The following is a 72,089-nucleotide window of genomic DNA, read 5'->3' as shown; positions in this document are numbered from 1 at the left end:
GAAAATAAGTTCCCGAGACCGGAATGCAAGCATTGTGGAAGAAGGCACCTTGGATTATGTAATAAGCTGAGCATGACATGCTATAGGTGCAATCAGAAGGGACATTTGGCGAATGAGTGCAAGATGCCGAAGTCAGGAGTTACGTGTTACAAGTGTGGGAAGACTGGACACATAGCTAGGGAGTGCAAGGCAACCGGACCAGTCAAAGCTTTAATGAACGTGGCAAGTACCAGTGCGAGCGTGCCAGCCGAGGTATTGGCATTACCTCCACCACCTACACCAACCCCGCAAGCAACAGCAAGGACATTTGATTTGAAGATGAAGGATGCTGTTCAGAATTCTGAGGTGATAGCGGGTACACTTTTACTCAATAATGTCAAAGCTAAAGTATTGATTGATTCGGGAGCAACAAGATCTTTCATATCAGAATCTTTTGTTGATAAGCTTCAATGTGATAAAATGATTATGAGTGAGGTAGTAAATGTGGTAATTGCGAACCAAGAGAAGATTCATGTGAATCAATTTTGTCCAAAGTGTGAGATTGATATTTCAGGGTATAAGTTTCCAGCCGACTTGATACTCTTCAAGTTGGGAGAGTTTGATATAATTTTAGGCATGAATTGGTTAGGAGAAAATAGCGCTCAGATTAATTGTAAGACCAAGAAAGTGTATTTAAAGACAAAGAGTGGAGAGAAGGTAGTATTCAAGGGGCGGAGGAAAGAGCAACTATTTCTTACAATCGTTCAGGCTAAGAAGCTACTTAGAAAAGGTTGTGAGTCGTTCCTAGCTTATGTAGTGGATTCAGAAAAAGGCAGCCCTAACATAGAAGATATTCCTGTAGTTAACGAGTTTCCCGATGTGTTTCCCGACAAACTACCAGGCTTACCACCAGATCGACAAATCGAATTCGAGATCAACCTTGCTCCAGGCACGGAACCAGTTTTAAAGGCCCCATATAGGATGGCACCAGCAGAAATGAAAGAGTTGGCGAGCCATCTACAAAAATTGTTGGATAAGGGAGTGATACGGCCAAGTACGTCGCCATGGGGAGCACCTGTTCTGTTTGTCAAGAAGAAAGATGGGAGCATGCGATTATGTATAGATTATCGAGAGTTGAATAAGGTAACGACCAAGAACCGCTACCCGCTACCAAGAATAGATGACCTTTTTGACCAGCTGAAGGGAGCAAAATGCTTTTCAAAGATCGATTTGAGATCGGGATACCATCAATTAAAGATCAAAGAAGAAGATATTCCCAAGACCGCATTCAGGACCAGATATGGGCATTATGAATTCTTAGTAATGCCGTTCGGACTGACCAATGCCCCGGCCGCATTTATGGATCTGATGAATCGAGTATTTAAGAAGTATTTGGATAAATTTGTCGTGGTATTCATTGATGACATCCTTATTTATTCTAAGTAGGAGGAAGAACATAAGCAGCACCTCTGGATAGCATTGGAAATACTTCATCAAGAGAAGTTGTATGCCAAGTTTACCAAATGTGAGTTCTGGTTAAAGAAAGTTCAATTTTTGGGGCATGTCATTGGAAATGAAGGAGTTAAAGTGGATCCGGCAAAGATTGAGGCAGTTATGAGTTGGGAGAGGCCAAAGACTCCTACGGAAGTGCGAAGTTTTCTAGGGTTGGCAGGATACTATAGAAGGTTCGTCAAGGATTTTTCGAAAATCGCCACGCCATTGACCAAGTTAACCAGAAAGAATCAAAAGTTTGAATGGAGTGCAGAATGTGAGGATAGTTTTCAAAAGTTGAAACAGAGATTGGTAACAGCTCCGGTGTTAGTGCTACCGGATGTTCAAGGAAACTTTGTAATATTCAGCGACGCTTCACATAAGGGATTGGGTTGCGTGTTAATGCAACACAGTAAGGTGATCGCATATGCGTCAAGACAGTTGAAACCGCATGAGTTAAAGTACCCGACGCATGACTTAGAACTAGCCGCCATAGTGTTCGCACTTAAGATTTGGAGACATTACCTCTACGGAGAGAAGTATGAAATCTACACGGATCACAAGAGTTTAAAGTATATTTTCACTTAGAAGGAGCTCAATATGAGGTAGAGGAGATGGCTGGAATTGATCAAGGACTATGACTGCTCGATAAATTACCATCCTGGAAAGGCGAATGTTGTGGCCGATGCTCTAGGTAGGAAAGAGAGACTGAATAAGATGACATCACCACAGGAATTATCTGAAGAAATTAAGAGATTTGAACTGGAACTTTGTGATTGTGGAAAAGTTGAGCAAGTTTGTCGCGCAATGACTTTTTAGCCAACACTAGTGGAAAAGATAAAAAAATGTCAAGAAGAATTAATGGAGAAAGAGAAGAATCAGTTATCTGGAGAGGAGATTAATACTCAAAGGGATGAGCAAGGGATACTAAGGTTTTCTTCCATAATATGGATTCCTCATGTACCTGAATTAAAGAATGAGATCCTCCATGAAGCCCATAATTCGAAATTTTCAATCCACCCGGGAAGTACCAAGATGTATCGAGACTTAAAGAAGAACTTTTGGTGGCCAAATATGAAGCGAGACGTGGCAGAATGGGTTGCGAAGTGTTATACTTGTCAGAAAGTGAAGGCAGAACATCAACGACCAAGCGGATTAATTCAGCCCCTGAAGATTCCAGAATGGAAATGGGAAAATATCGCTATGGACTTTATAGTAGGACTACCGCGAACGAAATCCGGGCATGACGCAATATGGGTTTTAATTGATCGTCTTACGAAGTCAGCGCATTTCCTTCCAATTAACGAGAAGTCATCACTGGACAAGTTGGTTCATCTGTATGTGCATGAAATCGTACTAAGGCATGGAGTACCTGTATCAATAGTTTCAGACAGAGATCCCCGATTTAACTCGAGATTTTGGAAGCAATTTCAGGAATGTATGGGCACAAAGTTGAATATGAGCACGGCGTACCACCCGCAGACTGATGGCCAGAGTGAAAGGACAATCCAAATAATTGAAGACATGTTGCGTAGTTGTGCAATCGATTTTGCAGGAAGTTGGGATGACCATTTGCCGTTGATTGAATTCTCTTACAACACAGCTATCATTCCAGTATCGGCATGCCACCATACGAAGCTTTGTATGGGCGAAAATGTAGATCACCAACAAGTTGGGACGAAGTAGGAGAAGGAAAGATTCTCGGCTCGGAATTGGTACAACAGTTGCATGACTCGGTCAAGTTAATTCATAAAAGGTTGCTTGTTGCTCAAGATAGACAGAGGAAGTATGCGGATCCAGCGCGTAAGGATGTTCGATTCCAAATTGGCGAAGCTGTTTTGTTGAAGGTGTCACCTAGAAAAGGGTTGATGAGATTTGGCAAGAAAGGGAAGTTAGCACCTAGATATATAGGTCCTTTTGAAATATTGAGTCAAGTGGGAAAGGTGGCCTACGAGTTGGCCTTACCACCTCAGTATCAGCATGTGCATAATGTGTTCCATGTGTCATTGCTTAAGAAGTACAATCCTGACGCTAGCCATATAATAGAATATGAACCTGTAGAAATTCTGGCAGACCTGTCATTTGTGGAGCAACCGGTTAAAATACTGGACTGGCAAGAGAAGAGCCTTAGAAATAAGTCAGTAAAGTTAGTAAAAGTGCTTTGGAGGAACCCTAAGGTCGAAGAATCGACTTGGGAGTTAGAGTCTGATATGCGTTCCCGGTATCCTCATCTGTTCTCTTAGATTCTGGGGACAGAATCCCTTAAGGGGGAGAGGATGTTACACCCGACATTTCTGTGTAATATTAATTGTAAATTTGGTGTAATTATAAAGCCGAATGCCAATATATTCAACTATTGTATGCTTGTGTGAATGAGAATTTATGCATCTTAAATTTTTGATATGTGGTATATGATTTTTCAAATCAAATGTTTATTTATTTCTTTCATTTTTTGATTTATAAGGAATATTTTAAACCTTGAATAAATTTCTTTTTAAAAGTTATTTTGCTCACAAATTTCAAAAGTAGTTTTATAAAATTTCCAAAAATCCAAGCTATTTTATGGTATAAATTTTATAATTTTTGAACTTGTGTTTTATTTTATAAAATTAAATCTTTATAAGTATTAATTATCATAATTAGCAAATTACATAGTTATCCTTGTATACAAATCCTTTCTATTCAATCCAAAGGGGCTAAAGAGTCAATAACCACCCCACTAACTCTTATTTTCTAGCCAAATACCTTCTTTACCCTTGCATACAAATTGAACCAAGTACAAGTGGAATGGTAATCATGTCAATTCCTATTTCCACTCACATTTGTCAACACAAAAACCATAAAACAAGTAAAGACATGATCATTTCCACACATCACTCACCACCACACTCATTCTTCTCTCCCTCCTCTCTCTCACTCTCGGTTACTCCCTCCTTCACTCTCGGCTTTTAGCCGAAACCACCCCCTCCCCATTTTTCTTCATCCCTCAACCAAGCTTCCACCCTCTATACAAGTAAATGTTACTTCCCATACCATGATCACTCATATTTCAAAGAGTTTTGAGTAGAAAGTTTAAGTTTTAAGGTTGCATGTAAAAGTTTTAGTTGAAACTCAAAGTACAACCTTGATTCTTGTGAGTTTAGGGTTGTTTTTGAGAGGACTACAAGGAATGGAGAAGTTCCAAGTCTTGAGAAGGAAAATCTTGATGATTAAATGACCATTCCCTTCCATTTGATTCGGCCATGACCATAGGGGAGCCGAATGAATGGTCCTTAAGACTATTCTTGTTGCTTTGTTCAATTTTTGCATGTTTATGTGATAATGGCTTGAATTTTATGGTGAAAATTTGATGAAACTCCTTGCATGCTAAGTGATCATATAGATATAACTCATGCTAGGCTTGCATGTAAATTTCTTGGTAAAACATATTTAGAAAACATGTTGTTTGGCTTGCAAAACTCGAGGACATGCACGCATGTGAATTTCTCTTGGAATGTTATAAGATTTTGATCATTTGGAAAGATTTTGTTAGTAAGCTTTAATTTCAGTAGGATTAAGGTGTTAATATTGATTAATGCTCCTTGATGCATGGTAATAATTCATGGTTATCTTTTATAAAAATGCATATCTTGTTGTTTCAAAAATTTGATGATTTGTGAGTTGGGAAGTGTAGTTTTTTTTGTTTTGCCATAATTGTACCATAGGTAAAGGATGATCTCCACCAAAGTTATTTTGAGAATAAGGGAGTTAGTTCAGTAGATCACCATATTTAAGTCTTGGTTTGGGTATTGGGTTGTTGGTAGTTGAGTTTGTCAAGTCAAAACCTTGGAGAAAGGAGAGTTATAGTTTCTGCAGAAAATAAGTTTAGTACCCTGAGGTTTAGAGTGAGTTTTGACCATGTCATTGATGTGCACTTTGAGGCTCAATTACCAAAAGTTATTATTGGGAGTATATAAAAGGTTTTAGGTGTTGGTTAGAGGTTTGCATGTCATTTGATTAGGTGCACAAGTAGAATAACAAAATCTGTCCAGCAGGGGACAGTTTTGTTGCAACTTAGAAATAGGGAGATTTGACCATATCATGGGTAGGCCCTCATCAGGCCCTGTTGGGCCTTAGTTAAAGGGAGTGTCAGAGAAGTTTTTCCAACCATAGTTCATAGGATATGAGTTAGAACCATGTGTCACAAGTTAATTCAAGTCAGGGCATTTTCTGCCCAGAAAAACAGGGGAACCTTGGACTTTTAGCTTAGGCCCAAGAAGGCCCAAGCCAGGCCCTTGAGCCACATCAAGTTTGGGAGATGCCCTTAGGACAGGAGAGTCTTGTGTAAAAGTTTTTGAGGAAAACTTATAGTTTAAGAGTGTCTAATGCACTCAAGAAACCATAGTTGTCATTCTGAAATTTGCACCAGTGAGCACTTTCACTTATCACATAATTTTAGAACACTTAGGAGTGAGATTTAGGTTGACCACCATAGTTTTAAGATAGTATAAGGTCAGTATAGCAAAAGGCTCAAGTGAGGGTCAATAGGTTTTGGATAGTTTAGTAAAGGCACATCGAGTTAGGAAGCCAAAATTTGAAGACTTTGTCTAGTTTAGCGACCAAGTGACTTAAGTTGTGAGTCGAGATCATCCAAGCCTAGTGTTGCATTATGGTGTATATGGTGTTATTTGGTATTAATATATGATATGTGATTATGTGGCTATATGTGTAGAATTGTAATTTAAAGGTGAATATAAAATTAAGTGCATATAGGCCTAAGTGCCATCCGTGTTTAATTTCGGGTTGTAAATAGGTGTAGTTGGTGAGAGTATATTATAATGAAGATTATTATTATTTATGTAGGATCTCGAGACGAGGGAAAACTTGCCATAAAGGTCGAGTGAAGCTCCAGTTGCTCCTACCAGTCGGACCAGACCAGCCTTTCTCAAGGCAAGTGATTCAACTTGTCCTTCGTATTTACTGCTAATAGTTCATACATTACTGCAACTATCCTGTGTCATTTGATATATTAAATGAAGCATATCTTATGTTTATCTTTGAATTATATAGAGATGCCATGAACCCTCGAGTATGTATTGCAAAGTAGTCTTATCATGATAGTATATTAAAGTAATTCGAATGCCATGATAAAAGAAAAGGGCAGTTATAACTCTTGGTTGATTCTCTTGATTAACATACTGATGATTCCTAAGTATTGATATCTCATCCTGATACTTGAACCCCTATAGAACCTTACCTTGAACCCTGAAAGTCAGATACTTATCAAAGTGATTCCTCATTGATTGATACCCCTCTTTCTATCCTAAAGCTTGACAATTCTGATATATCCTGAGCTAAAAATCATTTCTTCATACCTTAACACCCTTAATATTCATGAAGCTTACCTCCTTAATGATCCAGCACTTGAACCTTGATGAGAAACCATTACTTTAAGCCCAATTTGGCATTTCCCTTCATGATATCCAATAGCCTCACTAAATTCCCTTGTCCAAACTTTGAATTATTAAAACCATTCAGTTACCCTAATAGAGTATAGTTTGTGATTCATGGCTCTGAGAGTTAGTACCATTTCCCCGTGTTTCGAGTTAATCTATAATCCCTTGATAAAGATGTTTACTGTAAAAACAGATTTTGTTATAATTCGGCATCAGTTTTTGAAATAAATAAAATGTGGGTTTTCAGTCCCAAAGGGGGATAAATGTTTTCTTTGAATAGTGGATCTGGACTGAGACACGAGTCCTTTCCACACTTATATTAGGCTTAAAAGTTGCCTAGGGATTCCCATTAATGTTTTAGAACCCAGCGAGGTTCGGGATTACTTCGCGGCTGATCACTGGCTGTAATCCGTAGCGTCATAAAATGATTTTGATTAAATGGTATGATTTTAAAATTGTTTTGATACAAACAAAATGATGCCATCACCCAAAGTTTTATCCCTCATTATCAGTGGTTATGTCTTTCCATTGTCATTCTTTAATGTATATCTCGATTTATGTTTTGTATCATATTGTTTAGCACTTGTTGAGCATTTGGCTCACTCCTTGCTTTACCCTGATATTACAGTTAGCAGCTATGGTTAGATTCAAGCAGACTGCCCGTAAGACCTGTGATGCTGATGTTTATGTTCGAGCTCAGGTAGAATAAGTGATAGTAGTTTATGTGAGGACTCGGTATTTAAAATCAGATGTAATAGTTGGTAGTGTTGGGCTGTTCCAAACCCTAAACTGTAAGATCTTGGATTTGGTTATGTTATTTCTTTTAAAATGTTGTAATAGCTATATTTAATCTGCTGTTTAAGTTGGGGTGTGACAGATTCACTTCAGTATATCTTAGAAATAAGGCATAACTAAAACTTTACTAAAAACCTATCATTATTCTGAAACCTACTATTGAATGAGTTCATGCTTAAGTCCACCTCAACTATTTTGTGCTAATTTTGTGCATCTTTTTAAATTCCATTTTATAGTGGTTTCTCAGTGTAAGTGAGTCACGACTGCTTATCAGAATTTATGCTATTATCAGAGTATTTCTCCAGTAATCATAGAGTGTGAAAAGTCACCAAGAAAATATTTTGCTTTTCTGATGCATATTTACTTAATACCAGCAATGCACTTGGGTCGTCCCTTCCACATTTGTACTCTAGATCTCAAAGGAGTACCTGAATTTTAATCCTTGATTTTTTTTCTTTTTCTTTTGATACGTGAGGTTTATTAGCACTTAGTACATTCAAACAGATTTACTAGTATCAGAACTTAACAGATGAGAAGCAATATTCTAGTTTGTGACTTAGTAATAAGATAGACAAAGTAAACTCAACTAAGCTCAATATCAGAATTTGCTTGTGTCAATAGATTTCCACATAAATAATTACTTCTAACATGGGATCCCTAGTTTATTGAAGACTACTAGGTCAGCATCTAGCACAGGTATCCTCATAGGATTGAGTAGTTACATTAACAGACATATCACTATCAGAGTTTAGAAACTTACATCAGACAACAGTCAGTACTTAAGCAAATTTTCAATTAAGCACAGAATACACAAAGAGAGTAATTTCTGTAAATACTGATCATAAAGTCTGATGCATCAGAACAAAACTATGCAGATTTAGAGAAAGAACCTGAAACCATTCCAAGTTCATTTACCAATCTTGTAAAAGTAGCTTCACACAGTGGTTTTGTGAAAATATCTGCTAGTTGTTGATCTGTTGGAACAAAGTGCAATTCCACTGTACCTTCATCCACATGTTCCCTGATGAAGTGGTACCTGATGCTGATGTGTTTTGTCATAGAATGTTGAACTGGATTACCTGTCATAGCAATAGCACTTTGATTATCACAGTAAATAGGGATTTTGAAATATGTTAACCCATAATCCAGTAACTGATTCTTCATCCAAAGAATCTGTTAACAACAGCTTTCTGCAGCAATATACTCTGCTTCTGCAGTTGATGTGGAAATTGACTTTTGTTTCTTGCTAAACCAAGAAACCAGTCTGCCTCCAAGAAATTGGCAGCTTCCACTTGTGCTTTTCCTGTCAATTTTGCAACCTACAAAATCTGCATCTGAGTAACCTATTAGTTTAAAATCTGATTCTCTGGGATACCATAATCCCAGATCAGCTGTTCCCTTAAGATAGAGTAGAGAGCCAATCATACCTCTGTAATCAGTAATATCTACTGATTTACCAGTATCCTTGTCCAGTTTTGTTGCAGTGGCCATGGGAGTGGATTCACTTGAACAATCTTGCATTCCAAATTTCTTCAGCAAGTTTCTGGTGTACTTAGTTTGACAAATAAAAGTGCCTTCTTCATTCTGCTTGACTTGAAGGCCCAGAAAATAGCTAAGTTCCCCCATCATACTCATCTGATACCTTGACTGCATCAGTTTGGCAAACTTTTTACAAAGTCTGTCATTTGTAGACCCAAAAATGATATCATCAACATAAATCTGGACCAGCAGTAAGTCCTTTCCATGGTTGAGGTAGAACAGGGTTTTGTCTATAGTTCCTCTATTAAATCCACTTTCTAGAAGAAACTGAGCTAAAGTCTCATACCATGCTCTAGGAGCTTGCTTAAGTCCATAAAGTGCTTTATCAAGCCTGTAGACATAATCTGGATATTTGGAATCTACAAAGCCTGGAGATTGTTCAACAATTACTTCTTCCTCCAATTCTCCATTGAGAAAAGCACTTTTCACATCCATTTGAAAGACAGTAAACTTTTTGTGAGCAGCATAAGCCAAAAATATCCTTATGGCTTCTAACCTAGCAACTGGTGCAAATGTTTCATCATAATCAATTCCCTCTTGTTGAGAATATCCTTTTGCAACCAGCCTTGCCTTATTCCTTGTAATTATGCCATCACTATCAGTTTTGTTTCTGAATACCCACTTTGTACCAACAACAGATCTATTTTTTGGTCTTGGCACTAGGGTCCAGACTTTGTTTCTTTCAAATTCATTTAACTCTTCCTGCATTGCTTGCACCCAATCAGCATCTTGAAGAGCTTCTTCCACTTTCTTTGGCTCAGTCTGAGAAAGAAAAGAATTGTAAAGACATTCATTTGAAGTACCTATTCTAGTTCTGACACCTGCATCAGGATTTCCAATTATCAAATCAGGTGTATGTGATTTAGTCCACTTCCTTGCAGATGGAAGGTTTTCTCTAGAACTGGATGTTCCCCCATGATCCATGCTGTCTTCATTTTCATTTTCTGATGCTCCCCCTGAAACTATGCTCTCTGAGTTGGATTCTTCAGTATTTAGATTTTCAGAACTATCAGAACTTGGCTTATCAGAACTTGACGAATCAGAACTTGAAGAGCCAGATGTATGTTCTGATGCTTCTTGAGATGTGGTAAGATCTTGAGCATAATCCCCCTGCTTAGGTGCATCTTCATTTGGCGTAGTCACCACAGTTTTAATAACATCAGAGTTTAATCCATTAGAGTTTGCAGTATCAGGACTTAGATTATCAGGATTATCAGTATCAGAATTTGAGTCTTCATTTTCAAATCTCAGCTGATCATGATCAATAAAGTCTTCAAGTCCAGTAATCTTCTTGTCATCAAAAGAGACATTGATAGACTCCATGACCACTCTTGTTCTCAAGTTATAGACTTTGAAGGCTTTTGTGGAAAGTGGATATCCAACAAAGATTCCTTCATCAGCTTTTAGATCAAATTTGGATAGCTGTTCAGGATGAGTCTTAAGAACAAAACACTTGCATCCAAATACATGAAAATACTTCAGATTTGGCTTCTTTTTCTTCACCATCTCATATGGTGTCTTTCCTTGCTTGTTAATGAGTGTAGAATTTTGAGTAAAACAAGCAGTCTGCACAGCTTCAGCCCAGAAATAGGTTGGAAGCTTTGCTTCTTCAAGCATTGTACGTGCAGCTTCAATGAGAGTTTTATTCTTCCTTTCAACAACTCCATTTTGCTGTGGAGTTGCAGGAGCAGAAAATTCCTGCTTAATTCCATGGTTTTTGCAGAACTCTTCCATTATCAAATTCTTGAACTCAGTGCCATTATCACTCCTTATTGTCTTCACAGAATCTTAGACCAATTTATCCAGTTGTTTGACATGATCAATCAAGATAGATGCAGTTTCACTTTTTTTGTGCAAGAAATACACCCATGTGTATCTGGTGAACTCATCCACTATGACCATAGCATATTTCTTCTTTGCAATAGACATGACATTTACTGGACCAAATAGATCAACATGTAGTAGGTGATAAGGCTCAAGAATTGATGATTCAGTCTTGCTCTTGAATGAAGATTTTCTTTGTTTGGCCTTCTGACAAGAATCACAAAGGCCATCAGGAGCAAATACTGACTTTGGCAGTCCTCTCACAAGATCTTTCTTGACCAACTCATTTATATTGTTGAAATTTAAATGAGAGAGTTTCTTTGCCAATTCCAGCTTTCTTCAATTGATGCTCTACTCATCAGACAGATTGCAGAACCATCAGTATTTGTTGAAAGCTTAGCTTCATAAATGTTACCACGCCTGTGTCCTTTCAGAACAACTTTGCCTTTAGATTTACTCACAACTTCACAGTGTTCTTCAAAGAAATCAACATGATAACCTCTGTCACATATTTGACTTATACTCAGCAGATTGTGTTTAAGTCCTGAGACCAGAGCTACTTTTTTAATGATGACATTCCCAAGATTGATATTTCCATATCCCAATGTTTTTCCAATGTTGCCATCTCCATAGGAAACACTTGGGCCAGCTTTCTCCACAAAGTCTGATAACAGGGCTTTATTTCCAGTCATATGTTCTGAACATCCACTGTCCAGAACTAGGATGTTTTTTCTGTTGCCCTGCAATCACAAAGACCACTAATGATTAGTTTTAAGGACCCAGACTTGCTTGGATCCTTTGGCCTTATCAAGTTTGTTAACATTTGCAGCGCATTTAGCATCAGAGTTTATGTTAACATTTTTCTTATCAGAACTTACACTATCAGACTTTGAATCAGAATTTACACTAGAAGGAACAATGGAAACTTTCTTTAAAGAAGGTTTTATTTAATAATAATCATAGTACAAACTATGATATTCCTTACAAGTATAAATGGAATGCCATAAACTACCATAATGAAAACAAGGATTTTGTGGCTTATATCTAACAGACTGACTCTTAACTCCTGACTTTGATGGTAAGGAGTTTATGTTCTTATTCTTCCTGCAAAAAGAAGCCAGATGGTTAGAACTTCCACAGTTATGACACATTTTCCTAGGAGCTTTAGGAACAGGTTTATAATCATTGCTTTTATTCACACCTTCTTTTCCATTCCTATTTTTCCTAGGTGATTTTACCTTGTTTGCATTCTTAACATCTTTCAGCTTATGCTTAAGCTGCTTCTTAATCATTAAACCTATGTTTACTTCAGCTGTATTTTCCTATTTTAGTTTGTCAGAAGTTAATCTCTCTTTAACTTCTGATTTCTCATTATCAGACTTTACTGCTACAAACTTAACAGGTTTTAATTTTGGCTTTTGCTGAACAACAACAGGCTTAATTTCTACAGTTCCTTTATCACTTTTATCCTCTCCATAACCTAAGCCCTCTTTCCAGTTTTCACTACTTAGCAAATTTTGAGTTGTTCTGCCAGAGTTAGTCCAAGTCCTGATAATCTCTCTTTCCTTTTCTAACTCAGTTTTTAGAGATTCATTCATTTTTAGCACTTCATCCCTAACATAAAAAGCATCATCTCTATCCTACTGAGTTTGATGGAACATAACTAACTCTTTTTCTAAGAAATCATTTCTTTTCTTAAAAGCAAGATTTTCAGAAGTTAATCTTTCACATGTTAAAGTTTGATCTCTATAACTAATAAACATGGTTTTAAGATATCTTCTCAACTCATTAATATCATCAGTATGAAAAGCATAAGTAGTCTGAGGTACCTTTGATTCAGCAGCTTCAGAACTGCTTTCAGCACTTGCTTTATCAGCATTTGCCATCAAGGCATAATTCTCCTCACTTTCAGAGTCTGAGGTGTCTGTCCAGCTTTTCTTCTTTGTGACAAGAGCCTTGCCTTTGTCACCCTTCACTTTCTTGCAATCAGGAGATATGTGGCCTTTCTCACCACAGTTATAGCATTTGACATTGTTATAATCTCCTCTATCAGACCTTCCTCCTCTGCCCTCAGATCTTCTGAAATTCTTCTTATCAGAACTTGTACCTTTCCTGGAAAACTTCTTTCCCTTCCTGAACTTCCTGTATGCAATCTTTATGATCCCTTTCACCATAAGAGCACACAGCTTCATCATCTCCTCATCAGCATCAGTCTCAGGCAAGCTTTCAGAATCTGAGTCATCATCACTTTCAGAACTTGATGACCCAGTATCAGACTTTGTGAAAAGAGCTTTACCCTTGTCTTTCCTTGAGGTAGCTGCCTTGGGGGATTCTTCTTCAGCCTTAAGAGAAACTATCCTTGACTTTCCTCCTTTCCTCTTGCTTCTTTGTTCCATCTCAAGTTCATGAGTCTTGAGCATTCCATAAATTTCATCAAGAGTTGTTTCATCAAGATTGTAGTTGTCTCTTATTGTTGTAGCCTTCAAATCCCAACATTCAGGAAGAGCTAACGGGAACTTAAGGTTTCAATCTTCAAGATCATACTCCTTATTAACCAGTGACAAATCATTCAAGAGTTTGACAAATCTATCATATAAATCAGTCAATGACTCATTAGCCTTTGAGTTAAAGTGTTCATACTCTTGAGTGAGTATTGTCTTCCTGTTCTTTTAAATTGTATCAGTTCCCTGACACCTTGTTTCTGGAGCATCACATATCTCCTTTGCAGTCTTGCAGTTAATTACCCTGTTTGACATTATATTATCAATGGCACTATGCAGTAAGTGTCGTACCTTAGCATCCTTAGCAATTGATGCGATATCTTCAGCAGTATAATCACTCTTCTCCTTTAGTACAGTCTTTGCTGCTGCAACTGCAACCGCGAGCTTGGTTGGTTTGTGAGGTCCTTCCTTGATTCTATCAAGATATTCTGGATCTGTAGCTTCCAGAAAAATGGTCATCCTCACCTTCCATATGGCATATTCAGATGGTCTCAGTATAGGAACTCTGATGGTCTCATACCGACTTTGAATTTGTGTCTTTGGAGGTTCTTCAGTTTTGGTAGGCTTAGTTGGAGTTTCTGTGTCAGACATAATTGTGTTTGGATCTTAAACTGTTTGTGCGTTAACAGATAGGCTCTGATACCACTTGTTAGGTCACACACACACTGTAAAGGGGGTGAATACAGTGCAAAGTACAATCAAATCAAACTTTAATAACTCAAGTAAAAGAAAACAAACTTTATTGAAACAATAAACTCTGTTACAGTATGGAACTGTTACCTCTCAGTGATGAACAAATATCACGAGAGCTGCTAGGGTTACAATAAAGAATCTTCTTGAATATGATAACACTTCTAGTGTAAACCCTATGTCTGTGTTTATATACTACACAGTTACAAGATAATCGCTAATTGATATGGAATATAATTTTGCTTCCTAAAATATATCAATCAGATATCTTTTTTTCCAAGTATTCTATTCTTCATAGAATTCCTTCTTCATGCATATCTCTTCTTATGTTTATCTCGATCTTCTTTCCTTTAATCAGCTGTTGTCCTTATCTAAACGTCCTTCAGTACTTAAGTTCTGATATCCATCTTCTGATGATTATCTCCTGATAATATAAGTACTGATACCCTTAAGTCCTGACTTCCAGTAAGTACTGATTTATCCTGTTTAAGTAAGATCTGAAAACTAAACATAAATCATATTAACCATGACATTATCAAATATATCTAACAAGCTACTAAGTGAGATTCTCTAGGATCAGCCTGAAATATAGCACACAAATATGTAGCAAACATTATATCTGGCCTACTAGCTGTTAAGTACAGAAGTGAGCCAACCATGCCTCCATAACTTGAAACATCCATAGACTTTTCAGTAGTGTTTAATCCAAGCTTAGTTGCAGTGGCCATGGGAGTTTTTGCAGATGTGCAATCCATTAGATCAAACTTCTTTAAAAGATCATAAATGTATTTAGTTTGACTAATGAATATTCCATCACTAACTTGCTTAACTTGCAAACCAAGAAAGTAAGTTAGTTCTCCCATCATACTTATTTCATACTTACTTTGCATCAATTTGGCAAACTTTTTACAAAGTTTTTCATCTGTAGAGCCAAAAATAATGTCATCTACATAAATTTGAACAAGTATACTAGAGCCATTAACATTTCTAAAAAAAAGAGTTTTGTCTACAGTACCTCTAGTGAAGTGATTCTCTAAAAGAAACTTTGACAAAGTATCATACCAGGCTCTAGGTGCTTGCTTCAGTCCATAAAGTGCTTTCAAAAGATAGTAAACATATTCTGGAAAGTTTGGATCTTCAAAACCAGGAGGCTGACTGACATAGACTTCCTCTTCAAAATCTCCATTCAGAAAGGCACTTTTGACATCTATTTGATAGACTTTGAAATTGGCATGGGCTGCATAGGCTAAGAAGATTCTGATGGCTTCAAGTCTTGCAACAGGAGCAAATGTTTCATCAAAATCTATTCCTTATTGTTGACAATAGCCCTTAGCAACCAATCTAGCTTTGTTCCTGACTACTATGTCATTTTCATCCATCTTGTTTCTGAATACCCATTTGGTATCTATTGGATTCTTTCCTTTAGGCTTGGGCACCAGCTTCCATACTTTATTCCTCTCAAATTGGTTTAGCTCCTCCTGGATAGCTAAAATCCAATCAGGATCCAACAAAGCTTCTTCTACCTTCTTTGGTTCTTCCTTGGAAAGAAAGCTGATGTATAGACATTCTTCTTGAGTTGCTCTCCTTGTTTGAACTCTAGAAGATACATCACCAATGATGAGCTCAAAGGGGTGATCCTTTGTCCATTTCCTTTGTTGAGGTAGATTAGCTCTAGATGAAGAGGCCTCATTGTTGTCTTGATATGTGATTGAGTTTTGATTGTTAGAAACTCCCCCTGAGTTAATGGATCTTTGATTTGAGAAAGGGGAGCTTTCTGTGAGTGATCTATCCTGACTTCCAGCTTCTTTTGATGACCCGACGGATGGTGAATTTTGAGTACCGACGGATGAGGCTGGTTGTCTCCTGACGGATAAGGTAGATTGTCTCCCGAAGGATGAAGTATTATGCAACTCGATAGATGTTGAATTTTGTGCTTCATTGGTAGTAAATTTTCCTGCATTATCCGTTGATACTGTTTCTTGATCACTTTCATCATCACTGTCATCACTAACCATCTCCATATTGTCAAATTTGAGGCTCTCATGGTAATCTCCATCTTGTAGTCCTTTAATCTTTTTATCATCAAACATAACATGTATTGATTCCACAACAATGTTGGTTCTTAGATTGTAGACTCTATATGCTTTACCAACAGCATATCCAACAAAAATTCCTTCATCTGCTTTAGCATCAAACTTCCCATTCTGATCAGTTTGATTCCTCAAGATATAATATTTGTAGCCAAAGACATGAAGAAAATTTAGAGTTGGCTTCTTGTTCTTGAACAATTGATAGGGAGCCATGCATTTTGCTTCATTAACCATAGAAATATTCTGAGTGTAGCATGCAGTATTTACAGCTTCCGCCCAGAAATATGTTGGTAATTTAGATTCTTCAAGCATTGTTCTGGCAGCTTCAATAAGTGATCTGTTCTTCCTTTCTACCACACCGTTTTGTTGTGGAGTTCTTGCTGCTGAAAACTCATGCAAAATCCCATATTCTTCACAAAATGCTCTCATGACAGAATTCTTGAACTCAGTTCCATTGTTACTCTTGATTCTCCTAAATTTGAAATCGGGATGATTATTGACTTGCCTTATGTGATTGATGATGATTTCACTAGCCTCATCTTTAGACCTTAGGAAATATGTCCAAGAGAACTTTGAGAAATCATCTACAATTACTAGGCAAAATCTTTTCCTTAAATTGGACAACACATTGACTGGTCCAAACAAATCCATGTGTAGCAGTTGCAAAGGTTCTTCAATTGTTGAATCAAGCTTCTTTCTGAAAGATGCTTTGATCTGCTTTCCTTTTTGGCAGGCATCACATAATCCATCCTTAGAAAACTCCACTTGAGGAATGCCTCTAACCAGTTCTTTCTTTACAAATTCATTCATGGTCTTGAAGTTTAGATGGGATAGCTTCTTGTGCCATAACCAACTTCCATCCTGACTTGCTTTGCTGAGAAGACAAGTAACAGATTCTGCATTTGATGAGTTGAAGTCAGCTAGGTACATATTTCCTTTTCTCACACCAGTGAGAACCACTTTGTTGCTCCTCTTGTTAGTCACAACACAGGCTTCTGAGTTAAAAGATACTGAATTGCCTTTATCAAAAAGCTGACTGATACTCAATAAATTGTGCTTGAGACCATCCACTAAGGCAACCTCCTCTATGATGACATTATCTTTTGAAATCAGGCCATATCCCACAGTATAACCCTTGTTGTCATATCCAAAAGTAATACTTGGGTCAGCTCTCTCCTTGAACTCTGTGAGCGGGGTAGAATCACCAATCATGTGTCTTGAACAACCACTATCCAAGTACCATAGATTATTTCTATTTCCCTGCACATATCAAAATCAAATCAAGTTGATTTTGGTACCCAAGTTTCTGTGGGTCCTGCCTTGTTAGCTTTCTTTTTCTGTTTCTTAGGCTTTATCTCATTTGACTTAGGGATATCAGATTCATCCTTAGTCAATTGAGTTGAACCTTTGAAACCATTCATTACAATAGAATTATAATGCATATTTTGATTAACAGGAAATGGCATGCTATTAGTAAACATGTTATTCCAGTAAGGCATGCTAAATGGCATTTGTGGCATACTAAATGTAGCATAATAGGGATTAGGTGCAAATGGCATATTAGCAAACTGTGCATTCATATTCTGTGTAGACATAGCATTCATAGGCATAAAAGGCATCACATTCATGTTGGGAAAATGAGGTGGCACAGATGTGAAAGTAGGCATGGCAGTTTTGCAATTAACAGATAAATGATTTACACTACCACACTTGACACAGATTTTTCTTGGTGCATATTTATCAGGTGTGTAGTTGTTATGCTTGTTAATTCCTACTTTACCATTTCTATTATTTTTCTTTTTAGCCTCTGTTTTAATCTCAATATTTTCCAGTCTGTCACTCAATTGTTTCACAGTCATATGACCAACATTATCCTTTTTCTCCTTCTTCACTTGACTGGATTCTCCTGGAACAAAATTCTTGGAAACTGATCCATATTTCTCATTTAACTTGACAAGTTTGGCTTTACTCACAGGCTTGCTCACAGTCGATGGATGAGGATTTATATCACTCGACGGATAACCTTTTTTTTATCCGACGGATGACCCTCATCATCTGTCGAGTCTAAATCTGTTAGCAATCCTTCAACCAAATTGGATTCCAGCTTCTCCTTATTCTTTTTCCAGGCTGCATCATAAAAGGACTCGGTACCTTGAACTTTGGTAATTTGAGCATGAACATCTCTAGATGTTTTCCATGCCTTATTCACTTCCTGTTCTCGTTCAAGCTGCTTCTTCAAGATCTCTTCTTTCTTCAAGGACTCAGTTAATTCATCCTTAGCAATTTTACACTCAATTCTTAATTTTTCAAAATCAATAAATTGAGACTCTAGCACATTATTCCTCTCACTTAAAAACAAATTATTTTCTTTGATTTTAGCATTTTCCTTAGTAAGAACTTAAGTGTAACACGCAAATGATATAGTTCTGTAGACATGTCATTTATGGCATCATTACACTCAGCTTTAGATAAATGTGCAAGGTTAGTGATGATTACCTGATTACTTGAAGAACTTGTCTCTGTTTCATCAGACTTGGCCATTAGGGCTAGATTGACATAGCTGACATTCTCATCCTCATCCAGACCATCTGATGCCCAGTCATTTTCTTGTGTAATGAAAGCCCTTTCCTTTTGTTTGAGCAACTCAAAGTATTTCCATTTATAATCCACAGGCTCAAACTTCTTTTTGTTGGAATCTGACTTTCTACACTCACTGACAAAGTGCCCTGCCAAGCCACATTTGAAAATTTTGAATTTAGATTTATCCACCATGTTTCTATTTGGCTTGGCTGCTCCAAAGTTCTTTTTGAAATTGAGCTTGGCAAATCTTCTGGAAAGAAATACTAGATGTTCATCAATATCTTCCATGTCATCTTGGCTCAAAGAATCTTCATTTTCTGCTACCAGCCCCTTGCCCTTTTTTCACAGACCTTTGAAGTTGATTCAACAGCTTCCATCTTCATCTCCTTCTCTTTCTCTAACTCAGCAACTAGTGCACTGGATCCTCCTTTCTTCTTTCCTCTCTCCATCCTCTCATCTTGCTCTATTTCAAGCTCATAAGTTTTCAGGATGCCATACAGTCTCTCCAAAGTAAACTCCTTGTAATCTAGAGAGTTTCTCAATGAGACTGTCATAGGTTTCCATTCCTTTGGAAGAGATCTAAGGAACTTAAGATTGGAGTCTTTTGTCTGATAGACCCTTCCATGCAACTTCAGAGCATTTAGTAGTTTTTGAAACCTACTAAAGATGTCAGTGAGAGACTCACTTTCTTCACTATGAAAATGCTCATATTGCTGAATGAGTAGCTGCATCTTATTTTCCCTTACTTGCTCAGTGCCATCACAGATAATCTGTATACTATCCCAAACTTCCTTGGCAGTTTTGCAATTGATGATGTTGTCAAACATGTCACCATCAACTCCATTGAACAGGATACTCATGGCCTTCTTATCTTTCCTGACTTGTTCAATATCAGGATCAGACCATTCATGCATTGGCTTGGGAACAGATGGCTCATTTCCAGTTGCAGCTCTCATTGGTACATGAGGGCCTCTTTCTATACAATCTACATAGGCCTCATCTTGAGAAAGTAAATGAAGATGCATTTTTACCTTCCAGTGATGGTAATTATCTTTGTCCAGAATAGGAATCTTGACTCCAACATCCTTCTTGTTCATCTTATTGTTTTGTTGTGATCTTTAAACTCTTTGTTTATCAAGAGCTTGCTCTGATACCAATTGTTAGTCCCTAACAATGCAACAAGAATTACAGAAGGGGGGTTGAATGGAATTCTTGAAACTTTTTCTTGGTTTAAGAGTGTTCTAACTTAAAATATATATCTGTGTGAATTGATTTGCAAAGTGCGGAATAATAACTTGAAATGAATCAAAACACAAGTAATTAAAAACACAAGTCTTTAAAAACTTTCTGGAAGATTTGAATGTATCCACCAGAGATATATAATATATCAAGAGAACTCTGTGTAGCAAGATTTGCTCACAGCTGCTTACAAATATGAACAACTAAGTTTGCAGAGAAATACTAAAAATACAGCTTACAAATGTTTCTCTAAGAATTTTTTTGCTTAGTGTTCATGTTGTTCTATTTGCTACTTCTTGGTTTATATATCACCAAGATTACAAAGTAATAAGACAAGATAATAAAACAAAACCTATCAAGTCTAATACTATGCTACTTCATTACTCTATTCCAGCATCTTTGAATATCTTCATAATAGCATGGAAATGGTAATGCTTCTTTGTTCTCTAAACCCAGTTGAATAGGCTTCCACATTCCTTTTGCATACACTCGACGATGTGACTGTGTTGTCAGTGTCAACTGATGTTTGAATTGATTATCAGTTGGGTACATGATCATCCGTCGGGTTGCCTTGTTGATCATCCTTCGAGTGGCATTGTTATTTATCCGTCAGGTAGCTATCTGGCACTTGACTTCATTTCATTTATGCAGAATTACAAGACATCATCTATGTATAATTAATCAACCTATTCTATATATCTAATTAAAGTCAACATTACTTGAGTGCTACTACAGAAACTAAACAAGGTGTATGCAGAAATGTGCTACAGACTCATTATTACACAAGCTACTCACTCGATGGATAATGATCATCATCCGTCGGGACTATATTGAGTCATCCGTCGGGACTATATTCCTTATTCGTCGAGTGCTACATTTTTCACTAAGTAAAATCTACTAAGGTGTTTTGTTAATGAAATCATCAAGTTCACAACATATGCACAACACATTCTTCTTGTGCAAGAAATACACCCAAGTGTATCTTGTGAACTCATCCACTATAACCATAGCATATTTCTTCTTTGCAATTGACATGACATTGACTGGACCAAATAGATCAACATGCAGTAAGTGATAAGGCTCAAGAATTGAGGATTCAGTTTTGCTCTTGAATGAAGATTTCCTTTGTTTTGCCTTTTGACATGAATCACAAAGGCCATCAGGAGCAAATACTGATTTTGGCAGTCCTCTCACAAGATCTTTCTTTACTAGCTCATTTATCTTGTTGAAATTTAAATGAGAGAGTCTCTTGTGCCAATTCCAGCTTTCTTCAATTGATGCTCTACTTAACAGACAGATTGCAGAACCATCAGAGTTTGTTGAAAGTCTGGCTTCATATATGTTACCATGTCTGTAACCTTTCAGAACCACTTTGCTTGTAGAATTACTTACAACTTCATAGTGTTCTTCAAAGAAATCCACATGATAACCTCTGTCACAAATTTGACTCACACTTAGCAGATTGTGTTTAATTCCTGAGACAAGACTTATGTCCTGAACATCCAATGTCCAGAACTAAGATGTTTTTCCTGTTGCCCTGCAATCACAAAGACCACTATTGGTTAGTTTTAAGGACCCAGACTTGCTTGGATCCTTTGGCCTTTTTAAGTTTGTTAGCATTTGCAGCGGATTTAGTTTCAGAGTTTATGCTAACATGTTGTTTATCAGACTTTGTATCAGACTTTACACTAGAAGGAACAATTCTAACTTTCTTCAAAGAAGGTTTTCTTTGATAATAATCGTAGTACAAACTATGATATTCCTTACAAGTATAAACGGAATGCCATAAACTACCACAATGAAAACAAGGATTTTATGGTTTAAACCTAACAGACTGACTCTTAACTCCTGATTTAGGAGGTAAAGAGTTTATATCTTTATTTTTCCTGCAAAAAGAAGCAAGATGGTTAGAGTTTCCACAGTTATAACATTTCTTTCTAGGAGCATTAGGAATAGGCATATAATTATTGCTTTTATTCACACCTTCCTTTCCATTCCTATTATTCCTAGATTCCTTGACCTTGTTCACATTTCTAATCTCTTTCAGCTTATTCTTAAGATGCTTCTTTGTTATTAAACCTATGTTTACTGAAGCTGGTTTGTCCTGTTTTAATTTGTCAGAAGTTGACTTTTCTTTGACTTCTATTCTAGAATCTTTCATCTTTTCAGAATCAGACATTACAGTTTTTGCTACAAACTTAACAGGATTAACTTTAGGCTTTTCAGCTTTCTTGGTAAAGTTTGGTTTAGATGACACATTTTCCTTTTCTACTTTATCATCTTCATAACCTAAGCCCTCTTTCCAGTTTCCACTACTTGGTATATTCTGATTTGTTCTGCCAGAGTTAGTCCAAGTTTTGATGATTTCTTTTTCCTTTTCTAATTCAGATTTAAGAGATTTATTTAGTTTTAGCACTTTATCTCTAACATACAAAGCATCATCTCTTTCTTTCTGAGTTTGATGAAACATAACTAACTCTTTTTCTAAATAGTTGTAACGCCCCCAAATCCGGGGTCAGGAATCTGGGTCGTCACGCCATCCTTCACTCATGTGTAACTTGGTATTGATTCAATAATCCAACAGACCCCAATCTCATACTCGCACACACAAGTTATAGCCTTAGAAACGACGTACAAAATGTAATCTTTTTTTATTACACTCAAATTTAATTTACAGGATCTCAAACAATTATTTATAACCTCTACATAAAGTTCCAATAATTACGACTGATATCTTATATCTATTTGATACTCTAGCACACATGAGACAAAGCTGCCAGGGATCCTCCCCATGACTGCAAGTGACTAAGTCCCACACCGGCATACTGGTTATCTGTTGTGTTGTGTCATTTAAAAGAAAGCAAGAGTGAGCTATAATACCCAGCATAATAATGTACAGTATGAAAATGACTGTATGATAAAGTTGCGTAAAACATTATATTTGATAGTTACGTTTTATTCGAAAATAGTTTCCCTTGGTGATACACACCTTTACGAAAATAATCTTTTGGTGGATTTTATTAACCTGCGAATACCTTAATAGTAAACCCAGCACCTAGGCTTGGGTTACGGTATTGCATCACAATTCCAATTGGAAGAATTTGGACATTCATTGGAGCCACCGTATATGATGATCAGTCGTAATACGATAATAGTAACCTTTTCTACTAGTAGAAGGATGACACCTTCGTATCCCGATTATCACCCTTGCCGCATTCGGGCTACGTGTCCCATTTTCGGGTATACACATACTTCACAAGTTCCTGAGTATACAGAGTACCTTCACTTGCGGTACCTTTGGTATTCCATCTAGCACACATAGTACCAGAGTCTACCCCTCTCTTGTCCTTTAAAAGAATTCTATCAATCTCAAGAACTCGAACCACATCGAAGTTTCCCAAGCATTTTGCTTGTTGATAGAAACAGCATATCTCTCTAAGATATAAGTGTATATACATGTATATACGTACTTCCGAGAATTTCGGAGGAAGTACTAAGGATGTGAGTTGACCGTTATCAACAGATAATTAATAAGGGGGAAAAGTTTCTCCTTGAAACTATATTCAACATATTAAGTAAGTCGGGATAATATTCACCGACGATCTGAAATTATTCGAATGATATTCTGAAATCAGAAAGTATATTTTAAATCAGGATCAATGATTTTTAAATCAATAATAAACCCTTTAAGAATAATAATAATTAATGATAATCGATAAATAATTAAACCTCGAATGAGTTTACTCTTCAAAAGAGTATTAAAAATAAAATTCTTCAACTAGTTTGTGTTTATGCAATTAATAATCTTTAATGATTAATCAGGTTTAAAATAAATAATTGATGGGGTATACTACTTCCATGATAAAAGAATAAGTATATAGTATTTATTATTCGAATCAATAAAATATAGTTGAGGGAATATGATCGTTGGGAAATTGTTTTAATAAAAGTTCTAGGTGTTTTAATATTTCGTAAGTGGACGTTGAGTCCCTTTTTAAAACGTACTACTATGGACTTATAATCGTCCAAAACATCTCCGGGATGATTCCCGAGTTTATACTTTATAAAACAAAACTGACCGACTCTCGGTCTTATGACTTATACATCATGTTCTACTGTAGCGTTAATATTCTTAAATAAGCACCTCCGAAATACTTCCGGGTTTTCATCAATTTAACTGACCGATCCTCGGTCTAAAATATATACACGCCACGCTACTCGCTAGCGTTAACGTTCTCAATTATAAACTCCTCTGGGATACCTCCAGGTTTTTATAAGCTTACACCGACCGACTCTCGGTCTAAATATAATATTTCAAACTCGGTATGAACATATACTAGAAATTATCAATAATTGAGTAATGTAATACATCTCAAACTTCGTAAAACAGTTTAAAGCAATCTTATGCATATATCACAGTTTTGTAAAATATTCACAACACAACAGTTCTTAAAAGGTAGGGTTTGAAAACTTGCCTGGGTATCTCGAGGTGGAGGATGCTCTAGGTTCCGCTTGGAAATCTATAACCATAAACATAATTTGTTAGGTCTCGTTCTATTTTACGGCGACTCGCACTCACGCGCTACTTATTATGCACCCTCTCAACTTATACTACCCTTATTATTCCATTAAGTCCTTATCCACATCATGGTCGCTTCGTTTTTTTCTAAGTATCTTAGGTTCATTCTCATTATCGTTGTCGGCTCCGCTTATGGATTCTTACGGTTTCTACTCGCGCGGTCTCGGCTCCGATATTTTAATAAAATTGAGAAATCATTATTTTTACTTGAAATTTTTATGGAAGTTAGGAAACTGAATATGTTACTCCTTGTAAAAATTTCATGATTTATGAATACTTTTAAGTCAATCCTTTATATTTACAAAGTTCGTGATTTGTAGCAGTTTTTGTCGCGTAAATCACTTTTACTAAAACGACCATAACTTTTGATCTGTAAATCAGAATCAAACGATTCAAGTGCCTAAACGATCCTTATAACATTTCCTATCATAATCATGGGTTATTTTTCAAGAAACTATAGTTTGTAACTTCCGTACTTTCTGCAGAAACTTAAAGTTACGATTCGTTGGTTTTAACAGAGTTACGTTTACGATCAGGGTTTCGTTTACGCCCTAACTATTAACACAACCACCAACAACCATCATTTTATCATCAACACATAAACTCCTCTCAAGAAAATCATGTTCTTGAGGCAACAACAATCAACCTTAAAACTACTTAACTTAAACTTCAAGATCTCAACAATACCACTTCTTAAACTAAGTTTTCTACCACATACTAATGGATCTTAAAAATGAATCTTAAATAAAGTTGGGCCAAAGATTTTTACCTTTCTTGAAATCTTGAGATTTTTTCTTGAGGATGGTGGAGGCTTGGAAGTGCTTGGTATGATTTTTGGAGCCTAGAACCACCATTGAAATCAAGAAACCAAAGAGAGGTTACTATTCATACTATTCACTAGTGAGTTTCTTGATTTTATTTTACCCATCAAACCTTGATAAAAAGAGATGAAAGAATTTTCTTACCTTAGTTTAATTGCTAGGAAGCTTGATAATTGATGGGATGATTTTACCATGGCTAGAACTTGAGTTTTGAAATGGAATTTCTCCCTTTTTCTTCAAAGGGCCGAATGGAAGAAGTGAATGGGTGGGGGGTATTTATACTTTCTTCCCTTGGTTGCTTAGCTTGTTTGTTTTTCTAGGTTGCTTCTAGGAAATGGGGGTGATATCTTTCCTTGATCTTTATTCTTCCTAGTATAGCATTCTAGGTTTATTCTTTGTTAAAAATCTTTCGGACAAATCTTAGGTAACTTCCTAGAAACTACTTGTGTTAGCTTCCTTAGCACATTATTTGGATAGCTTGCTTGATCATCCTATGGTTAGCTTACTATTTGATAAAGTAACCATGGTTACTTTCTTACCATGGTTTAGTTAGTGTGTTACGTTTATTTAATTGTTTATGCATTCGCTCGGTTGCTTAAACGTTTTCGTAATACTTACTCGTAAATGGTTCGCGACGTAATTCCTTTCGTATTTATTCCTTATATTTTTAATTATCATACTTGAATATAAATCCGTAGGTATTGTGATCCCCGTTTTCCTCGATGAGTCGTAAATACGGTTGTTTTTCAAAGTTCATTTTCTTCGAAAATTAATAGCGTTTACATACACTCATTTGGTACGTATAATCGTAATATCAACTCTGAAACTCATTTTCTCATGCACTACATAGTGTGGGCTCAAAAGTTTTTCCCGTCCGTCAGGGTTACTATTCATTAAACATTTTACAAGGTCTCAAAAATTCAAGTTATTATATTATCATTCATAAAGGTCTTTTACCGATGTCAAAAATTTGGGTTCTTACAATAGTCATTTCTGTTTCTAAGAGCAAGACTTTCAGATGTTAATCTTTCATTTGTTAAAGTCTGATCTCTAAAACTAATGAACATGGTTTTAAGATATAATCTCAACTCATTAATATCATCAATATGAAAAGCAAAAGTTATTTGAGGTACCTTCAATTCAGCAGTTTCAGGACTGCTATCAGCATTTGCCATCAAGGCATAGTTCACCTCATCTTCAGAATCTGAAGTGTCTGTCCAGCTTTTCTTCTTTGTGACAAGTGCCTTGCCTTTATCACTTTTTCCTTTCTTGCAATCAGGATATATGTGGCCTCTTTCACCACAATTGTAGCATTTGACATTTGAGTTGTCTCCTCTGTCAGACATTCCTCCTTTGCCTTCAGAATTTCTGAATCCTTTCTTTTCAAAACTTCCACCTTTCCTAGAAAACTTCTTGCCCTTTTTGAATTTTCTGTAGGCTATCTTTGTGATATCCTTCACCATAAGAGCACACAGTTGCATCACCTCTGCATCAACATCCACTTCAGATAAACTTTCCGTTTCTGAATCATCATCATCAGAATCCGATGATTCTGAATCAAACTTTATGATGAGAGCCTTTCCTTTGCCCTTCTTTGAGACAACCACTTTAGGAGATTCCTCCTCAGCTTTAAGAGCAACTGTCCTTGACTTTCTTCCATGCCTCTTGCTCCTTTGATCCATCTCAAGTTCATGAGTCTTGAGCATACCATAAATTTCATCAAGAGTAGTTTCAGTAAGGTCATAGTTGTCTCTTATGGTAGTTCACTTCAAATCCCAATTTTCAGGAAGAGCTAAAAGGAATTTTATATTTGAATCTTTAAGATCATATTCCTTGTCCACCAGTGACAGATCATTCAAGAGTTTGGCAAACCTGTCATATAAATCAGTTAATGACTCATCATCTTTTGAGTCAAAGTGCTCATACTCTTGAGTGAGTATAGTCTTCCTGTTCTTTTTAATTGCATCAGTTCTCTGGCATCTTGTTTTCAAAGCATCCCATATCTTCTTTGCAGTCTTGCATCCAATTACCCTGTTTGACATGACATTATCAATTGCACTATGCAGCAAATGTCTTACCCTTGCATCCTTGGCAATAGATGAGATATCTTCAGTTGTGTATTCAACTTTCTCCTTTGGTATGGTCTTTGCTGGTTGATCAGCAACTGCAACAGAGAGCTTGGTAGGCTTATATGGCCCTTCATTAATTCTATCAAGGTATTCTGGATCTGTAACTTTCAGAAACATAGCCATCTTCACTTTCCATATGGGATACTCAGATGGTCTCAGTATGGGAACCCTAATAGTCTCATATCGACTGTGGGTTTGAGTGTTTTGAGTATCTTGTGTTTTGGTGGCTTAGTTGGAGTTTGTGTTTCTTCAGACATGATTGATTGTTTGGATCTTACTGTATGTGTGTTAACAGAAAGGCTCTGATACCACTTGTTAGATCACACAACATTATAGAAGGGGGTTGAATATAGTGTTTATACAATCAAATCGATTTCAAACACAAGTATGTAACAGCAATCAAGTATATTCAATAAACTATGTTACAATAGAACACTTTTTCTCTCTCGGAGATGAACAATATCACTAAGAGCTGCTAGGTTACAATGTATAATCTTTCTCGTGAATGATAACACATATAGTGTAAACCCTAAGTTGTGTTTATATAGTACATAGTTACAAGATATCTTCTAGTTGATATAGAATATAATTATATCTCCTAAAATATATCAATCAAATATTATCTTCTACAAGTCTTCTAGTCTTCTAACTCTTCATGCATATCTTTTATTGTTTTAGTCACGATCATTTCCTGTAAATCAGCTACTTTCCTTATCTGAAGTATTCGCACTTAAGTCCTGATATAAATCTTGACGGCCTTAAGTTCTGATATAAGTTCTGAATTCAGTAAGTTCTGATTTCCAGTAAGTCTTGATATTAAGTTCCGAAAACTAAACACAACATATTAGACATGACATCTCAAATATATCTAACAAAGGAGATCAAGCAACATAACTATAGTAATGCATCTTACTATCTTTGTGTTATGCAACCTTATTATTATTTACCCTGAATATTGTAAATTATATATGTTGATCAATAGTATAGTCCTATAATTGACACCTTCTTAGTGCATATGCTGAAGTTGCAAATGATATTGTCATGTGGTTATGAGAAGGAGCAATCATGTTTTCCCACCTCGACGCCTTTTAAATTTTATGCATCCAGTTGATGAACAACTCACCCATTTTTATTACTTCCAGTTCTATTTAATGGAAGATTCTTCTAGACATTGTTATAATTTTTACAATATATTTTGTGTTTTGTTAAGTGAATTTGATACTTGATAAGCATGTCACTCATTCTTACTGCTTTCCGATAATACAGAACACTGCTATTGTTATAGTCAATATATATAAAATTTTGTGTTTTCTTTATTATATTTGATTTATGTATCTACTAAATTTTTGTGGCTCCCTACTCTTCCAGCATTCTTCTTGATGCAGTAGTTGCCTTAAATTTACTAAAATCTTCGAGGGTCCATAGTCCTTGAATTTTCTCGCCAAGTCAATTTGATGTTTTCTGGGTTTGAGAGATTGTGTAATTTTGATCTACTATCTCACTTTTTTCATTTCTGTAGGGGCTTAGGTATGAAATATGAGTTATCACATTTTTTTAGTGCCAGTGTGTTATTTAGTTTTTATGCGGGCATAATAAAATTGTTGGGCATTTATTGAAACCAATTTCATTTACTTTCTAGAAACTAAATCATTATGAAACCTATTGTCACTTACTTAGAAAGACTTATCTTTTCTTATAAGAATGTTCTTATCATGATCATAAATTTTAAATATTATTTATTAATATTGATGTGCATTATATATCATTTAAATGTGTAAACTAAAATTTTATTTATTGATTAGACGTGACTAAACTTGTGTTCACCATTTGGCAATTAGTGATGCCATGTTGTTTAATATTATAATTTTGTCATTCATGTAAATTTAAACCCGAGAATATCTTATAGTGGTATTACGGGTAATGTGTATTTAGTATTTCGTCTTAATTACTTTGCATTCATCTTTTTTTTACCCGTCTTTTTTTATTGTAAAAGGCCTCCAAATTCGGCAATCATAGTTTAGTAAAGGTTAAAATGAACTTGAAATCATCCAAGCTCCAGGGAGAAGTGCAAGGGCTTTGGTGTTCAGGTACATGGTGAATTAGAATAAAAAAATGTTCATATTTATAATAAAAATTATGGATCTAAGTTAGGAGAACAGCTTTGCATTGAGTTTACTTCGATAAAAAATCACGTTGACATAACTTTAAATTACAACAATTTTATTTTTGCTCATAGAGTACGATGAATTCATGAATAGAAAGCAGTGGTGAAAAGAATAATATATGATGAGTCGCGGAGAGAGTAGTAAAAAACCTGAACAAAAAGGTAAGAATGTTTGAATTTTATTTAAAATTACTAATTATTTTTGTTTTAAATTTGAATACGCTTAATAAATTTATGTGTGTGAAGAATTTTATTTTTATTTAAAATATATTTATTATATATTTACATGTGACATATTATTCTACAAGGAGGAAACAAGAACGTGTGTGGTCTCTACAATATATTGTACCCAAGTAATATAATTTCAAGAAGGCACTAGATGTTTTCGTTATTTTATTCTTATATTGTTACACCATATTTTAGCTGTATATTAATATTCATGCTTAGTTTTGAAATTTAAGTATTTTCTTATGTAGTAGCCTTTAATAAAAAAAAGTATAAGTTTGTACAGTTTAGAGAAATTAGCGCTAAAAGAGCTTTAGAAGCGTGTTTTTAGATTATACTTTTGAACTTAAATTCAGCAATTTGGTTGGCTTGAACAGGGAAACAGTTACACATTTTCAAGTCAGTTGGTGGTAGACCTGGCCACTTGTGCGGTCCGTGCGTGCCGGGCCGGGCCGCACACGGGTTCGACACTCGAGATATGAACACTGAACCGGCTTGCTTAATAACGAACCGGGCTCGGGCCGGGTTTGAACCGTTAAAAATAGATTCGTAACTGAACCGCGAGCTGCGAGCTGGGCGAACCGTGCCATGTGTGCGGGCTGTGTGTGCGGGTTTGATTAAGTTGCTGCAACATAGACACAAAACCCACCTCCCCTGTTCTTTCATCTCTCCCTCACTCAATCTCTCTCTCTCTCTCGGCTCTATCTCTCTCCCTCCCTCCCTCCCTGCAGTCTCTCTCGCAATCTCTATCTCTCCCTCTCGTTTTTTTCTCATCTCTCTTTTTCCCCTCTTCCTCCTCCTCGTTTCTCTCCCCTGTTCCCGGTAATTTTTTTTTTCCGACCGCCGTTTTGTTCTGGTTGTTTGGCTTCAGTTTATTCTTGATTGGCTGTATATGTATATGCATAATTATGTGTTTATTGTGTGTTTATTGTATTGTGTGTGTGTGAGTTTATTCCATATTTCCACTTCAATTCAAGTTGTTGCAGGAGCAAAGCAAATGAACTAGAATGATTGTGCGGGCTGTGCGGGTTGTGCAGTCGGTGCAGCTCGCGGGTTGTGTACGTGCGGGCCGGTCCGGTCCCGGTTTTCAAATATTAGATTCGTAATCGGCTCATATATTTCAACGAATTGTTCGGGCTTGAACCGGCCCGGTTCGGGCCGAATAATTACGGGTTTCCGTACGAGCCGGTCCCGAACAGGCGGTTCAAACCCGCACATTTGGCCGGCTCTAGTTGGTGGAAAGCATATGTACACCTTCGGTGATAGTGTGACTATGGTTTGATTTATTTCATTTTATTTTGAATTTAGTTTTGAGGTGACCTATAAAATTGGTAGGACAGTGACATATGATTATATTATGAGATTCAAAAGTCGTTAAGGAGCACTCGTGCCTTAATTTTTTGAGTGCTTGTTTGGTTGTTAATGGTTAAGCACATAGGAGCCCTATATTCTATCGATTATAGGCAGAGTAATCTTCTAAAGGTTGTCGCCTCGATTTGTCTCAATTTTTAAACTCTTCGTAGATGTGTTCTGTTATGCTCTAAAGTCTAATATTTTTACCTGATATATGTAATGTCAGATAATTTGAAGTTTGCAGCAAATTGGATGGAGTACGAGGCTCTGCTCATTACAATTTGGGAAAGCTAGTTGTATATCCAATATTAAAAGGAACTTCAATGATCTTATGACTGTATTTTCACTTTTTTTTGTCATGTTGCGTTATGTGAATATTGAAGGGGTGGTAAAAAGGAAGCAGGCAAATGATAACGATAATATGCATGGTGAAGTTTGGGAGGGCAATGTGCACAGGAAAATTAATTTAAATTTCAAAAAATGTTCGTCTTAACGGAGTGAATCTATGTTTTACAAGTTTAAGGTAATCATATACAGTCGGTGTATCAACGGTGATTTATTTTTGAAGCATGATTGTGCTTGTGTAGAATTTAATTGAATCTTATGTACAATATTAAAATTTGTTGACCAACAACTAACTTCTTAAAATTATTTAATTTTTCGGCAAATATTTTCTAATTATGTTACTAGCAATAAATTATAAAATAAATTTATAAACCGCGTGAAACGCGTTTTTATCACCTACTTTAAACATAAAATCATAAATTATATCGCATCACGCGGTTTGCGAAAATTCTAACTCATGATTTGCAAAAATTCTAACCTGTCACCGCAGCACAAAAATTAAAATCACAGTGTACGGTTCAAATTGCTGCGATGTTGACGGTCCGGTCAACACCCCTCTCATCATTTGTTCTCAGAAATGAGATAAAATGTTAAAGAAAGGGACAATGATGTCGGATTAATCTTTTTTAAACTAGCTCGGGCAACAATAAAATCATTCTTGTTTGTACTCGCATTCCCTTTCAGTTTTATTCAACTTTTTTTAATACTTTAACACACATTTTAAGGTGAAATAAATATATTTTTATAATATGATTGTTGGCCCTCACAATGGTCTTGGGAGATGATCATGAAATTAAAAGAAAACAAATATAGTATATGAGTATTTTTGTTAATACAGGGGATCGTATTTATATTTACAAATTTACTCTTAAAATACTACTGTATAAAATATTCTAACATCGGGTAATTTATCCGAGAATAATCTCATGTCTAATTTTCTCTTTTATAATTTACTTTTAAATTTTAATTTTTTGTATTAAAGTTTAAATTTTTATTCAGTAGAAGAGATAACTAGATTAGGGTTTGCAGTTTAATTTTTTTTATCACAGAAAACCCGCATCCGCTACCCTTGGGTGCGCACTCGGTTAATCCCGGATTCACGCAATAGCATGCAAATCATAAATTATACTCTCATAAGATTAAACCTATGACCAAGACGATAATTATTCCCTTTTTAACCAACTGAGTCAACCCATGCAGGCGGTTTGGAGTTTAAGTTATAAAGATAGTCTACAAATTTAGGATCGGATATAAATGGGTTGTGTACCGTAATACTAATTCTGACGGGTTAAAGTCCAAAGATGTGTGTGAACTTAGTAAAGGGGTAACAAATTAATGTATATATATTTTCTTATCGGGTTGGGTTGATTCGGTCAAAAAAAATCGAAACTCATATCCAACCCATTTAGATCGGGTTTACCGATTTTCAATCAAATTATATTCGGTTTAAAAAATTTGGTTTGAATCGGATGAAATAGTGCCGTTTTAGATTAGGTTGGTCAGTTTAACACGAACCATTTATAAAAATTTTAATTAAAAGAATATACATCTATCTTTCTATATATAAAATATTTTATATGTAAATTAAAGGGTAAAAGAAGCTTACTGGGGAGGTTTGGTTTGCGGATAGGAAGCTAGTTTGTGATATGGTTTCAAGTTGGTGAGGTGTTGAAATTATGGCCCCCTTTAACTTAATTACTTACTACTTACTAGTACATAACCCATACAATACACGACTGTTTTTATTGTAAATTATAATTTTAATACGTTGCTAGCAGGGTTTGAATATTATACCTCTTAAATAATGTTAATTTTTAAGATTAAATTTAACAATTCTCGTCGATTTGATCTGACGGCTCTAGATTGAGTGACAAATGATGAACAACCAAATTTTTAATGTTTCGTCTTTAATATAATAATATAGATAAAAGTAATATGTAATTTATTATTTTGCAAAGTTTCATATTAACATATTTTTTGATAAATTTATTTATTATAGAAAATTAATATCAAATTTTACATTTAAATTTGAAAATGAATTACTTTTTGTCAAAAAAAATATATTAATATGTAATTTTTTTCTGAAAATTAATTTTTAGTTCCATATATAAGAAAAGCCAAAGCCAAATGGACACGAAGTCTTATCATTGAAAATTTATGTGTTCGTATATGTAGGCCTGATTCTCTGTTGTGCTGATTATAATTGTGTTCTTTTTGAAAATATTTTTTAAAGAAAAAGTATGCATGAAGTCCTATTTATAAAAGGGATTTATGGTGTGCCCAATAGCACACAACAGTCACTAACTCCCATATAAATTGACTCTTCCTATTGGTGGTTAAATAATAATTGTTAATGGCCCCTATACATTCACATCAATTCCACCAGTAAAAAAAACCATTTTTATCGGAGTTGGTGTCAAAAATGTCATCTGGTATAATGGTATGAAGTGGCATGACATTTTTATCGGCTATTTATTAAAATCTTAGAACAACTCCAATAAGGATAATAAAAAGGGTGTCGAATTCTATATAACATAGACACTATTGGATACTTTTCTATTAGAATCATAAGGGTGCCTAAGGAGTATCAAGAAAAATTGCCAACTTTTGGCACCGACACCTCTTTAAATAGAAAAATTTCAATACTTGTATTAAAAAGTGTAAATTGTTAATTTTCATTGTATTATATATAGCCTTTTATATTATTAGTTTAGGTACCATGTTAACACCTCACATGAAATGTTAACTATTGAACTTGAAGTGCTAAATGTGATATAAATGAAGAATAGATAAAAAAATATTATTTATAATGAGTTGGGCATGTTTGGCAATCTCAAAAGTTGCCTCTTGGAGATATTTTATAGATGCAAATTAAAGTAACCAACTTTTAGGCCAACTCCAAGAGTGGCCTAAAAGCAACTCCAAGAGTTTGGTCCAAATTTGGACTGAACCCCTCTCCAAGTCCAACAGTTCGGTCTAAATTTCGGTTTCAAATCTCAAAATGTTTATTTAATTATTTTAAGGTCTCATAATAATAAATATATTATTTTTGTATAATGTAAGATATTATCTTCATATTTTATTATTATTATCAAAACAACCTAAATAGTTACGGGCAATATTTTGACTATCTTGGAGGAAGTCGATTTAATTTGTCGGGCTAAATTAATAATTTAGTTCTCATCGCATTTTCATTTATGTTGTGTTTCAAATTAAGTTTTATGTGTTGTAATCTTTATTTTAATGTTTGAATGTTCGTAATTTGAATTCAAGAAATGCAATGATATTTATTTAATTTTTTAATTTAAATTATTATTTAAATAAATAATAATAATATCCTAATATCGGTTAATTGTATTTATAAATATCCGAAATCAAAATTTTATGTAATAAACTAAAAGAAATATATTAAAAACTATTATTTTAATCTCGGTCCAAATTTGGACCGAAATTTAGGCCACTGTTGGGTGAATTTGGACCGAAATCGGTCCAAATTTGGACCGATTGGAGTTGGCCTAAAGGTCCAAATTTGGACCGAAATTTGGACCGATTGGAGTTGGCCTAAAGATCCAAATTTGGACCGATTTCGGTCCAAATTCACCCAACAGTGGCAGATTAAAATAATAGTTTTAATGTATTTTTTTTAGTTTATTACATAAAGTTTTGATTTCGGGTATTTATAAATGCTATTAACCGATATTAGGATATTATTATTATTTATTTAGATAATAATTTAAATTAAAAAATATTTAAACGTAATTAAATAAATATCATTGAATTTCTTGAATTCAAATTATGAATACATTCAAATATTAAAATAAAGATTACAACACATAAAACTTAATTTGAAACACAACATAAATGAAAATGCGATGAGAACTAAATTATTAATTTAGTCCGACAAATTAAATCGACTTCCTCCAAGATAGTCAAAATATTGCCCGTAACTATTTAGGCTGTTTTGAGATCCTCGACCTTCATCTTCAGATCCTCGACTTTGAGAGAAGAACGTTTGTGGGAAGAATATACTAATTCTGAGAATTAGTATTAGTTAACGATGTTTTAAGATTTAATTAATATCTGTACTTTTCTTTTTTGAATGTAATATTTTATTAACGGTTTTATTATAAAAATTATAACTAAATGTGTTTACTATTTTTTATATATATTTGAAGTTTAATTAGAATTCTATTATTCATTTATTAACAATTTTAAAATAAAACAAGTAATTAATAATAATAAAAAATAATATAAAAATAATATCTTACATCATACAAAAATAATATATTTATTATTATAAGAACTTAAAATAATTAAATAAATATTTTGAGATTTGGACCGAAATTTAGACCAAACTATTTGAGTTGGAGAGGGGTTCGGTCCAAATTTGGACCGAGGTTCGGTCAAGTTCGGTCCAAATTTGGACCAAACTCTTGGAGTTGCCCTTGGTATTATTTGTCACCCTCCCAAAATGTAAATAATGTCATGTGTCATGTAAAAACATATACCTTTCAATCTATTTTATATTATACTTGTATATTAATAATTTGTCAATTTTAAATGTTAATTATTGAAGTAAATTTGATAAAAAGATGGTTAAAAATACAATTGAAAAAAGAGATAATAATATATAAATATTATTGATGAGTTTGACAGTATTAACAAACTTGATTTAGCATCTTCCGTTGAACCGGAACATTTTTAAAGTACTGTCCCATTTCATGGTGTAATGAAATCACAGGATAATTATTGCAATTTGCACTTTCACGCTTCATAATATGGTTGGATTCACAAGAAACCGGTACTATGTGACAGATAAAGTATCTGGTATATCTGTCAGTATCACACCAATTTTATATGACCATAATAAGCGACACAGAGCTACAAGAGGAGCCAGCAGAAGATACAGATATCAAACATTTAAACTATTATTGGATCATGTTGATGCCACAGAGAAGTTTGCTCAAGGTCATTGTTCTCGGAGATAGCGGGTATGTTTTAATCCTTATAAATTGAAATTGATTTTTATTAGCAACTTCTTGACTGTTGCTTTCTTGTAATGCATTTCAGGGTGGGAAAGACCTCCTTGATGAATCAGTATCCATGTTTATGCATTTGTTAGATTTGTATGCTGTTATCATGTTTGTTAATTATTAGTGTTAATGTGCTTGACGCAATTAATTTGGCATTTACTTGGTGATATGTTATGTCACATCATGTATATATTGCATTCATTAAACTTTCATCATATCTTACTAATGTAAGAGTCTTGTGCATTTGATATAACTTTTTGGTATGTGTTGTAACTTAGTTGACTTCACATCTACAAATTGTATTTTTATTGTAGTCGTGATTTTGTAGACTATACAAGGCAAAACTAAGTGTAATAGGTGTGTTTAGCGTCCCTTCCTCCACTTGGATTATTAACTTCCGTTCCCAGATATGTGTACAACAAGTTCAGTCAACAATACAAAGCAACAATAGGAGCTGATTTTGTCACTAAAGAACTGCAAATTGAGGATAAATTGGTTACTCTGCAGGTGAGTGATCTACGCATAAATCAATCAAGTGCGAAATTACTAATATAATTTAGTATATAGTTAAACAGGCATATTAGCCAAGTCTTTATGATCCGCTATGACATGTTTAGTATTTGAACTGTTTAATTAGATATGGGATACGGCAGGGCAAGAACGGTTCCACAGCCTCGGTGTCTCGTTTTATAGAGGGGCAGATTGCTGCATCCTTGTTTATGATGTTAACATATACAAAACATTTGAAACTCTTCAAACTTGGCATCGTGATTTCCTTAGACAGGTTCTTAGTTGTTTTTGTATTATTGTTTCATCTGATGACAATGCTATTAATTGTTTGATATAAGAATAGCAGAATAATTTTTCATTAACTACAATACAGGCAGATCCAAACGATCCCGAGTTATTTCCATTTGTGTTGTTAGGGAACAAAATGGACATGAATGGTGGGAGCGGTCGAGGGGTGAGAGTTTACTTTTTACTATGACTTGTTAGAAAAAATTCACAGCATTAATAACAGGACCGTCTTAATAATTTAGGAGTCATATATCTGAAGTTTGGTAGCACGCTGTTTATGCTCGAAATTAAACTCAACATCGGTGCAGGTTTCGGAAAAGGTAGCCAAGGACTGGTGTGCTTCCAGAGGAAATATACCATACTTTGAGACGTCTGCGAAAGAGGGGTACAATGTAGATGCTGCATTCTTTTGCGCTGCACGAGCTGCACTTGCCTCGGAGCACCATGACCAAGACATGTAAGTATTTGTAGAATATTAGTTGATGCTAGTCTACAATAAGGGAGCTTGAATCTAATTTGGGTTTCATACGAATGTTTATGTTTTATTGTTAACATGCAATATGTTAAGACCGCAATCTGCATGTTTGGACTGCTCATGGAAATGGAACATTTCATAACTTTTTCTAATTTTATACCCGCAGTGTAATTTTCCCTTCATTTTGATTTGTAAGGTCTTACCTTTTATGTTTCCAAAGCAAGTGTTTTCAATGAGAGAGTTTCATGTTCTGTCTAAAGATTCAATCCTGATCAGCTATGTGATATGTTTGTTGAAATTTTTGTGTACAGTTATTTTCAAAACATCCCAACAGCTGTTTCAGAAACAGAGGAACAAGGAGGACGTTGTTCATGCTAGAGTAATTAGACTTTTGAGGATGTACTGCAGCTTGTGCTCAGAGAACATACAAATTACAATAATTTAAATGTTAGTACCAATTTGTAATATAATAATAACTACATGGTAAGTACCATGTACTAGCCTAATTATTTTAAATATTACGTAATTTTTTGAATTTAATTTGAAGTTAAAATTTAAAATTATGAAACTTATTTATTATAAATTTTAATAATATATTTGATAATATTTATTAATATATACATAGATGTATAAGTTAGTGATACTACACTTTTAAAAAATAATGTAATGATTAAATTTATATCTTTATTGATATTTATAGGTGTGTTAACGAAAGATTATTATATTTAATTAAAAGGTAAATTTCGACCAAATCCAACTAAATATATTCAGATTTATTTTAGTTTAATATATTTAAACCCGAATCAATGCTAAAATTTTAATTGTCATAGCTTAGAGGCTTGTTATATCAACCAAATGCAACTAATTATACTTACTATTTTGTTTATTTTATTTTAGCCCGGGTGATTATTGTTTTATTATAGACCAAATAGATAATATGTATTATTTTGTTTTAATTTGATGACATTATATCGACTCCAAGAATTTCCTTTTAAATTTTTATTTTGTTATGGTTTGGTCCAATAATATAATATTTTTAGCGGGATCAATAATATTATTATTTTATTTTAGCTAGATTCTTCAAATCCAACTAACTATATGTATTTTTTTTAATTTAATTTAAAATTGGATCAATAGTATAATTTTGTTTAGCCCGGCCGAGTGAATTTTATATATTATTTTATTTTCACAAAAATCATTAGTCATATTATAATTCTTTTATGAATATTTATCTATTTATGAGAGTGTTTTATTTTCAATATTACTATAAATACGGTGACCAGACCGACTACCAACCAAACATTCATTGTTTCGTCTTTAATATAATTAATATAATAGTATAAACAGATTAGTTTAAAACTCGTGCTATGCACGGGCCTTTTTTTATAATTCAGTTTTTTTAAAAAAAAATATTTAAATTGACTCCTTAAATTTTTTATTTAAAATTTTTAAACAGTATGATTTCATGATAAAGGTATTTAAAAAAGACAATGTTAAAAATTGAACGATATAGTTTTATTGATTTTTGTATGTGTTTTTACAAAAAATGATTTTGTTTTAAATAAAATTTAAGTTTTAGTTCAAATCAATAGTACATGAATTATGTTTAGTCATATACTATTTTTAAGAGGTTTTTTATTAGTAAATATAATAATTTATTTTATTTTATTAAATTGAATCGTCGTGATATTTTTCAAAAAAAGATGTTTTAATTGACTAGAGTCATAATATACATCAATTATTTCTACCCCGTGTAGTCTATTATACCGTTCATATAATATATATTGATTTAATAAAATAGTACAAATATTAACTTTTGTTTTAGTCCAAATCAATTAAATAGATTATAATAAGGTAGTTTAATTAGTATTGTTAAAATTTTCTTATTTATCATTGAAATAAGTTTAAAACGATATTTTTTACGGGGTTTGTTTTTAATACGATAACGAAGATGTTTACTTTTGTTCTAGACCATACTAGTTAAATAGGTTTTAATGATCTATTTTAGTTAGAATAAATAAATTTTTCTCGATTATCACTAAAGTAAAATTTAAAAAGGTAGTTTTTTTACGGGATTCAAGTATTATTTATTTATTGTAAATATCGAGGGTATTACATAATAGTACCGATAAAGGCGTTTTTGGAATTAAAGATTTGTTTTCACATGTTAATTTCTACTAGTCTTTTAGATTATATAGGTTTTTATGGAATGAAAGTACTTATAGTTCTGGCAGGAGATTAGCCATGCTATAAATCAAATAAATTAATAGGAGGAGTAGAAGTCGGTTTCAATTTTGATTAGTTTAAAGGTAGTTAAGTAATTTGCGCAAGTACCGACCGACCGACCGACTAACAAATTTTGAATATTTCGTCTATATATAGTATAAATTTCGGAAAACTTATAGTTGAATTACCTCAATTATTATTATTATGCATAAAAATATTGTCATTTTAGTGACTAAATTATTAATTTTATAACAAATGATTGCATTTTGTCAAAAAGTTTCAACTCACATTAATGAATTCACTTTTTAATTTTGTTTTTGCACTTTTATTTTTTATGCATAAAAAAGACTCTTATATATATTGACATTTTTATCAATCAAATTATTTATTTACAAATAACTAAACTTAATTATATTTTTAAAACGCCGGACTAACTTTGAGATTTTTTACTATAGATGATTTTTATGCACTAATATTTGAAGAGTAAGATATTTTTAAAAATATAAGATTTTTTTGAAGTAGGTTCCTGATAAAAAAATTATATTATGAGTAGGTTCGACATATAATAGACGAAATATTTACGGTAAAATAAATTAAAAGAAAGTAATACATCCCCACTTCGTATTATATTTTAATATCATTTATGTCTAACACATTTAAATCACATTAAGATAAAAATTTAATAATGTTCAAATCACGTTCTTCGTACAACTTAAAAGTTCAATGTAAATTTAGTTTATTTCTTAACAAAAAAATACCGATATTAGTTTTTAAAAAAGTATTAGAGTTTCACTCTGATATTTTATTTTGTTAGTACCAAAATAGGGGTTAATAAAATAGAAGGGGTTGAATAACTTATAACCTTTTTAAATTTTAGAGTTTGGCGTTTTCAAATTTTCTTTACCGTTTAAAAATTCGTTACTTGTGAACAAGTAAGCCGAGTGCAGAAAGATATAGCGGTAAAGATATAAAGTGCGACACAACCGATTTTATCATGGTTCGCGGTGGCTGACTGCAAAAACGGAGTCCACTCACCCCTACTTCAGTCCCCGAATTCCTCACCGGACTCGAGATTTTCTCTTATTGGTGAGACTACGTAGCTGTATGAAAAATATACGTGATAACTCAATACTAGAACGTGACAGGTAAATAATACTACATCTATACAAGAAATCAGGAAAAAATGAAGATAAGGCAGATACAAAGAATCGAAAGATTAGAAGAAGGTTTGAAGTCTGTGTATAGGTCACTTAAGAAGTTTATTAATATGTTCATGCCTCAGTGAAGAATAAATGTAAAATCTTTATAGGCTTAATATGTTTATAGGCTTGAAGTCATGTTGGTGATTATTTATTTCATGAAAATCTTTGTGAAATCACTATTGTACATCATTTCTTTCAAAATATAAAATACATAATTTTCATTCATTATACATTTTAAATGCATTTTATCTCTACATTATCATATATTTTGTGATGCAGGTTCAGCCTCCAATTGTCTTCTTTCATTGATAGTCATGAGGTTGAAAACCCACAACTTATATCCCAGACTGTAAAGACAAATACAGAAATAGAACTAACCAAAACTTTCTTACTCCTAAAATGAAGTATGAATGAGCGTGAGGGAGAAAGTGTTTTAGTGCGCCACATAAGGAAGGTTCTGAGGTCAACCCAACAGCTATATCTCCTAGAAAGTTGAGTAGTTTAAAATTGAGGCAACTGTTAGCCCCCATAAATCTTCTCAAAAAGATGTAATGGCTGAAAAGGCACAAAAACAATTACTAGATTTATCCTCTCAACAGGATGCGTCTATTGAAATTCGCATGTCGGCCAGGATATCCAATGCAATGACACCAACTCAAACACAAACAATATTGATGCACAAGGTGAGGTTACACACACAAATGAAGAGTTGGCGGAAATAAGAGTTTCGACCAATTTAAGGCCAGATTCGATTGTTCAAGGTTCTTTAATGTACCAATTGCCTTTATAGGTGTTATGAGAGGATACTGATCCAAAAGTCATATGTCAGTGGTCAGTATCTACCTCCCCATGCTTAAATCCCTAGATGCATCTGCAGATAATGGGTCTGACATAGGTGCAGATCGACAACTTGTTGACAATGATTCAGATTTACCTAATGTGTCATAAGAAAATTTATTTACAGACATTAGAAAGAAACTTTGATCTTTATGATAAATTATTTGGATCATTATTTACCCTCCCAGAGTTCAAATCTGGAACCATCAATGGGAAACTAACAACTTGTAAATTATGACTTAGATTCATCTGACGACATTAGTTGTATGCTTACTATAGCCTATCAAAAGTAGGAGTACTAAATAAATATAATCGAAAGAAAATATTCATACCAATATTTTTCTTAAAATAATAAATTTTATAATTTAACTGCTATTTACACTCGCTCCCCCTAACATTTAACTATCAAACTCTATATAATCTAAATAATTAAAATAAGGTAAAGAAAAATCATAATATATTTAGAATTTTTCAGGCGTTACATTAGTTTCTCTTATTCTTCTAGTAGCCGTGCTTAAAAATCATAATAATTTTACAATAGAAAATCTTAAAATCAGTCGGTACTTTAAAAGTGGTATCTAGTTCAATTATTTTTAAATAATAATTTGATTAATAAAATGTCAATATATAAAAGAGTCATTTTTTACAAATAATTAATAGTTAAGTCATCAAAGTGTGATAATGAAAAATAAAAAATAAATTTATTAATGTCTGTTAAAAATATTTGACATAATGTAATGATCTGTTAAAAAAATAATAAATAAGTCACTAAAATTATAACAATTATAAATAAGATATTTTTGTATAAAATCATAATAATTGAGACCGTCAAACTGCAACTAGTAAGTCATTTTTGAAAGGGTAAGAGCAAGTCCAATTTTAGATGTAAAATGCCCATATTCAATAATATAATTTGATATCGAACGTATTTTTTGGTGTCAAAATAGTTTTTACACTCCGATGTTATTTTTATTTTACAATCAAGAAATTTCATATTTAGATAGGATTTTATTCAACTTATTCACTTTAATTTTAAGTGGATCTCTTTACACTCCATTATTGGTTATTTGATGAATAAGTAAGAATGCCTATAGCCATTTTTAGGACTAAATATTCACTTATGTATTTATTCATTCTTGTATAGTTATGTATTGTAATTGAATTTTATAATTTTAGATTTATATTATGGATGCTTATCCATAACAATCGGGTGTATATAAACCATATCTCAATACACTATTTTAGAATCCTTAAATTTGAGTTTTTAAAATATAAATCTGACACTTTTGAAATAATATATTATATAAAAATTAACACGTAAATTATTGACGGGAAAAGACCCTTATATTGTAGCCATAAAAGTAAATGTAGCTACGAATTGGACCGATTTGTTATTGCAAACAAAGTTTGAAACTGCAAGCAAGCAAAATGCAAAATCTTTCTTTATAAAAGCTGAGTCTACCACATCATGTAGTTAGCCAATCAGAGATTTTCTCATAATTTTCAGCCAATGAGAAGCCACCATTTCAATTTCGATCAATCAAAATTCACAAAATTATTTCCTTTTTCAGAGACTTAACCATGATGTTAACCACCTTGAGTTAGCCTTAAATTACTTTAATTAATATTTTATACTTTTTATCATTAATTCTAATTCAAATTCAAAAACATTTCTTTTTTGACTTTTAAACTTTACTTACAAATTTAACAAAATCATTTCCTTTTTGAACTTTTTACCATTACTAACAAATCTCTCATTTACAAATTTATTATTTTACAATTTTGGATTTCTCATTACTAACAAATCTATAATTTATAAATCAACTATAATTATACACATGTATAAATAATTATGGCATAATATGCATTAACTTAAATCATGCATGTTTAGAATAATTTGAGTTAGCTATGATTATGACATAATATACATTAGCTTAAATAATGCATGTTTGGAATAATGTGAGACATGATTTATTCAATCTCTGGATTTGACTTTATTTTTTCATTTATTAAAAGTGTTAGATATAATTATATACAATTATACGATTAACGTCAATCTTGCCTGTAATTAAAGTCGTTATGGTTGTAAGATTTGTCTGTATCCTTGTTTATAATTAATGTTGACAACTAATTTATATTTGTAAATAAATAATTCTTGACCATAATCAACTCAAATTAATTTGATATTTGAGAGATTTTTTTATTTCTGACCACTTACACAATATTATGTAATCTTATGATATTTGACATAAAACAAATACAGCCAATCAGAAATAAATATTATCTTCAAAAATATATTAATTGCATTGCATAATCTACTCAACGTAATTTATGCATGTAATTAATGTTGACCACTATATTTTTCCTATATAAAGAGCTTTACACATATTTTGAACTCAATTCAAAAAATTCTCTCAATAACAAACACTTTCGCTTACATCTGCATAATGCAAGGTTCTCGCTTCAGTCGTATTGCTTATTTGACAACAGATAAGACAAGTTGGAGAATCAAAGTACGCTTGACTAGGATGTGGCCTGGATTCAACGGCACAATGGGTGACTTCAAAGGTCTGAATCTCACATTCCTCGATGATGACGTAAAGTACTGATTCCTACATATCGTGCACATAACTCATCAAAATATAATATATCCATATGTCATACACCTGTTTAATTAATTGTGTTTGACACATGCAGAAAACTCACATTCATGCTTATGCTGGTCCGGAATTTTGTAACGGTCAAGATTCGGAACCTACTGAAGGACATCTTTACTCGGTTTCCAATTTAACTGTTACGGAATTTAGGCTCAACCATTCCCCAGTTAGTAATAAAAAGTGTATATTTTTCCAAAAATATACAAAGATAGAGCGGATAACAAAAAAGGATGAGATGATTCCCCATCACAAGTTTGAATTAGTCTCTCTTGGATGTTTACACACACGAGTTGGTGAATCGGGGATTCTTATAGGTATTTTTTTAGTAAATAAATTATCTAAGTTCCATTTTATATTATTATAATTGAACATCTCATCTTTCTCCAAACCAGATGTTATTGCCGTTTTTGAGGGTCCAGGTACAACATCTTCGCGCCACACCCAAAAAGGAATAAAGAATATCTTCGTGTTTGACATTGTTAACGGCAGGTAAATATAAGATTAAATACGATTTCCAGCATGACAAATTTTTTTACTTATGATTTTTGGTAAATTTTTAAATTTTTAGCTTGCGAGCTAGGGTCACGGTGTGGGACAAACTTGCAGACAAATTACGTGCTGATGTAGAAAGTCTACAAGGTGATGCTCATATAATAATTATTACCGGCTGCAAAATCACAACCTACAATAGTAAGAAACATGCATCTACATTCATATTTATCATTAGATAAATATTAACAACTTATTAACAACGATTCTAATTTTTTTTATCTTTGGTATATTTTTAAAAAGGTATGATGCAAATCAGTTCATATGGATCCTCAAAATATTATATAGATCTAGACTATGAAGCTGCACATGATCTACGTCGAAAGTTTTCACTTGCACACGACGCAATTGATGAATCTGAATTTATTGGAGTTAAATTCGAAAAAACCATTTAATCATACAAAGTGGGAGAAATCAACAATTTACGGATGAAAAATATGGATGAGGTTAGAAACAAAAATTTCACACCTAATTTTTTTGCACGTATAACTATGTAATAATAGTTCATATTGATGCTCATTATAGATGGAAGTAATGTGTTTTTCTAAGATTGAAAAAATTGATGATTCTGTGAAATGGTGGTATTACGGCTGTGACATTTGTTCGGCCGAATTGGAGGTGGTGGATGACTTTTATCGGTGTACTGCTGAATGCAAACAGATTGTCTCATATCCTGATAAAAGGTACTATTTGTTTGAATCTCATTGTCCACTGTAAAACATTTTCCAATTTTATAATTTCTAAAATTGGTTAATGTGCCATTCCAGGTTCCATGTTACAAGTTATGTTAGTGACTCCACTGGAATCATTCATGTTATATTCTTTGATCGCGAGATCCGAAGGTTGACATCAAAAAATGTCAACAACATTCAAACAGTTAAGTATAATGTAAAATTTAAATGTATACATATATATTATTGGTAAACACACATAACATGACATGGCCTTCTTTAATCTGATTTGTTTGTCAGGACGGTTCATCAAATGAGTACCCAAAGTTACTAAAGGAGTTGGAGAGAAAACAACTACCAGTGACAATTTGTTTAAACAAGAACAATTTATTGGATAACCATTCAATATTCTTTGCCTCCGATGTTGCTAAATGTGGTGAAGCAGCAAATGCACACTGTCCAGTTAAAATAAATGCAGAGAATATTCTTGATCTTAGTTACATGGATGTAAGGATTTTTTTTTCTAATTAATTAATTTTTGGTATTTTTTAATGTTGATACAATGCATGTTGATTTATTTGTGAATATTTAGGGGTGTGGCTCCACAAAATATGAATTAACAGAGAAAGAGAAAACTTCTTTGACTAATTCTAATCCAACAAAGATGACACCAGATTCCGTCAAGTCCACAAATAAAAGATTTAGACCATCAGCCAGTCATGTGGTCCTTGACGACGATGTTGTTTTTGATGTGAAAGGTCACTCCGAAAAAATTCACAAGGTAAATAAATTATCATATATTGTTCATTAAGTATATTTGGTATTCCAATATGCTAATTCTGCTTTATCTTTATTTCAACAAGGTTAAAAGGACACAAATGGGCAAGGAAGATCTCCTAGAATAAAGAGTTCATCATTTTAAAATAGTAGAATATGAGGATTTTCATTATAATTAATGTGTTTCGTTACATTTCATATATGTTAATGATTTGAGTTGGATTCCTTATTTATAATATTGATTCAAGTTTTGCTTGCTTTACTTTTTCTACCAAATTTTTTAATAATAAATTTAAATAAAATAATATTTAAATTTTCTACGCTCCATTCCTAAGATTCATTCCTAAATTACGTTTTTAAAATTATAGCAACTTAGTATCTTTATTATTGATAATATCATAAATCACGCGCATGATTTACTTAATATCAATATTAACTAAATCTTTTCCTACAATTTCTGTCTTAGCTATGATTATGGCATAATACACATTAACTTAAATCTTGCACAAAATTTAAGCACAAAGTTTTTTTTTATTTCCAACCAATCACAAACAAAAAATTCAAATTTTAACAAATAATAATCACGCGCATGATTTATTCAATATTCATATTTGACTATATCTTTTCGTTTATTTGATGTATTAGGTATAATTACTGACATATGTACGATTAACGTAAATCTTGCGATTATTTAATGTCGATATAGTTGTCAAATTTGACTATATATTTTCGTGTGAATTAATGTGTTAGTTATATTTTCTGACAACTTTATATGACTAAAGTAAATCTTACGTGTAATTAATATTGATAACTATATGGAATTTGTAAATAAATAATTCTAATCATCTCACATTAGTTACAAAAATTTAAGTGTGATTTATAAATCTACAATTTCGGATTTCCTCATCACTAACAAATCTATAGTTTATAAATCAAAAAATTATGTGTAAAAAATATAGCTAACACATGTACATGACCCTGATATATGGGACGATGGCTAAAACCCATCATATTAGAACAGTTAATTTAGATCATGTAGGCATGTTATCAGATTGCATTTCAAAATTAACTATCTTTTTTACTAAAAATAACTTATCTTAAGTTATATAAATTCAAATAACAAAACGTAGATTCTGAAATGAAATAGAGTTAATAATGAATCATGTGATATATGGGACAATGGTTAAATCATTCCACATTAGAGAAGTTAATTAAGATTATATATGAAGGTTAGCGGATTCTGCATTTCAATATTCTAAACACCTTTTGATAAAAAGGACTTCTCTCCAGTAATATAAATTCAACTTAACACTCTGTTTAAAGACTTGGCTCTTTATACAACCAGCTATATTCTAATGATATATAGAACATGACAGAGTAATATGAGTAGAGACATCAATTAGCAGCTATTGATGTAGCCTTATTCATCTGTCTAGCCTCTAGCTTGAGCCTCAGAAATCTATGCAAATCCCACATTGTTTCACTGTCAATATCATCAACATCAAGCTCAATTTCCCCATCTTCAGGTGTTGTCATGTTAGAATTCCGCTTGGCCACTATTTGCAATGTCATCTTTCTCTTCATCAACGGATTTTTCTTTGCCTCCGACACCAGACTTTTCTGCTTAGATACGGGTTTTTTAGCAGCTTCTTTACTAATTTTCATCGACATGTCTGGAATGCCCAAGCATGAGCTTAAGTTAAAAGTTGGTGTTGTATTCATGTTAACCAGAAATATAAATCAGGTTTTAGGTTTGTGTAATGGTACACGAATGGTTATAAAGAAATTATTCAAGTGGACAGTTGAATGTGAGATAATTGGAGGAAGTCATGCAGGAGCTATGCATATTATTCCGAGTTTACCACAACATAAAATGAAAGCAACTCTAAGTGGCCTTTCATATTTAAAAGGAGACAACTGTCGTTGCAAGTTTGTTTTGCAATGACGATTAATAAAAGTCAAGGTCAGTCTTTGGAAAAGGTTGGTGTGTATCTTCCCAGTCCTACTTTCTGTCATGGTCAGCTTTATGTTGCTGTCTCACGTGTCACTTCACCGGTTGGTCTTCATATCCTCTTAGGCGACATAACTACTGAAAAGAAATATAGTACAAAAAATATTGTGTACGAGGAAGTTTTCTACAATTTACCCAAGTTGTAGTATTTTAATGTCATTGTCTTAAATATCAAACCCACTCTTTTTTAGAAGATGAAACCCAAATTTAATCGTGATAATTAGTTTTTTAATTTTTTAATGTGATATTTTGTCTAAAATTTATTTCACTTAATCATGTAAAGAGTTTCGTAATTTATCTTCCAAAACTAGATGGATTAAAATAAGAAGTATGTCATCTTGACAATTTTTAATGTAATCTAATGTCTAATTTTATTTTACTTCACTATCATCCGATGAGTTTATTAATGTTTTTTCATGTCAATTGTTAGAACTAACTTTTTTACATAATTACAATTAAAAATATTATAAAAAACCCTCGGGGCCTCGGTGCGAAGCACGGGCTACATACTAGTTCCAAAATAGTGTCCGCGGGGGGTCGATAAATACAGACCTCAATAAATAAATAATTAAAGTAATAACGAAATCTGGAAATTAAATATAAATTCTCTCCCTCCCTTCTCTCCACCAAGAATCAAAGCAAAACCTACAAATGGCGTCGTTTTCCTGGACCTTGAGCTCTCCGTCGCTTAATTACACCCCTCTACCCAATAAAGTTACTGCTCTTCCTCATAAGTTACAGTCGATTTCTTACCGATCATTACCTCTTAATCGCAGAAAATACAGCTTATCTATTCAATCTGTATCTACTCAGGGTAATTCATTATCGAATTGACTTTATTATTTCTAAAATTATTTATATATATGAATTTGTTTTGTTTTTAATTTGTGCCTTTTATTATATAAATACTAGTGTTTATATGATGACTTGTTGATCACTTTTAATTCTTGAAAGTGTTTAAAATGAAATTGAATATAGGAGTTATGTGTGTTTGTTTAATTAAAAGCGATTGAGTTTTGGAACATGAGATAATATTTTGGCTATGTTTGTTTGTGGGATTGTGATCTCGGTATTATGTACTATTTGTTGTTGTTTGTTCGTACCTAGTTTCGTAAAACAATCTGATGGACTATTAATTTGTAGTTCATTGTGGGACTACTTACTCACTCACACACCGATGATGATATTTTTAATTTTAATGAGATGACTTGCGGAGTAAAGACTGATCAATTTTGTTTGGGGGATGTCTTCTAATGTTCAAATTTGTTTGTGGGTGTCTTCTAATGTTCAAGTTTGGTATAAATTGGAGCATATTAGTTTATTTACATTTATCATCCCTATACTCAAATCTAGTTTTTTTTGTATGTTACATTTATTTTGATGCTTTAGATTATACACGGTAATGGGAAGGGGAGTTTGGGATTCCGGGGAGAGGGTGGGGGGAGATTATGATCCACAAATTTCCTTAATATAGCTTAATGAGTATACTGTAATTTATATATTATCAGTGATTCCTATACTTGCATATGAATAGCTCTAAATATAGCGACTTTTAAGTTTTAATACCTTCGAGCATGTCCAATGGTGCGCTATATCTATAATATGATACAAAAAGTGGAATTTGGCAATCCAATGATGGGGGTAAACTTTGTGCTTAAGTAGCACAGTTCTATAATTTGTGCTAAATATAGCCAAAATATAGCATTGTGCTATACTTTCCGCATCACAAGAGTCAAGAAAGAGAGGAAAATAAAGAATAAGTAAAAAGTGAACAAAGTTTATACTCATAAATAGATATGGTGTTACTTTAGCACCAAAAATTACTTTTTGGTTCAAAATTATAGCAATAGCTACACCTATTTTTACAACACCATTGGCTTTGCTTTTACAGATGACGCAGAAAATTTCAAGCTTTATCAAAATAGAAATTAACAAGTCGCTTCCATGCTCCAATGCTCGTTATGCTAGTAAATCTTAGGCATATAATGTTATGACAGTATATGGAGTCATTTGTCACCCTGTACTGGGTTCATGTGTCATATATAATGGAACAAATCTTCGTGAACTATGCAAAAAAATGAGAAAAAGACTCTAAACATATGCTGTTATAAAGTATATATTTACCATGTCTAGAATTTGTAGGTCCTGAAGGTATTAGTAATTATCTCAGGTTCTGGTAACAAGTGATTCAGAAGATTGTGGTTGGAGTACGGCAATTTGACTTTTAGTATATCAATCTCATGTAGTAGTTTGTTGCATCTTTCAGCGCCATCAACATCTGGTGGCATTGCACCAGCAATATCAATAACAGATGATGCATTAAAGCACTTGAATAAGATGAAGGCTGAACGGAAAGAAGATTTATGCTTGAGAATTGGTGTTAAACAAGGTGGATGCTCTGGAATGTCATACACAATGGAGTTTGAGAACAAAGAAAATGCCCGACCTGATGATTCAGTTATGGAATACAATGGTTTTAATATTGGTAGGCTCTCCCTTTTGCTGTTTCTTACTTGAATTTAATAGACCGAAATTATAAGCATGTAGTATTCTATAAATTTCGTATCATTAAAATGTGGTTTCATTTTACCATGAGGTTAGCATCCAGTTATCAAGCTGAGTAAAATACGTGATTCAAATCTTATTTAATAGCCAAGATAGTACCTTAAAATCATTTCAAAAGTTCCACCAACTTTTACCAAATAGTTAGTACTGATATCTTTATTGATGGTGTTCAACTTTAAGTAAATATTGACAACTGAGCATATATAGTAGAGGCTCCATTTGTAGAATTTGAAAAAGTTTAGGACCTTTGGGAAATTGGACATCTTTGTTATAAATTTAGAAATTCAAAATTACTGATTTGAGTCTGAGACTCGGTGGTGACGTGAGTCTGAGTATTAAGGCAAGGGGCCCTGACAAAACCCTGGGAGACTATAGCAAGTCTAAAATATCTATGTATCCTGTTCATTATTTAGATATACTGTATGTACCACTGAGGACTACAATTAAGAACGAATTAATTGCAAATCTGTAACTACATCAATAATATACGTGTATCTATAATCTTATTAACATTTTAAGTTGTGATGGTCAATTTGGCTGCTGTAATTCCTAACTTGTTTACCTCATTGGCCCATTTCTTCCTTTGGACTATGCTAGATGCCTGTGTGAGCGTCAGTGATATATGTCTTTGCCCGTGGGAATGATATGTTAGTTGTAGCACTCTATTTTCTGGTCTGCTTAGCATTTCAGGAAAATATACAGTTATAACATTATATAGTGGGGTAGATCACAGCGCTCTTGGTAGTACCAACTCTGCACTGGCAAAGACATGGGTTCTATATGAATGTTATTGTCGCTGAATTTCTATTAATGAAGTTGTAAGGAGGTGACTGTTATCTATGGGTCATGTTAGTGCCACCGGATATTTGAGATTGGCATGGTCCAGTGAAGCTTCGTTATCTTTCCACAACTTGTAATCAAGATTTGATTTAAGGTGTTGTGCTTGATTGTAGGACAAGGGCCCTCCCTGTTAGCTGGTCAAAACTGAATTAAGAGGGGGCGATACATAGATTCACAGATTTAATGTAGGTTTGAATCCCAAAAAATTTCAAGTTAGTATGCTAGATAGCCATGGATTTTCTCCCTTGCATATCACCATTCACTATGATTGCAGAAAAACTTAAGCTTCAACTCTCCTTTTGTGGAAAGTCCTTGTTAATTGTATTTTGCTTATTGACATGATTAATGCTTTTTCCTTTTAATGATGGTTGCCTCTATACCTATTCATGCCATTATTAATCAAACATTCTTCTTTATAACTTCTTTGTTGCAGTTTGTGATCCAAAGAGCCTTCTATTTATATATGGGATGCAACTGGATTTCAGTGATGCACTAATTGGTGGAGGTTTCTCTTTTAAAAATCCAAATGCCACGCAGACTTGTGGATGTGGTAAATCATTTGCTGCAGAGATGTGAAGACATTTATATACTACACTGTAAAATTAAACTTAGATTTGACAATAGTGGACGAAAACCTAGTTTATTGGTTCAGTGTGTATGAATTGTCATGTTTAGACCCATGTACTTGTACTATGAAGTAGCAGACTCTTCAAAGAATCAAATGTATGTTCTGATCCATGCTGCTTGTATTGTATACATAATTTTTTTCTTGTACAAGATGTATATTGTAACGGAGACCAACTAATTACACAGTACATGAAAAATGCGAATGGGATCACCCGGACAGGATCATTTAGTGCTCAATATTTAAGAGTGTTACGACTCCATGCATAGGCGTATGGGAAAGAAAGGCCCATGTAAAGGATTGATAGATAGTAGGCATATCATGTGTGATTCCTTTGTTTGTCGAAGGTCTAATTTAACTTAGAATCTCTATTACAGATTGCAGAGTGTTCCTGGAATCAGTCAGGAGGATATGATTTGATCTTGGCTTAATTATACATTGAACCCGTAAGTATAATATTTTGTACACATAAAATCTCAAAAGAATAAATTCACACACGTCAGCCCCCTTATATATAAAATGTGTATATCTTTATCCTCATTTCAACAAACAATCCTTAAATGTTAAGTAACTTGGGAAATAAATTAGACGGAAATATATTATGTAATTTAGCAGAGGGGTTAATATGTTGGCGGAAAATGACCTTACAATTTTGGAGGAAAAAACATTTTTTGTCCAAAATATTGTGCCTGAAATTATGAAATTTTATAGTTCAGAATTTTTTGGCGGAATAAGGATCATGATGTACATATTTGATATATTAGGAATTGATGTGTATAATTTTTTTTAAGGGTTTATGTGTATATATAGAATCATACTTCAAGGTTTAAATTATAATTAAACCTCTGGATCTTTCTTTTTTTTGCCTAATTAAGCCTTTGGATCTTTATGAGAGTAAGAGTGGACAAATCTACTCCAAATGAATTTAATACCTTGAAGAAGGTCACGAGGAGCATAATTGATATTATCACAGAGAAAGTTGTGTTGAACGATATAAGCGAGATTGTTCGTCTTCCGATGTATGATGTGTTTCATACAGAGTCATAGTCAGCAGCACAACACCATGATGTTTCACACATTAGTTACAGACTTACAGTCAGCAGCGCGACACCAGAACAGAAATTTCTTAGAGCAACTATACGAATGTAGCTTAGTTGAGATACCAAATCAATTTTGAGTTGAGAGTGAAGATCTATAAATCTTTTCTTCTCTTATAAAGCTTACACGGTGGGGAAAATTTAATAGACCAAAGATATCTGTGCCATTTTTTCTTTTAGAAACTGCTTAATGTCAAGCAAGGAATATCCTGAAGTTTTTGTGCTAGGTAGGGAAAGTATAGGTCAACACCTGATCAAGTTTGTATAAAAATAACCGGTTAAATGGCGTTTGGGTCACACGAATAATCGGAAATATGCAGTTAGGTCATGTAATTCAAAAAAATTTCAATCACATTATTTTACTCTTAAAATTTTTCAACCAGGTCACTCGTTGTTAAATTCCGTTTTCCTGACTAAACTTTATTACTCGGCTTAAATAAATTTATCGTGACATATATAGTCAAATGAAAAAGCGTTTTGGTCACTCAACTGACTCAAAACTTGCAATTTGATCATCAAACTAAAAAAAATCATTCAAGTTACTGATCATTACGTCCATTAAAAACTGAAAAAAAAAACTGAACGAAGAGCTCTCCTATAACCACTATTTTCTCTCTTACAAAATTTTGGAACATATATATATATATATATATATATATATATGCAATTGTTATTCCCTAGCAATACAACAAGAATTACAGAAGGGGGGTTAAAAGTAATTCTGGCTTCTTTTCAAAATTTTAAAATAGTTCAAACTTAATACATATAACAGTGTTTGATTTGCTTTAGTGCGGAATAGAAAGATAATTGAAATCTAAACAACTAAGTAATAAAAAACAAGTTTTAAAAAATTTCTGGTAGATTTGAATGTATCCACCATATATATATACACATATATATATATATATATATATCAGTTTGAGAACTCTGTGAAATTTTGAATAGCTCACAGCTGCTTTACAAGTTGAACAAACAAACTACAGAGAAATACTTACAGAATACAGCTTGATATCTTTCTCTGACAAAATGTATTTGCTTCGTTAATTGTTCTACTTGTTACACTTGGTTTATATATCACCAAGTTTACATGACAATAAGACAAGATAATAAAACAAAACATATCTAGTCTAACTTCATGCTGCTTCACTACTCTATTCCAGCATCTTTGAATATCTTCACAATTGCATGGAAATGGTAATGCTTCTTTGTTCTCAAAATCCTGCTTAACAGGCTGCCACATTCCTTTTGCAAACACCCAATGCATGTGACTGTGTTGTCACTGTCAACAGCTATTTGAATTTGATCATCCTGTTGGGATTTATGCATACACGGAAACGTGGATTACAATTAAAACGGATAAAAACCCATATAATCGCATACAAATCGTGAATAAATCAAGGTATCGATTACTAACCTTTAAAAGCGATCCAAAAATGATGAGCGGAGATCCCTAGCAGCTGCTACTCAAGTGTGAAATACTCCACCGGTATCAACCAAGAGATCGAAGTAATGGAGGGAGGAAGAGGTTGAGAGAATTAGGGTTGCCTCCTTTTCTTTTCTTCTTGAAAATTAGGGTTTTTTTTGTTGAGGCAAATAGGGTTTATAATAGTATATTTATAGGCAAAAATTTCAGCTGAATTTTTTTCCATAAAATATTATTATTAATAACCCTTTAATTGATTATTCTCATTAACCAATTATCTAATAATTAAAATACCTTTTAATCATTAATCCTTTTTCTAAACACTTTAGAAAATAATTCTCTCACTTGATTTAATTTCCAAAAGTTAAATTCTTAATTAAGAATAATTAATAATATTAAGAACTTTTCTTAATTAATTTATAATTAATTAAATCTCATTTAATCAATTTAATTAATTATTTATTTCACAAATAAATAATTACCAGCCATTATTAATTAATTCCTCCACCATTAAATCATTCTCTTTTATGGTGTGACCCTGTAGGTTCAATATTAAGCCGGTAGTAGAAATAAATAATAATAAAACTATTTTATCATTATTTATATAAATTCTCTAATTCATTAAATATGATTAATTAATAAATTAATCATATTTATTCTACATCGTAAGGGATATTTCTCAGCATATCGCGACTATCCGGATAATACGAATTCACTGCTTAGAATACCAAGAACCTATTTAGTGAATAGTTACCGTACAATCAATTCCTTCTATCCTGAAATTTCCCGATTAAATACAAGGCATGAAACTCGTGTCAAGCCTATCTTATTTAATTATATGCTTTCACATTCACTATGCTTAGTTCTAATTAATGTGAATTAGAAACTCCTTTCTAATTTCCATTCACTCTGACCAGAGATTCCTGAACTAGCATAAGTGGATCAGCATAGAACATTCTCTTCCTTCACTGGAAGGGGTAGATCCTTTATTGATCATACACTGTCTTCGTGTACAAATTCCTACACCCAGTAGAGCCCTTATTATTGTCCCTGGAGACTAAGAACTAAACCAAAGTATAGTTCGGTGTACACAAGATGACTATGATGACCTTAAGTCTAAGGATACTTGTACAATTATCATTATGTGAACATCTGCTGACACGTGAGTGAACTCCATCAGTTGTTCAGCTGTGCGAGTCATGTTTAGTGAACTTATTCTATAATAAGCACCTACATACTAGTTATAGTGTCACCACACAAATGTCTATGAGAACAAACATCCTTCATAATGAAGCAAGCATAGTATGTACCCATCTTTGCGGATTACTAATTACCAGTTAGTAATTCTACGACCAGGAACTATTTAAGTTCAGAGTTATCATCTTTTAGGTCTCATTTTTATGATCTCATCATAATCCATAAAAAGCTTTACTTTAAACTATGATATATCTTATTTAAACACTTAAATAGAAAATAAAATAAGTCTTTTATTAATATAATTGAAATCAAAACAGATTACATAATAGTTATTCCTAAATTATCATACATGATTGGACTTAGAACACATCTCTTTCAATCTCCCACTTGTACTAAAGCCAATCACTCTGGTATCCAATACCCATCTTGTCTTTATGACGATCAAAGTGACTTTGAGAAAGTGGCTTTGTTAAAGGGTCTGCTATGTTGTTATGTGTGTCAACTCTCTTGACGTTGACATCTCCTCTTTCAACAATCTCCCTAATCAGATAAAGGGCCGCAGGACATGCTTGGAATTCTTATGAGATCTTGGTTCCTTAGCTTGTGCTATTGCCGCATCGTTGTCACAATACAACATTATTGGCTCTTCTATGCTAGGAACAACTCCCAACTCAGAAACAAATTTCTTTATCCAAACAGCTTCTTTTGCAGCTTCACTTGTAGCTATATACTCTGCTTCCGTTGTGGAGTCAGCCGTCGTTGACTTTTTGGAACTCTTCCAACTAACTGCCCCACCATTTAGGGTAAACACATACCTTTACATGGATTTACTATCATCTATTTCGGACTGAAAATTAGAGTCTGTATACCCCTCTATTTTCAACTCAAAACCACCATAAACAAGAAAAATTTCTTAGTCCTTCTCAAGTACTTCAGGATGTTTTTCACCGCTTTCCAGTGTTCTTCACCTGGATCGGACTGAAATCTGCTTGTCACACTAAGTGAGTGAGCAACATCAGGCTGAGTACAAAACATCGCGTACATGATAGATCCTATTGCAGAAGCATAAGGAATCCTACTCATACGCTCTCTCTCCTCAGATGTCTTTGGAGACATTTTCTTGGAAAGAGAAACTCCATGGCTCATGGGAATGAGTCATCTCTTGGAGTTTTCCATGCTATATCTCTTTAGCACTTTTTCGATGTATATACTTTGGGTCAAGCCTAACATTCTCTTTGATCTATCCCTATAGATCTTCATTCCAAGAATGTAAGATGCCTCTCCAAGTCCTTCATCGTGAAGTTCTTAGATAGCCACACTTTGACTGATTGAAGCATCGGTATATCATTCCCAATGAGAAGTATGTCATCCACATACAGTATTACGAATGTTACCGCGCTCCCACTAACCTTCTTGTAGATGCATGGTTCATCCATATTTTTGATGAAATCAAAATCTTTGATTGTCTCATCAAAACGGGCATTCCATGTGCGAGAAGCTTGCCTCAATCCATATATGGATTGATTCAGCTTACAAACTAGATGTTCATTTCCTTTAGAAACAAATCCTTCTGGTTTTGTCATATACACATCCTCTTCAATTTTCCCATTGAGGAAGGCCATTTTCACGTCCATTTGCCAGATCTCATAGTCATAGTAAGCCGCAATCGCAAGCAAAATCCGAATGGATTTAAGCAAGGCTATCGGCGAATAGGTTTCATCAAAGTCAATCCCTTGTCTTTGTTTAAATCCTTTTGCCACTAGCCTAGCCTTATAGGTCTCCACCTGGCCATCTGCTCCAATCTTTCTCTTATATACCCACTTGCACCCAATAGTCTTAACACCTTCAGGCGCCTCAACCAGAGTCCCCACTTGGTTGGCATACATGGAGTCCATTTCGGATTTCATGGCACTCTGCCATTTCTCTGGGTCATCACAACTCATAGCCTCATCATAGGTCATAGGGTCTTCTCCATCAATAAGTGACAAGTCATTGTCATTCTCAATGATAAGGCCATAATACCTCTCAGGTTAACGAGACACCCTATCTGACGTACGTAAAAGCTGTTCTACAGAAGGTTGTACTTTCTGAATAGGTACTCCCTCTTGAACCGTTGTAGGTTGTGCTTCTTGAACTTCATTAAGTTCAACCTTGCTCCCACTGTTCCCTTCAAGGATAAACTATTTCTCCAAGAAGGTCGCGTGTCTGGAAATAAACACCCTTTGTTCGGTATAAAAGTAATATCCTAAAGTCACTTTTGGATATCCCACAAACCTACATTTTACGGATCTTGATTTCAGCTTTTCAGGTTCAACTTTCTTGACAAAAGCTGTACATCCCCAAATCTTAATGTGTTTAAGACTTGGCTTCCTTCTTTTCCATATCTCATATGGAGTTTTCGGAACAGATTTAGAAGGTACCTTGTTCAGTAAATATGCTGAAGTTTCTAAGGCATAATCCCAAAGAGATACTGGAAGATTTGTATAGCTCATCATGGACCGAACCATGTCCAACAAAGTCCGGTTCCTCCTTTCAGAAACTCCGTTCAATTATGGAGTTGCAGGAGGTGTCCATTGTGATAGTATACCGTTTTCTTTGAGATGATTTAGAAACTCCCCACTTAAGTATTCACCTCCTCGATCTGATCGAAGAACTTTAATACTCATTTTGGTTTGTTTCTCTGCTTCATATCTGTATTCTTTGAACTTTTCAAAAGCTTCAGACTTGTGTTTCATTAAATACACATATCCAAACCTGGATTTATCATCCGTAAAAGTAATAAAGTATGAAAATCCTCCCATAGCTTGTGTTATCATTGGTCCACATACATCTGTGTGTACCAAGCCTAACACGTCTGCAGCTCTCTCTCCATGTCCAGTAAATGTAGATTTGGTCATCTTACCCATGAGACAAGATTCACATACCGGATATGATTCAAAATCAAATGGTTCAAGTAACCCATCCGTGTAATGAGTGTAATCTTTTCTCACTAATATGACCTAGCCTACAGTGCCATAAATAGGTCAGATTTTTATCATCTCATTTTCTTTTATTAGTTTGTTCAATCTGAAGTAAATTATTTCTTAAGTCGCATACATACAAACCATTATTTAAATTACCACATCCATAAAGAACATTATCTCTAAGAATAAAATATTCATTATTCTTAATAATAAATAAAAAACCATCCAAATCCAACATAGGAATAGAAATAATATTCCTCACAATAGAGGAAACGTAATAACAATTATTCAAAAAAATAGTCTTACCCGTAGGCTAATGTAAACTAAATGATCCTACAGATATGGCGGCAACCCTTGCTCCATTGCCCATACGTAGAATCACCTCATCTTCTTCAAGAGTCCTACTTCCCTTTAGTCCCTGCAACGAATTGCAAATATGAGAACCACAGACGGTATCTAATACCCAAGTAGAAATTTGACTTAGTGACATATTAACTTCGATCATGAACATACCTGAATCAGAAGGGGTAGTCTCACTAGCCTTCTTCTTTTTCAACTCTGCAAGATAAGCCTTGCAGTTTCTCTTCCAGTGACCCACCTTGTTACAGTGGAAGCAAACATCATTGCTTTTGGGGTCTACTTTAGCCTTTGTTGGAGTAGGCTTACTCTCACCATTCTTCTTCTTTTTCTTGGGAAAGGTCCTCTTCCTTTTCTTGGAAGTTGAGCCTTCTCTAATAAGAAGAACAGAACTCTTCTTCGAAGGAAAATTCGACTCAGCAGTTTTCAACATGTTATGAAGTTCAGGCAAGCTGACATCCATCTTATTCATGTGAAAGTTCACAACAAACTGCGAGAATGAATCTGGAAGTGATTGCAAGACCAAGTCTTGGCTCAGCTCCCCATCCATGGCAAAACCAAGTTGTCCAAGACGTTCAATCAAATTGATCATCTTAAGTACATGGTCATTCACAGATGATCCCCCAGACATCCTACAACCGAACAGCTCCTTTGATATATCATATCGAGCTGTTCTCCCTGCCACATCATACAATTCTTGTAGATGCGCTAGGATAGTGTGAGCATCCATATGCTCATGCTGCTTCTGTAGCTCAATGTTCATGAAAGCTAGCATGATACATTGAGCAACATTTGCATCATCTATCCACTTACGATACACAACATGTTCATCATTATGTGAATCGTTAGCAGGTTCAGCAGGCTTAGGTGAGTCAAGCACATATTCCAGCTTCTTAACCCTGAGAACAATTCTCAAGTTTCGAAACCAGTTAGCAAAATTAGGACCAGTCAATTTATGAGCATCTAGTATGCTCCGGAGTGATAGTGCAGAATACATAACGTATATAGTAAATCTGTAAATGATAAACATATAACAACACTTAGAAAATATTCAGTTACATTTCAAAACACTATATGAATCGGGTCTTTATTCATAAGTGGCTCCCACTAGTTTATCTAATTTATACAACCCCTTAAATGTATAACTAAGCATTCATAACACTAGTGAGAATAATGATCCTATTTTTCATTACATCACCTTGGCTATAGCACGAAACACAATATGATGTTCTATAGGTAGCAACTCTTGTCAATTACATCTCATGTTATTCCCTATAATATTTTAGCCTCTTGAATCATTAAGTCTCGGCCGTAGCACGACTCACTCAATATTTTAAGTCAAGTCAAACCCAACATCTTGTATAATTAAATTAGACTTTCAATAGCCCACGACTGTGGCACGTAACGACCATTGAGACCCAATTTATCACACACATCTCATGTGATAGAAAATCATCTCTTAATCTCAAAACAAAGCCCTCGGCTGTAGCACGAAACGACAATGTCTCAAAATAAGAACTCTACTTTCTATTATGCTGGAAGGTTATGATCGACACAATCCCGTTATGTCATTGGCCAATTTACTACTTGATATTATTTTATGAGAGATTATATTATGTTATAACCATAATCATATTATGAAGAGATTCTTCCTTTTAAATTAAATATTTCAAATCAATAATCGATAATTGGATGATTCCCAGATCGGGGGGAGCATTGTCAAGAGGCGTCACTTAATACCCCTTTCTTACGAAATCCGCTTTTGACATAATCATCCTTTCTCTCAAAATTGAAAATTCATATTTAATTACGTGTTCCACAAACACAAGAATCTCATGATTGTATTCATAATATTTATATTATTATCATGGAACACATCCACTAAGCCTAGATCGTCTAACATACACCTTATGTCAATTAAGTTCACCTAAATCTATCATCGCATGATAACTCAAGCATATATCACATATAAAATATAAAAGAACATATATCTAGGCATGTCATAACATTTAACGCAATTATATACAAATGTACGAATTAATCATGCATTTAATATTATCAAATAATGCATTAAATATACTTTAAGGGCTATAATCACTTAAAATTAAATTTATTAAAAATATTAATTAATCCCAGAAGGTGCGTCTCGAAAAAACGAATCCAATGGTACCTTACATGTCTCAATCGGAGTTCGGACGCGTCCAAACGAGCCCAAACAAAAGTTATCAGCAAGCTGTTTCCTCGCGCGTGTCGAACACGCTGCCACACGCTGACAACCACTGACACTACACACCTGCTACGCTGATTTAGTTTTATGAGTTTCCTGTGCACGGAAAACCGTGCAGTAACCAACCAATCATCACAATAATAGGTATTCAGATTATATTATTTTTTTGTTTAAAAACACTTTTAAATATATTAAAAATAATAAAAATAAATAATCTGCATATCAGAAAATTCAGAAAAAAATATCCTATTGATCTACAACCATTGCAGAATCATAATCAAAAATATTTTTATAATTTATTTATATTTAATTCATAATTAAATCGATTATAGCCCCAAATACGAATAAATCGATAAAAAATTCATACAATATAATAAAATTCTGAAATTTTTATCACGAATCTAGATGCATACAACCTATGTTCTGATACCATTGTTGGGATTTATGCATACACGGAAACTTGGATTACAATTAAAACGCATAAAAACCCATATAATCGCATACAAATCGTGAATAAATCGAGGGATCGATTACTAACCTTTAAAAGCGATCCAAGAATGATTAGCAGAGATCCCTAGCAGCTGTTCTTCAAGTGTGAAGCACCCCACTGGTATCCACCAAGAGATCGAAGTAATGGAGGGAGGAAGAGGTTGAGAGAATTAGGGTTGCCTCCTTTTCTTTTCTTCTTCAAAATTATGGTTTTTTTTGTTGAGGCAAATAAGGTTTATAATAGTATATTTATAGGCAAAAATTTCAGCTGAAAATTTTCCCATAAAATATTATTATTAATAACCCTTTAATTGATTATTCTCATTAACCAATTATCTAATAATTAAAACACCTTTTAATCATTAATCCTTTTTCTAAACACTTTAGAAAATAATTCTCTCACTTGATTTAATTTCCAAAAGTTAAATTCTTAATTAATAATATTAAGAACTTTTCTTAATTAATTTATAGTTAATTAAATCTCATTTAATAAATTATTAAATTTGCTAATTAATTATTTATTTCATAAATAAATAATTACCAGCCATTATTAATTAATTCCTCCACCATTAAATCATTCTCTTTTATGGTGTGACCCTGTAGGTTCAATATTAAGCCGGTAGTAGAAATAAATAACAATAAAACTATTTTATCATTATTTATATAAATTCTCTAATTCATTAAATATGAATAATTAATAAATTAATCATATTTATTCTACACCGTGAGGGATACTTCTCAGCATATCGCGACTATCTCGATAATACGAATTCACTGCTTAGAATACCAAGAACCTATTCAGTGAATAGTTACCGTACAATCAATTCCTTCTACCCTGCAATGTCCCGATTAAATACAAGGCATGGAACTCGTGTCAAGCCTATCTTATTTAATCATATGCTTTCCCATTCACTATGCTTAGTTCTAATTAATGTGAATTAGAAACTCCTTTCTAATTCCATTCACTCTAGCCAGAGATTCCTGAACTAGCATAAGTGGATCAGCATAGAACATTCTCTTCCTTCACTGGAAGGGGTAGATCCTTTATTGATCATACACTATCTTCGTGTATAAATTCCTACACCCAGTAGAGCCCTTATTATTGTCCCTGGAGACTAAGAACTAAACCAAAGTATAGTTCGGTGTACACAAGATGACTATGATGACCTCAAGTCTAAGGATACTTGCACAACAATCACTATGTGAACATCTGCTGACACGTGAGTGAACTCCATCAGTTTTTCAGTTGTGCGAGTCATGTTTAGTGAACTTATTCTATAATAAGCACCTACATACTAGCTATAGTGTCACCACACAAATGTCTATGAGAACAGACATCCTTCATAATGAAGCAAACATAGTATGTACCGATCTTTGCGGATTACTAATTCCCAATTAGTAATCCTATGACCAGGAACTATTTAAGTTCAGAGTTATCATGTTTTAGGTCTCATTATTATGATCTCATCATAATCCATAAAAAGCTTTACTCTAAACTATGGTATATCTTATTTAAACACTTAAATAGATAAAGCCCGCAATAAAAGCAAAATAAGTCTTTTATTAATATAATTGAAATCAAAACAGATTACATAAAAGTTATTCCTAAATCATCATACATGATTGGACTTAGGACACATCTCTTTCACATCCATCGGGACTATGTTTGTCATCCGTCGGGAGTCTTGATGATTATCCGTAAGGAGTTTTGTTGATCATCAGTCAGGAGTCTTTTAGATCATCCGTCGGGAGTCTATCTGTCACTTGACTCTATTTCACTTATACAAAATTACAAGACATCTCATATTTACAATTAGTCAACCTATTCTACATATCAATCTAGTAGTCAACATGACTTAGAGAACCCTACACAATCTACTTGACTAAAATATATTGTTTGCAGAAATGTGCTACAATACTTATTTGTTACATAAGCTATACTCTCGACGGATGTCAAATTGTCATCCGTCGGGACTATAAAGTTTATCCGTCGAGACTATATTAGATCATCCGTCGAGAGCTACAAAATTCACTAAGTTAAATCTACCAAGGTGTTTTGTTTAACTTATCATCAAATTCACAACATATTTCTAACAATCTCCCCCAATTTATATCTAATGGAATTGTAGCCATAAATTAAGAGAAACTTGATGATAACAAAACACCCTAAAAATACAGATTAAAAAGTAGTAGATAAAACTGATAAGTGCTACAATATTTATTGAAAATTGAACAAGGCAAAGTGTACAAAGAGTTCTCACAATCATTATCAAGGTGCTCCTCTAGTCTGAGCAGATAATTCTATTTCTTTGATTGTCTGGATTTCTTCCCAAGCTTTCTGTTGTTTTCTTCTATTTGATTCTGGAGTTGTCTGTGGAATTTAAGTTCATCAGCTTCAAATAGATCCGGCATTTTTTGCATTTCCAATAGAGTCTCATTGCTAGAGATACTGAATTGGTTATCCAGTCTGAAGAATCTTTTAACTCCCTTATCATCCATGAAATCCATCAGCCAATAAGGCCTCAAATGCACGCTCTTTCCTGTGAAGGGAATTGATAGAGTTTTTGGGAGTGCATCTTTGGCTCTATTGCTCCTTAGATATTCTATTTTCTTTAGGACTATTCTCCTTGTAGTCACATTAAATCCAAAATTCTTCTTGAAGGATGAGTAGACCTTTATCAATACAGATTGGCTTTCTTGATGAATCCTGTAAAGTGGCTATGTGATTTCTTTCCCTCCCTTGTACTTGAACACCAACCTTTCAGGAAGATGTCTATGAGCATCAATCCCTCTTACTTCTTCCAATTCATCCAAGTAGAGGTTTATTTCAGAGAACTCCTTGATATCACATATGTATAAGAGATCTTCCTTGTTGACTGTACGTTGAGATTTGGTTAGGGTCTTGGTTTCAAGATTCACAGGCTTGACTTTCTTGATTGCTCTAGTCTTTGTTTTCTTTGGCTTGTTAAAGATAGGTAAGTTGAGTTGAAGATAGGTAAGTTGTGTTCATGATTTGGTAAACTTTCCCAGTCTATTGGATCATCCTTGGAAACTATGGGCTCACCATGAAAGTTCTTTGTAGGATCTACCTTGAATTCTTCATGTACCACTTATGGCTTGGATGATTGAGTTGTAGATGTAGACTGTTTGGGAATGTAGTCTTCCATTTTCTCATCACTAAAGTCCAATTTTCTCTTGATTCTTTGCTTGTATCTTGGTTTCTTTGTCTGTTGGGGTGCATCTTGCACTTTCTGATCTTGAGCTTCAGTAATTACAGATGGTTGTGTAGAAATCTCATGTGTAGTCTTCACAACTTGAAGTTTGGCCAAGATAGCAGCTTGCTTCTTTTTTTGTTTGAGCTTCTTAGCATCTAGAGCAGCCTGCTTCTTTTCTTACTTGATCCTTTCTTTTTCTTCCTTCTTAGCTTCTACAAACAGAAGGTGTCCAGCCATCACACAGATTTCTTTATCATTTCTGTAGATTTGGGCAATTCTCTTCTTTTGAACTGAATCAGATGGATCTTTATAAAAATACAATTGACCTTGCCAACAGCTTCTTTTCATCTGGCCTAGGTGTCTCAAACATAAGATCTATAGGGTTCTTGTCTGAGAGCTTTGAATAGTTCCTTTTAGGCTTCAGAATTAGATTGGCTTTTGGAGATTTTCTGCATGAGGTTTGGCCTTTTCCAAGCTACCTAGACTCAAATCATTCATTGATATTTGTTTGACTTGTGAGTGGTGATGAAAAGTCTTGTCTAGTTTCTGTATCTGACCAAATTTCTTCTGAATATTTGCATCAATCTTCTTCCATTTATTTTTCTAGCTCCTTCTCAGCTGCTGCTACAGCAATCTTTGTCAGTTTGTCATTTGATTCCAGTTTTGCTGCTGCTAGATTGATGAGATCAATATTATCTATAGTTGGTGGCTTAGTGACAGCAATTGCTGGCACAATTACTTTGCTGACTTGAATGTTGAGCAGTTGCAGTTTCTCCCCTTCATTTGATGAGCCTTTCTCCCCCTTTTTATTAGCATCAAGTTGTTGAGAGGAAGGGAGTTGTGCAGCCACCAACTGTTGGAACAGAGCAGTCTGAGCTTCCTGATTAGCAAGTATTTTGTCCATTGACTTCCCCACATTAGATAACCTAGAGTCCATGGCCTCAACCTTTCTATTTAAATCAGCTTTTTTCCTCAATTTCTGAGCTATCTCAGTCATGGTGGTTCCAGGAAGTCTAGCATCCAACCTTGCTACAAAATCCTATTTGACATTAGAAATTACTTGCTTCATTTCATCCACACTTTGACTGTGTTTGAGAGCTTGAATCTTGTGCAGCTGTAGAGCTTCAAGATGTGTTGTAAGTAACCTTTTAGTGCTGGCACTTGTGGATGCTTGAATGGTTGTTTGGGTATCATGAATAAGCTTGAATAATGTGGATTGGAGATGTGAATATGAACACTCTTTGGTTAGCATCCAGGAAGGAATGTCTGCATCTCCCCCTATGCTCATGATGTCATCCTCATCATCCCCATCATCATCCCCAAAAGAGTCTTCAGCCAGTTCAAACTCACTGCCAGTTGTACATGGCATAACAATGATTGCATCCTTTGCCCTTTGTAATGAAGCAGTTGTATGCATCAAGTTAAGCATCTTTTCAGCCTCCTGATTGCCCTGTCCAGCTAGAATTTGATAAGCTGGAACAGGATGAGTAAATGTCTCAGCATCCAGGGAGATAGAATCTATGACATATTGATATTCTTGCTGAAATAGTCTCCCCCTTTCTGCATCACTGACATTCATTGACTCACTAGTAATGGTGTCCACCCTTATAACTCATGTACCTGCATTTCTCTCATGATCTCTCTTTTCTTGCATCAAGGGCTCCCCTTGGCTCACCACCCTCACTCCCTCACCATCACCTTCTAAGGTGGAACTCCTCTCACTCTCTTTTTCCAGGCTGGAAGAAATAGCCTGTATTTGGTCACTCTTTTCCTCTCCTTTTGCCTGGGAGCAACCCAGCCTCTCACTCATTTCACTTCTTCCCTCAGTCCTAAGAGTGATTGCACAACTACTAACTCATCTACACTTGTAATAATAGTTGAAATTTCAGTGTGTGTAGAGAGTACTGACAGATGATGAACATCCATCGGGATGGTAGTTAGGCTAGCCGACGGATGACTGTTGTTAGGCACATCCATTGGGATACAATCACTAGCCAACAGATGAACAATATCCACCGGAATAGAAGAAATAAATGAGTTTGGAGTGGAGACTATTGTAGAATCTGTGCAGATTGATGAAAATTTAGGCACAGATGTCTCAATAGATCCTGAAAGAATTGGCAAGTGAGTCAACAAATCATCTAAAAGATGATGCTCACTTGCACTAGATTTTGGCTTCCCCAACAGAGTTAAAGAAGGGGAATCAGGAATTTATGTGTTTATCATATCCACATCCAGAGAAATTATGGGAGAGTTTGGTGTTTGAGGTGCTTTTATCACTAAAGATTTTGGCTGTGACTCCACATTTATTGGAGCCACATCAAGCTGAATTTGAGATTGTACAGTGACCGAGTCTTTTGCTCCAGTTTGCACTGTGTGCGTTCCCTGTGCCTCCCCAAGGGTTTTAGATCTCTTCTTTCTGGTATAGGTTTGAGGTAAACTTATGTCCATTACCCTCTTGGCATGTGCTCCTAGTTGGGAGCTTGTTTCAATAGCAACATCCTTTTGGGAGGATGAAGCTAGAATTGTGCTAATTTCCTTATTAACTACCATAGTTTGTTGGAAAACTGTGGTGTGGCTAGGCTTGGGTACACTTTCCTCACCAACCTTATCCTTAGGGTTTCTTTGATTTTCACCCTGTCCCTCACCCAACTCACTACCCTGCACACTCCCCTCTTTAGGTTTGGTAGATTTCGCAACTGGTTACTTTTGAGAGAAACCATAGGGGGCTTTCTTTGCTTTGGATTTTGAAGTTTTTGTTTTGGTAGCTTGGGTAGGCATCTGTTGGGTCATTGACACAGATGCCATAGCTACACTTAAAGGCAAAGAAATTTGTGAGGTTGGAATAGTGGAGATAGTGGTGCTTACCTCATTTACCTGAGGGCCCTCCATGATTGGAAAGTAGAAGAGGGGCACCTCTTTGTGGTGACTTTCTCTGTTGAGATCTGCAATGATTCTCCTTTCTTGAACCCAATAATTCATTTTATTGGTTGGGTTCTCAATAGCAATATTCTCAATAAGATGGTTAGCAAGCATCATAAAGAATCTAGCATAATAGACACTTTTACCTCTCTTATTAACTTCCCCTAACTTATAACCTAACTCAAACATGACCATGTCACTGAAATTAAAGGATTTATCAGTAACTAGCATATAAAGCATGTTAAGCATGACAATATTAATAGAATCAAAATTACTCACTTTACCAGAAAATACTTTGATAACTACATCACATAAATAACTCCACTATTTTCTAAGACCTAGCCTCCTAATCTCACTTAACTTAGAGGTAGGGAGAGCATAGCCAACAGAACTAAGTATGGTAACTAAATTAGCATCTGTGTGTGGAACAGTAGTAGTGTTTTCAGAAATTTTAAAGCATGCTTGAATTGTATCATGGTTAATACAGAAGTGCTTATCTTTAAGAGTGAAATATATGGTCTTGTTAGTAGACTGGTACACAACAGTTGTCCATATCTCCTCCACAACTTTACAGTAGATTGTGGGTAATTCCAGCATAGCATAACTGAGTTTGCATCCTTTTATAAAGTCCATCATTTTGTGAAAATCTTCAGATTGTGGAATCTCCTTGTTTACAAGAACTACGAATTTGTTCTTTTCAATATGAGTCCAGACTGAGACATGAATTTGACTACTGGTGCCATTGTTAAAGTAAGGAAATTTGCAGATAGAGTATTTACTTTGAAGAAGAAGAGAGTTAGAGCAATTGATTTGAGAATGATAAAAGAATAGAATAAGAATGAATTTTGCTTTTATACTCTCAGAAATAAACTGTCAAAAGTAATAAAGTGAAATAAAGTAACCAATCAAAATGGCCCAAAACAGCCGTTTAAAATAAATAAAATGTCAAAATTCTGTCAATTATCCGTCGTGATATACTTACAGACTGTAAGTATATCCGATGGATAATATTCAGAGTTTTAACGGCTAAGATTGAGATAATTCGACGGATGAGAATAAAATAATTATCCGTCGGGTATAAAATAATCCAGAAAAGTAATTGATTTTTATTAAGATATTATATTCTGACGAATGATCAAACTCGATGGATAATGAGCATCCGTCGGGATATAAATTTTGACTTAACCAAAATTTCATTTAAAACAGAAAAATCAATTAAATTTCCGACTGCATTACAACTTGCAAAAAAATCTGAAATGATTTAAGAATAATTAAGCATACCTAACTCACTTACCAACCTAGAAAAGGTGGATTCAACAAGTGGCTTGGTAAAGATATCTGAAAGCTGCTTTTTACTTGGAACAAAATAAAGTTCCACAATACAATTCATCACATGTTCCCTAATGAAGTGGTACTTGATGTCTATGTGCTTTGTTCTTGAATGTTGTACTGGATTTTTAGTGATGGCAATTGCACTTGTGTTATCACAGAAAATAGGAATTCTTTCCACTTGTAGACCATAGTCCAACAATTGGTTTTTCATCCACAAAATCTGTGCACAGCAACTAACAACAACAATATATTCAGTTTCAGCTGTAGAAGTAGAAACTGAATTTTGTTTTTTACTGAACCAGGACACAAGCTTGTTCCCTAGAAATTGACAGGTTCATGTTGTACTTTTCCTATCTATTTTACAACCTGCATAATCTGCATCTGAATAACCAGTTAGATTAAAACCAGAACCTCTAGGGTACCAAATGCCAAGTTTTGGTGTTCCCTTGAGATATCTGAAAATTCTCTTAATAACTAGTAAGTGAGATTCTCTAGGATCAGCCTGAAATCTATCACAAAGACAAGTAGCAAATATTATATCTGGTCTACTAGCTGTTAAGTACAAGAGTGAGTCAACCATGCCCTTATAGCTTGAAATATCCACAGACTTTTCAGTAGTATTTAATTCAAGTTTAGTTGCAGTGGCCATGGGAGTTTTTGCAGATGTGCAATCCACTAGATCAAACTTCTTTAAAAGATCAAAAATATATTTGTTTTAACTAATGAATATTCCATCACTAACTTGTTTAACTTGTAAACCAAGAAAGTAAGTTAGCTCTCCCATCATGCTCATTTCATACTTACTTTGCATCAATTTGGCAAACTTTTTGCAAAGTTTTTCATCTGTAGATCCAAATATAATATCATCTACATAAATTTGAACAAGTATGCTAGAGCCATTAGCATCTCTAAAGAATAAAGTTTTATCAACAGTACCTCTTGTGAAGTGATTTTCTAAAAGAAACTTTGATAAAGTGTCATACCAGGCTCTAGGTGCTTGCTTCAATCCATAAAGTGCTTTCAAAAGATAGTAGACATATTCTGGAAAATTTGGATCTTCAAAACTAGGAGGCTGACTGACATAGACTTCCTCCTCCAAATCTCCATTCAGAAAGGCACTTTTGACATCCATTTGATAGACCTTGAAATTGGCATGGGCTGCATAGGCTAAGAAACTTCTGACGGCTTCAAGTCTTGCAACAAGAGCAAAAGTTTCATCAAAATCTATTCCTTCTTGTTGACAGTAGCCTTTAGAAACCAATCTAGCTTTGTTCCTGACCACTATGCCATTTTCATCCATCTTGTTTCTGAATACCCATTTGGTGTCAATTGGATTCTTTCCTTTAGGTTTGGGTACCAGCTTCCATACCTTGTTCCTTTTAAATTGGTTTAGCTCCTCCTGCATAGCTAAAACCCAATCCGGATCCAATAAAGCTTCCTCTACCTTCTTTGGTTCTTTCTTGGAAAGAAAGCTGCTATATAGACATTCTTCTTGAGTTGCTTTCCTTGTTTGAACTCTAGAAGATGCATCACCAATGATGAGCTCAAAAGGGTTATCTCTAGTCCATTTTATTTGTTGAGGTAGATTAGCTCTAGATGAAGAGGCCTCATTGTTATCTTGATGTGTGACTGAGTTTTGATTATGAGAAACTCCCCCTGAGTTTGTGAATCTTTGATTTGAGAAAGGGGTACTTTCAGTAGGTGATCTATTCCGACTCTCAGTTTCTCTCATTGTATAAATAGATGATGCACTTTGTATCCCAACGGATGAAGCTGATTGTCTCCCGACGGATGAGGCAGATTGTTTACTGACGGATGAAGC

General features: G+C 34.1%; 3 protein-coding genes across 4 annotated transcripts; all 3 read left to right on the top strand.

Annotated features, from left to right (window-relative positions):
• The first annotated feature begins 36,646 nt into the window (after window positions 1-36,646).
• On the top strand, window positions 36,647-38,606 carry LOC141710749 (ras-related protein Rab7-like). Of its 2 annotated transcripts, XM_074513283.1 has the most exons (7): window positions 36,647-36,770; window positions 36,850-36,876; window positions 37,220-37,319; window positions 37,450-37,596; window positions 37,696-37,776; window positions 37,919-38,067; window positions 38,397-38,606. In XM_074513283.1, the coding sequence occupies exons 1-7, from the start codon at window positions 36,718-36,720 to the stop codon at window positions 38,461-38,463; spliced, it is 624 nt and encodes a 207-aa protein (XP_074369384.1). In that variant the 5' UTR covers window positions 36,647-36,717; the 3' UTR covers window positions 38,464-38,606. The 2 variants fall into 2 exon arrangements, with proteins under 2 accessions (XP_074369384.1, XP_074369385.1); XM_074513284.1 differs by lacking the exon at window positions 37,696-37,776.
• A 6,191-nt stretch (window positions 38,607-44,797) lies between these two features.
• LOC141714288 (replication protein A 70 kDa DNA-binding subunit B-like) lies at window positions 44,798-47,132 on the top strand. Its single transcript, XM_074517817.1, has 10 exons — window positions 44,798-44,947; window positions 45,048-45,321; window positions 45,400-45,496; window positions 45,576-45,646; window positions 45,800-45,927; window positions 46,082-46,239; window positions 46,324-46,444; window positions 46,528-46,734; window positions 46,820-47,008; window positions 47,091-47,132. Exons 1-10 carry the CDS (start codon window positions 44,798-44,800, stop codon window positions 47,130-47,132), a joined length of 1,437 nt encoding a protein of 478 aa, XP_074373918.1.
• A 2,441-nt stretch (window positions 47,133-49,573) lies between these two features.
• Window positions 49,574-53,156, top strand: LOC141712379 (iron-sulfur assembly protein IscA, chloroplastic). The gene is made up of 3 exons (XM_074515299.1): window positions 49,574-49,829; window positions 51,282-51,500; window positions 52,854-53,156. The coding sequence occupies exons 1-3, from the start codon at window positions 49,667-49,669 to the stop codon at window positions 52,994-52,996; spliced, it is 525 nt and encodes a 174-aa protein (XP_074371400.1). The 5' UTR covers window positions 49,574-49,666; the 3' UTR covers window positions 52,997-53,156.
• Window positions 53,157-72,089: the final 18,933 nt, after the last annotated feature.

This window comes from Apium graveolens, chromosome 3 (assembly GCF_009905375.1).
Source record: "Apium graveolens cultivar Ventura chromosome 3, ASM990537v1, whole genome shotgun sequence".
Lineage (NCBI taxonomy): Eukaryota > Viridiplantae > Streptophyta > Magnoliopsida > Apiales > Apiaceae > Apium > Apium graveolens.
The sequence above is the reverse complement of the archived record's forward strand: the minus strand, read 5'-3'. Positions and strand labels throughout refer to the sequence as shown.

What these genes read in the sequence shown, in the direction of transcription:
- LOC141710749 (XM_074513283.1), top strand. Translation starts at nt 36,718, where the DNA reads ATGTTGATGCCACAGAGAAGTTTGCTCAAGGTCATTGTTCTCGGAGAT. An exon ending in ATAAATTGGTTACTCTGCAG is followed by an intron (nt 37,320 to 37,449) that starts GTGAGTGATCTA and finishes CTGTTTAATTAG; the next exon opens with ATATGGGATACGGCAGGGCA. An exon ending in ATCGTGATTTCCTTAGACAG is followed by an intron (nt 37,597 to 37,695) that starts GTTCTTAGTTGT and finishes ACTACAATACAG; the next exon opens with GCAGATCCAAACGATCCCGA.
- LOC141714288 (XM_074517817.1), top strand. Translation starts at nt 44,798, where the DNA reads ATGCAAGGTTCTCGCTTCAGTCGTATTGCTTATTTGACAACAGATAAG. An exon ending in TCACATTCCTCGATGATGAC is followed by an intron (nt 44,948 to 45,047) that starts GTAAAGTACTGA and finishes TGACACATGCAG; the next exon opens with AAAACTCACATTCATGCTTA. An exon ending in TTGATCTTAGTTACATGGAT is followed by an intron (nt 46,735 to 46,819) that starts GTAAGGATTTTT and finishes GTGAATATTTAG; the next exon opens with GGGTGTGGCTCCACAAAATA.
- LOC141712379 (XM_074515299.1), top strand. Translation starts at nt 49,667, where the DNA reads ATGGCGTCGTTTTCCTGGACCTTGAGCTCTCCGTCGCTTAATTACACC. An exon ending in TCAATCTGTATCTACTCAGG is followed by an intron (nt 49,830 to 51,281) that starts GTAATTCATTAT and finishes TGCATCTTTCAG; the next exon opens with CGCCATCAACATCTGGTGGC. An exon ending in ATACAATGGTTTTAATATTG is followed by an intron (nt 51,501 to 52,853) that starts GTAGGCTCTCCC and finishes TCTTTGTTGCAG; the next exon opens with TTTGTGATCCAAAGAGCCTT.